The sequence below is a fragment of the Alosa sapidissima genome, chromosome 20 (genome assembly GCF_018492685.1).
Source record: "Alosa sapidissima isolate fAloSap1 chromosome 20, fAloSap1.pri, whole genome shotgun sequence".
NCBI lineage: Eukaryota > Metazoa > Chordata > Actinopteri > Clupeiformes > Clupeidae > Alosa > Alosa sapidissima.
The window spans coordinates 801,060-856,733 of NC_055976.1; the positions used below are offsets into that span (position 1 = coordinate 801,060).

At 39.7% G+C, this 55,674-nt stretch overlaps 2 protein-coding genes across 2 annotated transcripts; both read left to right on the plus strand.

Annotated features, from left to right (window-relative positions):
• The first annotated feature begins 1,750 nt into the window (after positions 1–1,750).
• psma5 (proteasome 20S subunit alpha 5) lies at positions 1,751–37,484 on the plus strand. Its single transcript, XM_042074574.1, has 10 exons — positions 1,751–1,851; positions 9,281–9,324; positions 9,633–9,699; positions 13,470–13,596; positions 14,996–15,063; positions 17,746–17,853; positions 20,681–20,739; positions 20,860–20,962; positions 24,551–24,637; positions 37,026–37,484. Exons 2-10 carry the CDS (start codon positions 9,296–9,298, stop codon positions 37,101–37,103), a joined length of 726 nt encoding a protein of 241 aa, XP_041930508.1. The 5' UTR covers positions 1,751–1,851; positions 9,281–9,295; the 3' UTR covers positions 37,104–37,484.
• Positions 37,485–47,867: 10,383 nt separating this feature from the next.
• On the plus strand, positions 47,868–48,833 carry LOC121694410 (olfactory receptor class A-like protein 1). Its single transcript, XM_042074572.1, has one exon. The coding sequence runs from the start codon at positions 47,868–47,870 to the stop codon at positions 48,831–48,833; it is 966 nt and encodes a 321-aa protein (XP_041930506.1).
• The last annotated feature ends 6,841 nt before the right edge of the window (positions 48,834–55,674 follow it).

Below are 55,674 nucleotides of genomic sequence, written 5' to 3' on the forward strand. Positions count from 1 at the left end.
GCAAATAATAGTGGAAGGCCAATTATGGAGGGGGTTGAGGGAGGTATTCAGTCGGATTCTGGTGCTGTGGAAATGTGTAGCCTTTATGTGCATGGTACAGTAATATGACATTCAATTTAACACGTGTCTTTGGCAGCAAGTGACTGCTACGCTAAACCCCCACTAGCTAGCGAGCTAGCCATCAAGAAACCAAGCTAAACACATACAGGGTTCACAATAAAACTGTCGAGCAAACACATTGTTCAAGAGACTCAAACCACATTACAAAAACGAAGTCACCCAAGGGTAGGCTACTTACAATTTCAACAGCAACAAAGCCAAGTCGGAGTCCGTTTTGCAGTCTTCTTAGAAACTACAATCTGACTACATTTTTGAGGCGCGATTGGATACTTCCGCTGAGTCACATCCGGATTTGTTCGGACCGCGACCAGAAAGTTGCATATTCAGTTTTTCCGCAGAGAAGCACTAGGGGGAGACGAAGCACCCACCAAACGACCCAAAAAGTGTTGTAGAACCATCAGAACGACTCTCAACCTGCATAATTAAGGACATTTCTGCTAAAATTGTTGCATAGGGCTACTTTAAGATATATTATATTATTCTCCAATCTTCTCGCCAGGAGTTGTGTCTGGGTAGCTAGATTGCTAAAGTTAAGCCTAGTGCCCAACGATCGTCCTGTTTTTCACCTGAGCCTGTGGGTAATCCAACGGCTTGTGTCTGCGGCTCGAGCGTCTATCTCTCAACCACCTGTACTGGAGGGCCAGATATCGCCAACGGCTTGTGTCTGCGGCTCGAGCTTCTACCTCTCAACCGCCTGTCCTGCATATCGCCAACGGCTTGTGTCTGCGGCTCGAGCATCTACCTCTCAACCACCTGTCCTAGAAGGCTCCAAAATCCAGGAGTAACCGAACTACACACAGGAACGCCCAGAACAGAACTTTAAAAGACAGATCTACTCAGTGGCAGATTAGCCTGGCTAGCGCCACCACTTCTCAATGAGACATGGTCTGGGAACCAAACGTTCATTTTCTCGTATTTGAAAAAAATGCCCAGATCCGTTTATTGGGTGCCACGGATGTCTATCAAATGCGTCTGTGCATAGCTCATCATCGTCTTGCTTTCCCCCCTGTTCTGTGATTGGTTCCCTATCTCAGGCGAAAATTTGCTCCATGGTCTCCAGGCTGCCTTAGCAGCGTGAATCAAATCGCGCGCAAGGCAGCATGGGAACACCCAGGCTAGTGGCAGATCGCTACTGTTGCAATTCCAGCTGGTCAGCTGGACGAATAATTCCATTTCACATACACTGATTTAATTTATTTATACTCACATGTTGTTTATATAAGCTGTATATATTTTGTTTTATATAATTTGTTTATTTATTTTAATGGCCATATTTATATGTTATTTTATTTATTCTTATGAATCTATTCATTATTTGTCTTATCTACCTGGATAAATTATATTTTAATATTACCCTATATACATCTCTCTCTCTATATATATATTACCCTATATACATCTCTCTCTCTCTCTCTCTTTTATTAATAAATTCTATATTTTATATATATTATGTATATATATTTATATTCTATAAAACCAGATATATTATCCAATTTATTTGTTTATTATTCAATTAAATTGAAAGACCCTGTAAATTCCTCCCTCTCTGTGAAATCTACACAGGAAGGGTTACAGTCAGTTACAGCAAAGAGTTTCTTCTATACTCTTTGGTTACAGTTACATGGCGGAACTAAATATGTAGGGGATTTCCTGTGTCGGACGCATAATTCAGTTGCGCATCCTCTTCAATCTATGGTCGAAACTAGCAAACTCATTGTTATACACGGAGAGGTAGGTGCTACGTTTGAAACCTATCTGATTACCTGCAAGACTTTTGTGGTATTTATATCCACCGTAGGCAGTATCTGCGTTCGCATAATTAACTAGTTGATTTTATGATATGCCAGCAGTTGACTAGTAACGTGAAGTTAGAGAATGTAACCAATTTTGAGACGGCTCTCTATGAGCCAAGGCAGCACGCTAACTTAACGTTAACCAACTAGCACTAGATTAGCACATTTAGAGAATATGGTATGTGGAGAATGATATGATGCGTTAAGCCAGCTTTATAATTTCAAACCGTCAGTTTGTTTTCGGTCATACGATGCCCATGGCAAGTAAGCGTAACATAACGTATTGGCCGGATGCATTATAAGTTAGGCTAACGTTGCGGCTAGCTCAATTGTTGAGTGAGTTGGGTTTGACAGATTGAATCGTGTTTTCGCACACTCCGGTTGTGCGAATCAGTATTCATAATTGGATGCAGTTAGGTAATTTCATGTTCAGGATACGTATTTTCTGTTAACCGTGTCAGGTCTATAATACTTAACACTATGCAACAATTATTTGCGTGTTAATATCGTTAAGTTAAAGTTTTTCTTTCATTTTTGCGGGGGGTGCAACCCCGGTGTCATACCGGCGTCAAGCAATAGGGTCACGCAAACATCCGGATATTTTCGGCCGGCGTGTGGTCCGCCATATAATTCCGGTGGTGCTACCGCGTTTCGCCATAAAGATTGTATAGAAGTGGACTGTTTTGAGAGGTTTAAAACACATTTGACAAGTTTTACTAATAAATGGAAAAATTATTTGAATATGTGTTCACGTCTGGCATACCAGAGTTCTCGCGAGAGCACAATGGAATTGTCTCTGCGAGACACTCTGGCAATGAGCAATGATGCACGTTACTTTTACCCCTTGCATCTCGGGGAACCAATCAAATCGGCGTATATGCGGGCTAGAGGCGAGCTAAACTGATGACGACAGCGCTGCAACGTTGGAGGTCAGTAAACATTGGTCGTAGTGTTATCCACTTGCGTCGAAGTCCAGAATCATTCAGAGTAAACATTGGTCTAGTGTTATCCAATTGCATGCAGTGAGATTTTCAAATGCATGCTTGGTGCCGCTCCTCGAGTCGGGCCATTACATTGTTCGTGGCCAGACACTTAAATCTTTCTAGTTACCAGGGTCTGGATTTTCCAGGCTACGTCTGGCACCTAGCGGTAGCATTCTAGGTAGCATTTCACATCATAGAACACCAAAAGAACACTCGGAGGTGCATGGCGTTGCTTCTAAAACTGATCGTTTCCGGTCCTTAATTGTGATTGGCTGAACCACGCTCGATGCAGTTGTATGCCATGCCCCTGCACTGTTTGCATATGACTGCCTACTAAGCACAAGCTCCCACCCCTTCCGGTAAAACCACATGCCTGAGACAATAATGTGAGTAAAAAACAACCTAAGTCTTTTTCACACAGTATTTTAATGGAAGTCTGCACCACCCTACGCACGCACGCCACATAAATCTATACCTTCTTCCTCCATCCCCTCATGGTCTTCAGCATTGTGAGCGCAAGCTCATCAGCAATCGGCTACCTCGTCCTTTTCAGGCTTGCAAGAAAGTCTGTGTAGGTCTAGTCATCCCCCATCTAAAACAACAGCAAAATCATACAAATGTAATACCTTTATTATTTACAAAAAAAATAAAATCACAAAATTACAGATGCGTGCGTGCACATGCACACACACAAGAAGAGGTAGCCTAAACTATTGAAGAATTCTGAGTAACTCAAATTATTTATAAGGGCATATTTACACATGGGTTTAGCTACCCTAAATCTGATTGCCTGGCTGGCATCAAAATAAAGACCGATTACACCTAGTAACTAACTTCACTGCTGAACTGCCATAATGACATTTCTGACAGAATATGTGGTTTCACATCATGTTTTCTATAACTACATAGGAGCAGAATAGCTATCCTCTATTTCAAGCCATGCCATCTTAGAAAATGTTGAGACAAGCACGTTTGATTTGTCATTTAAGCTTAGAAGTTAGCAATAGTTCACTACACAAGATTGCAATCGTTGCAAAGATTGCAATTATGCTAAATCCTTTTGCTGCATATGTATGATGATCATGTGTGTATGTACTTGATCAGTTTATTTTCTCTAAATAAGATTTATTTGTGTAGTATGTTGTTCATGTTGCAATAATTATTTGGAGCAATTCAACTATGAACCATAAACTGTGTGTTTAGATTGGATATGTGCAGCAAACTAGTGACTTTTACTCTTACATTGACTTCCATTATATTAAAAGAGCACCACATGTGGTTCAAAGTGGTACTGCAGATCCAGTACAAATTCAGTGGATTTATAGATAATAATATTCAAAACAAAATCTTATCTCAATAAAGAAACTCTGCAACAAGCCCAAATTTTGGACAGATGATCCTCACATACAGAATGATAAAATTTAAAAATCCTGTTAACTGTCCACGTGGTGAAATGACAAGATGAAAACAGGCTTTTTTAGCCTGGCGGGCCATCCTATATCATTGAAATGTATAGTCTGGCATCGGGCGGGCAGAGAATTGTCTTTCAAACTGCCTAGGCATGCAATAGGCCAGCGCTACGACCATATCCGTATCCGGTCGGCAAAACGGCAAATACATCCTTCTTCGAAAGGAATGACTTAAGTGCATTGTGTTGCTCAACATTCAAAGAAAAGCACAAGTCCAACTTCTCCAAAGTTGACGCCAACGCCGATTCAAACAACTGCTCTTCGTTCGCCATAGCCACCTTCCTTGTTGTTCACCATCGCAGGACTGTCGTTATCCTGTTAAGCCCGCCTTAAGACTCAAGCCCAATTTAAAAAAAAATGCTCTGACAATATGATAATGATAACAACCAAAGTTAATGCATGGACATGACCTTATAATCCATATAAGGGGGAAAAAATCTGATGAATTTGTGTCACATACTTTTTGAATGAGAAGCCCTCAAAGGTGATATCTTCACATAATGAATTTATAGCCATTTTCAGAGCTTTGCAGAGGGGAAACTACACAAGATACTTCTGATCCGATTGGATTTTTTTTCAATTCAACAGGAAAATGTACTTCTATTCACATAGTTTCACTAATGTGTGTGAAATACCAAAAAAGCCAATAATGTTGGAAGTTGAGAAAAAAAAGGATTGTTCACCATGATGCTTAAAATTTGAAGTTTCAAAGGGCTGTAGTTTTGCAACGATTTTTTGGAGAGGGTCAACTGTCAGCCACTGGGTGATTTGACACGGAACGACCCTTTAATATTTAGAGAACAATCATTATTCGTGGTGTCTATCTAAAGTATAAGTATATACTCTTGATCCCGTGAGGGGAAATTTGGTCTCTGCATTTATCCCAATCCGTGAATTAGTGAAACACACTCGGCACACAGTGAACACACAGTGAGGTGAAGCACACACTAATCCTGGCGCAGTGAGCTGCCTGCAACAACAGCGGCGCTCGGGGAGCAGTGAGGGGTTAGGTGCCTTGTTCAAGGGCACTTCAGCCGTGCCTACTAGTTGGGGTTCGAACTGGCAACCCTCCGGTTACAAGTCTGAAGCGCTAACCAGTATGCCACGGCTGTCCCTAAAGTAAATACATGTTTCAATTCAAAGCCAACTGATGGTCATTCAAATTAACCAAACCTTGCCAGGCTATCTGAAATATCTTATATTTCACGCCGGAAACGACCAATTGATGTCGGAACACTTGATTTGATGTGTGATTGTAATCGGATGACATTACGTCCTAAAATCCAGGGATAAAACGGTGTCTTACAACTTGTGTAACCATAGTTCTCAATGCACCTCCGACATTGTTTGTACCTCTAACAGCATAGCAGCGGGGTGTGTGACGTAAGCTTTTGTGTATTAATCCGGCAAAATATTCCTTGGTCACCGCTGGTCTGACATGTACGGCTCCCACTGACTCCCATTAATCCCAAAAAACAATAAAATGTGCTCATGTAACGGTAGCCAGCTGGTTCATAGCTGGTAAACCTCCCTCCTGACAACGCCTTAAAGGAACATGCCGACATTTTGGGAAATTAGGTTATTTACTGTCTCCGCCAGAGTTAGATAAGATGATACACTTCTAGTCTCTGTGGGTGCAGTAACTCCACCGTTAGCATAGCTTAGCATAGTTCATTGAGTTGGGAAGTTCCAACTAGCCTATAGCACCCAAAAGTCATTAAGAACTCCAGCATTTTTCCATTAACATGTGACTTATAGTTATAAAATGTAGGCTACAAATATACGATTTTCTAAGCATATGCAAACTTGAAGCTTTTCATGTTCTCATTCAGGAAAAGCACTGCTACTTTGGCAGAGTGATTTGCACGCAGCACCTGAAAAGCTGCAGTAGCAGTGCTTCGCCTGAATGAGAATGTAGTTCCAAGCTTGTATATGCTTAGAAAATCGCTGTGTTGCATTTTACATTAAAATGTAAAACTCAATTTGATGAGTTTCTCAATGAGTTTTTCTCATTTTCTACATATAAATTTGTACACATTGTAATTATATTAGTCACAACATGTAAATAGAACAATGTTTAAGTGCTTTTGTCCCTTTTGGGGGATAGGCTAGTTGGAAGTGCCTACCTCAATGAGCTATGCTAATTGTGGCCACACACACTAGGGGTGGGCGATATGGACAAAAAATATCATCTATTTTTTGTGATTTTGACGATAACGATAATTAGTCGATATCCTTTTAAAAAATTGTTTATCCAATAACCTAACCTGTGACTTTTTAACCAAATCAAACAATGCATTGTCACTCTGACACATTTCCAATTCTGCCCCCACTTGTGTGTGTGGCAATGACATGGTCTAGCCAGCTACATTAGAGAAGATGAATAGGCCTAACAGTTTCCCAAGAGAAAGTCTGAAGCTTAAGTTCCTTGCAAACCTTTACATAGGATTCACTGTAAAACTAAGAGCAGACCAACAGAGTACATCTCAGTTATTTCCTTCTATGTTTTGTTTAAGAGCAATCACGTAGGCTAGCATTCCAAGTTACAGAATAGAAACTAATGCGTTAGCTTATGGCTAATGTATATGATATCCATAAATGGCAAGATATCCATAAATGGCAGAAAATGTCTAAAGTTTTCAAGTAAAGTTTTGGGATCATTACATACTCAAAAAGGAAAAGAACAAACATCTGAACCTAAATATCCACTCCATGCTGTTTCACATGTATTCTTTCACACTACTACAACAACAAAGTCAGATTTACACATTTAGGTGTTTATTTCATTACATTTTGTCTACTCGTGCCTGTATATTTCTCCTAAATTTACCAAAAGTTAGCCTTCTAACGTTTCATGCTATACCGCGACCGTGATACGAGCATATCATGTGTAGTACTGTTGGAAAGCTGTTTTTCATGCATGATGTTCTGCAATCCAAATATGGACACACTATCCGCAACCAATCGCGAAAGTTCAAAGGCGAGTCTAGGCAGAGAACGGAATCTCATTGGCTGTGTTCCAAGGCTGTTTTCTCAAATTGAGTTTTTCTCATTTTCCAGTAGAAACATCTCAGCCTATGTAGCTATGTACACCAAACTTTCCAGTTATACACTTAGCAGTATTCTGAAGATATTTACAGAGGGATTTGTTAATACATTATTCCTGGCCTGATTTTATGTGACATTTTAATCAAAAAAATATGGCAAAAATCGATTTAAGGCTATGGACAGTATATTTTGATTTCCTAGGTAATCAAAGCAGATATCCTGAAATCCCTCTAATTTTATTTTCATCTTGTGTGTAAACAAAATGAAAAAAGAATTTTGTACCTGGCTTTATCATATGTTCAGATCTATCTACCGAAGATATATGCAAAATCGTGCATACTTAATGAGTGCCTAATTTGCATAATTAAACATTCGAATTTCAAAAACTTGTAATACATTTTTTGTTCATATTTGTGTAAGTAATCAACTGAGGATGTTTCATGGTGATGTCTATTATTTAAAAATAATAGCCTATTCACTAGAGATGCACCGATAGATCGGCTGGTGACCGGAATTGGCCGATTTTCACATGATCGGCCATGACCGGCGACCGGAAATTAGCATGATATCCAAACTTGATACAGGGAGCTGAATTGTGAGGACATGCAGGGAAAGTGGTCTCATTTGGCCTCTAGGGGTGCTGTAATAAAGAAAGTGAGCTCACATCTCATCAACTCTTTGGTGTATGAAGTCCAAACTTGGTAGAGGGACATAGTAGCTGATTGTGAGAACGTACAAGGACATTGTTACAGTGCCCCTAGAGGCCAAATTACATCAAAGTAAATTATCTTATTTATCAGCCATTCTTTATCCGATTGCCATCAAACTTGCTGTGACTGCTTGCTCATGCCATGGCAACGCCATTCCTTCTAGCGCTCTGCTAGGCCCCCACATTGCTGCTTGCAGCTATATTTATTATTGTTATTATCATTTATTATTATTATTATTATTTTATAATAATAATAATAATAATAATAAGCTTTATTTGTATAGCACCTTTCATACACAGAATGCAGCTCAAAGTGCTTTACATTTGAAGCATGTAACACAATAATAGTCAGTCAGTCATTATCAATCACTTTTCTTTGCTGTTTATGATCTACTCAGCAACATATCAAAAATATAGAAAATGACGTCATAAGACTGGCAGCCTTAACCCTCTTACCCCCCACAAGCACGCCATATGGCAACTGTGGCAAGGAAAAACTCCCATATTCCAGGAAGAAACCTTGAGCAGAACCTGACTTAATAGGGGGAGCCCAAACAAAACAATCCCTGTCAATCCCTTTAAAACAAAACAATCCCTGTCAGTTCCATGCAGTTTTCAACAGCTATCAGGAAGAGAGGTAATGCATCACTAGACTGTTCCATAAACATACAGTAGCTGAAGGTCTGTGGCTAAAGCAGTCCTAATGAAGTTTTTTTTTATTCTTCGGCACCTTTAGTATTCTTGTGATGCTAATTAAAGCTGCAGTTGGTAAGTCTGACAGATTGAGGGGACTTGGCCAAAATGTTGAATGTTTACAACTCTCATGCCCCTCCCACACTACCACCGAGCACCCTCTCGTCGAGTTTGGGCTCATCAGTGCGCACCAGACTGCACCAGACTGTGATTGACAGTGGAAGAATGATCATCTGAATAAATCATTACATTTCTTGTTGCTGTGCCTTTATTTATCTTGCCAGATGTAGTAACCGTTTTAGAAAAGTAATAAGCCCGAGTCTGTACGCTACACTGATTTTGGAACGGCTACAGCCCTTAGCTGTTCTAAAAAACGGCCTATCGGGGCTTACATTTCTCAAATGTATGCATGGATATTATGCTTGTTGGACATTTCACCACAATGTATATTTTTCTCTTTGCCAGTGAACAACCTTAAACATGTTTCTGACAAGGTCTGAGTATGATAGGTAAGTTATGGAATCTTAATTCCTTCATGAGTGACATCTTAAAGCAGCAGTAAGGCAGCATGCTTAAGGCTACTTTGGGTTACACATTTGGAATGTGTAATGAATCTAGAATATATGAAATTCACTTTTTGAAATAAATTCTGCAAATAATTTTGGTATGCACTTGTAGGCTAGCACATTTTAAACTATATCATTTTTTTTTTATAGGGAATATTCTAATTTCCAATGACTTCAAAATGAGGCTATACAAAGGTTTTTTCATATTTGGTATTTAGTTCACAAAATAATCAATTATTGTGTCTTTTCAGAGGAGTAAACACTTTCTCTCCAGAGGGACGGTTGTTTCAAGTGGAGTATGCCATTGAGGCCATTAAGGTAAGCATCTTATCTTTTCACATAGAACAGTCCTATTATGTAAAGTACATAGCCTGGAAACCAAACTCTCTGACTTCGCAGAGAGGCTGGCCTAGATCCATAGGCAAACGTTTATTTCCGGGTGGGAGGGCACAGTTTGAGGTTTAAAATCATTGGAGTTCCTTTGAACCGCTTTGAACCAATCACTTACAACCAGCGTTTCGTCATACAGAGAAGTTTCTCTGCATCACGCCCATAACAAGCAAGCGTGGATCTTATCAGCAAACAGTCACACGTTTCATCTCCGTAACTCTCGCCAAAATGCATCATATGGTGTTTTGTGAATGTACCCAAGTCAAACTTTCATATAAATGCATAAGTACGTCCAAAGCGCTACTTTTAAGCTTGTATGATCGTTTTCGGGTGAAATTACCTTTTGAATAGGAATCCTATAGGGCCACTACTTTTTTGATACAATCACGTCAAAATCGCTATTTTTCAAACACTAAGAAGGCTCGACACAACATGAAACTTTGATCATCAGTGTTTCTACACATGAACTCGAGCATTGAGAACATTGTTGGTGTACACAGAGTTTACTAAAAGAAAGGTTTTGAACAACTCACTTGTTTTTTCTGCTCGCTGCCATCTTGCAAGAAGTGAGTTGTCCAAAATCTTTTTTTTTAGTAAACTATGTGTACACGAACAATGTTCTCAATGCTCGAGTTCATGTGTTCAGACACTGATGATGCTTCGGTCAAAGTTTCATGTTATGTCGAGCCTCCTTAGTGTTTGAAAAATAGCGATTTTGATGCGACCATGTAGCCTACTAAACTAAAGTTTGACTTGGGTACGTTCGTATTTCAAGTGACAAAATTAAGGTATGACAAAGCTGACGATATAACATCCTACTCGACTGTGACCTTCGTTCGTGACGCTCCTGTTAATAGGCTAAACTAGAAAGAGCTAAAATAACTCACACCTACCTTATTAGCGCCTTTTATTCACATTTGCTCAAAGATTTCATAAGCCCTTTTCGCTCCCTACGTTGATGTATTCCTAGCGGTCTGCTTTGGGGGCGGGGACATAGTAATTGAAAGACCATGCCTGTGTAACGTAATCGCTCTCAGGGATGCCCTCTGTTCGCTGGTTGGGTCGGCTGCCCAACTACCGAAGTAAACAAGGGCGAATCAACCTATTCCAGACGGTTCCAGGCGATAGGAATCAACCTATTCCCAACGTATAGTAAAAAGAAAAGACAAATTTAAAACTAGAAACCTAACAAATATTCTTTCCATACCTCAGCATATTCCTCAAAAGCCAGAGGCATTTTCAGCTAACATGGGTTTACTAAATATAGGTGCACTTACTACCGAAACCTTTGCAATCAATGATTTTATTAGTGAAATCTTTTTTTCTGTTTCTTGTTGAAACCTGGCTGACTTCAGACAGCGAAGCTGTTCTTGTTGAAACTTGTCCCCCAAATTATAATTTCTTCCACTCAATTAGATAAGGCAAACGAGGTGGTGGAATTGCCTCCATTCTCTCAAACAAATATAGTTGCACTAGAGTCAACTTTGGCGAATTCGCTTCCTTTGAGTATATTGCCCTCACTCTGAAGGCTGACCCAGCTGTACTTCTATTAACCTTATACCGCCCTCCTAAACTATGGACTGGCTTTCTCGACCAGTTTTCTGAACTTATGTCGCTCATCATCACTAGCTATGATCGGATAATTGTAAATGGCGACTTTAATATTCATGTCAATAAGACAACTGATGCTAAAGCCAGTAAGTTCCTTAATGTGTTGGACAGTTTAGAGCTAAAGCAGCATGTTACAGGACCCACCCACAACCTTGGCAACACCCTCGATCTAGTCATTTCTAGAGGGATGGAAGTCACAGACTTATCAGTAAATGATATAAATATGTCTGATCATCATTGTGTATCTTTTAATATAGTACTACATACTCCAAAAATTCATCCCGAAATTGCAATCAAATCGCGACTCTTGGACATTAGAGCAGAACAGCAGTTCATAGCTCTTAGAGGCTCTCAATCATGAATTAGGCGCTCTGCTTGACAGAGTGGCACCCTTAAAGACTAAAAAAAGGCCCTGTAGCAAACTGACACCTTGGATAAACGAAAATATCCATGATCTAAAAAGATCATGTAGAAAAGCTGAGAGAACATGGAGAAAAACTAAGTTACAGGTTCACCGTGCCATTCTAAAAGAAAAAATGGCAAATTATAATAGAGCTATTCGGAATGAGAGGAGGAACCACTTCTCTAAGATAATTGCTGAAAACAGTGGAAACTCTAGGGTGTTGTTCTCTACCATTGATCGGCTATTGCATCAAACACCTTTTGATACACTCAGTCAGGCATCCTCTCTAAGATGCGAAGAATTTGCAGACTTCTTTAAAAACAGTCATTTCTATAAGGGAGGCTATTGGTAACACAAGTAATATGTTTGATAGTACACCTAAAAACAGCCCCCCAAAATTAAGGTCCTTTAGCACTATTACTCAATCTGAGCTTAGTAAAATTATAACTCAAACCGGCTCCTCAACATGTGTTTTAGATCCAATCCCTACTAGATTCCTCAAAAAAGTATATGATAGCTTAGCTCCCTTTAAGTCCCATAAGTCAGCATAATGTAAACTTCCACAGCTACGCAGATGATACCCAATTGTATATTTCTGTGGAGCCAACTAACCCAGATGGCCTTTGCTCCCTCACTGCATGCCTAACCTCCATTAATCAGTGGATGAGCAACAATTTTTTTAAACTAAATGATGACAAAACAGAGGTACTTTTGGTTGGACCAAAACTAAAGCGAGATATTATTCTTAGTAATCTGGGGAACTTGGCGCACCAGGTCAAACCAAAAGTAACAAGCCTCGGTGTCATCTTAGATGCAGAGTTAAGTTTTAAGCCCCATATCAGTAAAGTTACTCAGACAGCCTATTTCCACTTGAGAAACATTGCCAAAGTGCGGCCCTTTTTAACTCAACAAGATGCAGAAAAACTAATTCACGCCTTTATCACTAGCAGGTTAGACTACTGCAATGCACTTTTCACTGGTCTTCCTAAAAAACATCTAAAGAAATTGGCACTCATACAGAACTCTGCGGCTAGACTTTTAACTAAGACTAAGAAGAGAGTGAATCCTTTTGGAAGAAAACACAAACAATCCTACTTCTCCACAGAAGCCTGTTTTCTGGTCAATATCTTGTACAACAGACACAATAAAGAAATCTAAATATCTAGCTTCTAGCCACAGGCTTTTTGTTGCAAACAAAATCAACCAAAGCACGCTCAGGTGACATGACAGACGAGACACCGTTGCTCATCTGTTCATCATCGTGCAAAGCCAGCCCAAACAATTTGATTGGTGCAGTTGGTTCGAACCTCTCTGTTTCGAGCATAGTTGCTTCTCAGTTGAACAAGTCCAAACCAAATGTCCCGACCTCAAATTTTGTGGGTGGAGTTAAATTTGGGCTGCTTCCAGGTCCGTGTATCATTCGTTCATTTGATATTCAATTGAGAATCCAAAATAAAAAAAAATGAAAGAATGACTGATTATTTCATTATTTGTTTATGTAATGTGATGCAAACAAACAAATAACGCTTTGACCAGGCTTTGCCAGACTTTTGATATTATGGTCAGATCAAAAGTAGAACATTAAGGCTTTCAGGCTACACCATCCTATTATTTTTTTTTCAGTTTAGTATATAGAAAATATTGATGATGTATAAAATGTTAAGGTACTTTTGTTTTGTTTTAGTTGGGGTCCACTGCAATTGGCATTCAGACTTCAGAAGGAGTTTGTCTAGCTGTGGAGAAAAGGATAACCTCTCCTCTGATGGAGCCCAGCAGCATTGAGAAAATTGTTGAAATTGATACTCACATAGGTAAGTTATGATCAGTCATCTTAGGCAGTCATGAAAATTACATATTACTTTTATTTCCATGTAGCTTACATATGTAAGCTTGTATTGGGGCAGTCGTGACCTACTGGTTAGGGCTTTGGGCTTGTAACCGAAGGGTTGCCGGTTTGATCCCTGAACAGTAGGAATGGCTGAAGTGCCCTTGATAGAGATGCGCGGATGGGCTATTATTTCAACCGTAACCGCATAGCAAAACTTATCATCCATCCGCCATCCATCCACACCAACGTTTTTTGACCAATTTTCAAAACCGCACCCGCCCGCCATCCGCTGGTTGTTTTAATGTATATGGGTGATGCGTTTGATTGGTTCAACCGCCACCCGCCTGAATTTAATTAAAATATTATATTTCTTCACGTCATCCGCCCGATCCGCGGTTTAACCGTGGAGTCCGCGGCTATAACCGCGAACCGTGCATCTCTAGCCCTTGAGCAAGGCACCTAACCCCTCACTGCTCCCCGAGCGCCGCTGTAGCAAGGCAGCTCACTGCTCCGGATTAGTGTGTGCTTCACCTCACTTCACTAATTCACGGCTGGGATAAATGCAGAGACCAAATTCCTTGTATACGCAAGTATACTTGTCCTAGAAACCTGATTTATATTTACATAATTTTCAAACTGTCCACCACATATGTGGATTTTTGTTTGTTTGTTCGTTTGCTTGATTTAGAATACAGTTAGCTAGGGATAGTCTTCCTTACTTCCTAACCCCGTCTCATAACTGTTGCTACTTGCTAGGTTTGACTGTAGATGTAGTAAGCATTACAACTTGTAATTTGATTCTTGAAAAACACCCTAGTCAACAAGTTTAGGCACAGTAGAGGGGGTAACACTGGTCACTTTGCCAATCATATTAGCTAACTATGCTAGTTTCCGAAAGTTAGCTAATCGGTCCAGTCCAAGTGACATTATGGGAACAGCACTTAGCATTGTAAACCTATCCCCAGGCAGTATCAATAAGCATGTTAGCTAAGGTTGCATTCCGATCAGGGTCATTATGCTGTATGCCCCACTCCCTACCCACTGCACAGGGTGTAAAATTCACAGGGAACTCAATTGTTATAACAGTTTTATTTTGAATTCACTGCTAGTCTCAGGTTATCATAAAAATGTTTGGATTCAAAACAGTGAAGTGAAGCCCGACAGTGTGAAAGCGGCTATTGTTGATGACTACAATACTAGTGCAAGAGAGCTAGGTGTCATCTTTTAGGTCAGGTGTTTGTCACCTGGGCATGGTGGAGAACTCGTAACGTCACCTACTGACAGTCAAACTTTGAATCCCGAATCCACAGCTGCAAGTCTGACACTTTGGCAAAAGACAAAAATCTGCCATCTTTTTTTAAAAATATTTCCTTTCCTCTCAGGTTGTGCAATGAGTGGTCTGATTGCTGATGCCAAAACTCTAATAGACAAAGCAAGAGTGGAAACACAGGTAAGTGTAAAAAGATTGGCTTTATTTCAGATTGTCTTTATTTAAGATTATCATTTCAAATTTTGGTATGGATTTAGGTCTACAATAATCCACACAAGTGTTTTGGGAAATTACCTCTTAGTTATGCAGTGGGGTTGTTGGGGTTATCTCTTACTCTTTAATAACAACATTGGTGATGTATGTGTCCATGACTGGGTGACCATATGTCATGCTTTATCCTCTGAATTGTTATAAAATCGCAATCTCGATTCACCCCCTTGCACAATTTAATTTCATTTTTAAATGACTTTGATTCTCATTTAATTTCACACCCTCAGCCAATGACAAAGCACCTTTTATTCACATGTTTCACTGGTGGAGCGAGCGCAGTAGTTCGTAAAGCCTTCGATGCTGCAGCATCGTTTGGGCTAATGAGTTACAAAGTTACGCGCTACTGTAAATTAGTTACTTTATTGGGTAACAAAGTGAGGCATAACGCATTACAAATTTCAGTAATTAGTTAGTTGCTGAATAACTGTGAAGTCCATTCCTGTGTTACTCAAAATACGTGTAATATATTGACTTAATGTTTCCATAGCAGTACGCAGTGATTGCTTATTTAAAATATAGATTAGCCTAGATACATTATTTCATTGTAGAGATGTGTGCAGGGTAGAGCACACATTCTCTTCCTGCACTGCTCTCTCTCAATCAGGTTGGCTTCAGCCCGCACCGCTTGTGCAAGCAAGGACTGTTCGACTACAACTGGTGCGGTGTAGCCTACACAACTTTGCAAAGTTAACTTAAATGCATACATTTTGAACAAAGTTAGTATAACCTACTTATCACAACGTTGTCAATCGTGTTGTCAATCGCAAACGCTAAGTTATTCAAACGTCTCTCTACCGAACTATCTTAATTTGCAGAGGACATGGAGAAAGCACCCGTTTTATAAATGAGCCAGTAGTGGAGAAATAACCTAGGCTAGGCTACTGCAAAAAACATTGGATACTATTGATGAGAATCAGCCACTCAGTCTCAAACCGAACTGAATGGCCAGTTGAATGTTATTGCCAGTTGAATGAATTAATTCTCTGAAAGGCAAGCAGTTCAAGAGTGTGGTAAGAAATCATTCTGTTTTTGATACTGTATACTTAAATTGGCAATTGACAGTAGCCTGGTCCTACCAGAGACATCTTCATCCAAGCGTTAACTTACTTGAAGGTGAGTACTCTGTTTGTTTAAAACTATTGGATCTGCCAGGAGCCACTCTGGATCTGCCATAACCAATCGCTAACGTTTGGTCATGACGCATGTCATTCTCAAACTAGCACACGACCTCAAAGGCATCGTTCTCAGCCACCCCCTCTGTTCGCTGATTGGACAGGTAAAATTTGGCCTGAGAAAACCTGTGAATATACCGAAATCCCAGACGACGTACTGAAGGAAAATGAAAATTGAGCGGAAATACGTAGGAGGGCACAGCCAGGCTAAATTGACAGTCCATTTCTCTAGAGACTAAAGCTGTAGCTGCAGCATGTTGATTGTAGACTACAATTTGTTAAATAATTATTGCCCAGATGTAGGATAGGCTACCCGAAATGCACTAATTAAAGCCCACAGCATATAATACCACCGAAGCATGTTGAGTCATAATAATAGCGGCTTATTGTTACGTGGTAGCAGATGTTAACTATCAAATAGACATAATGTAGGAATGCACACAGATATATTTCAACAGGTAATGGACCATCTGACGAAGACCTGAGTGGTTGAAACGTACTTGAACACTAGGAGCAAAGAAGACTATCTTCACTTTTTTCCCCTTTGCAACTGTCCCAAGAAATCCCATAAACACAAGAATGCCTAGGGTAGCCTACATCAGATGGCCTAAAGATTAGGCCCTTCTGCATAGCATTCAGTTATTTGCATGCAGCAATTTGAACACTGACCTTGATCTAGCCTATTTTGGCTATTTAAAGGTACTTTATTGCCAAAAGACAACACAATGTAAATGAACTATAACAAGCAATAAAGGACTTAATCACACACACACTACTATTTTTCTGACTATAAAAATAATTATGTTGGAAGTTTAGAACCCAGAATAGACCTGCACACTACAAAAGTGCACCAAATTTAACACAAGTGACTCGATGCACTTGGAGGAGGTCTGCGTCCTTTCTTTTCCAGATATTTTAGGATTTTGCCATGGTATCGTTTCAGTATTGAGATATTTATGGCAGGTATTGCATCAAAGCCATAATTATGGTATCGTGACAACACTACTGTTATATGTAATATTTTTGGTAGCCTGCTGTACTTAAATGGCCAGTATTTTCTTTATTCATTGAAGCCTCCATGTACAGGCTTGTGGTGATGCACAATGTGCTATAGTTGTACAATGTGTTTGGTATTACCAATTTGTTTTGTTTTGGTTCATGTGTGCAATAAACATTACACTTTGTGAGAAAAAAAGATTCCGCCAGAGAATTGTGATATCAATTCTAAGCTAAAAAATCGTGATTCATATTTTTCCCCGAATCATGCAGGCCTAAGGAGCATCTCATTACACTTTTCAATTACTCTGTGACCAAACTAAATTGTGTATCAGTAGCTGGTAATTTATTTAATTGATTTCTGAATTTCATGAAGATAACTGGCCTGCTTTCACTTACCAAGCTATTTCATATTCTCATTTAGAACCACTGGTTCACATACAATGAAACCATGACTGTTGAGGCTGTGACACAGGCTGTGTCCAACTTGGCACTGCAGTTTGGGGAAGAAGATGCTGACCCAGGAGCAATGGTAAATTGAAGTGTTCTGTGTTTTTGTTTTATTTAAAAGAAAAGGCTGGTCTAAGAACAACCTAGGGTCTAACCGGCACCGACTTGGCAGGCAATATCAACTAATAATTTCCCCATCATCGATCCTTTCTAATTGGTCTTGCCACCATTCATTTAAGATAATATGCAACACTCCATTTGTTAAAGAAATACAATTACAATGAAACTGTTTTCTTTTTGATTGTTTTGTTAGTGAGAAGCCACTCAAATAAGTATTTGGGGCTAAGGCCAGTAGATGCTCCTGGTGCCTATGCCTGCCTCTTTCTTTTTCTATCAGTATCCTCATTTTATTAAAAAAACCTAAATAGTGAAAACCTTTAGCCTGGAAGCCAGCCTAAATTTACCCTACCCTAAATTGGAAAATTCAGTCTTGACTCCATCCATTGAGAAACCTGTATGCACACACCAGATCTGTTCTCACAATAACATTGTCTGGGCGGGCTTTACACAATGATTACATTTCGCCATCACGTCTCTTGCACAAGATATTGATAGTGCAATGGCCCATTTGTGAAAAGTAATAGCTGGCTGTGTTTTTTTAATAGCAGCATTTTACATGAGGTTGAACCAAAGTCCTCCACTCGGCAGCCATATTGCAACGCTTTTTGGGCACTAATCGGGCATCTATTTCGGCAGAAATGTGCGTGCGCAAGGCTTCACGACACCAATCTTGCTCCAGTGGCGATCACAACACATGATTGGCACAATGTCTTCACAACACACCACATTATTGGCTCAATGTATTCATATGTCGACGTTTTGCCGCAGAAGGGGTGTGATGTGTAGACGACAAAACTAACCCCATGCATTTCTATGGAGGATTTTTGGAGTGCTGTCTCCTCATTAGAAAGTCTCTGGTTGAACCAGCAGGATTGGCATAGTGGAATTTGACAAACACACTGGGTCTTTTCGAAACGGGAAAAACTGCTGCCTTTTAAGATATCTAAATGGGGAGCGAGGCAGCAAGTGCGGTTCGAAACCAAAAAAACAAATTTTGCTGCCTTCTAAGATATCTTAGATTTGGAAATGTGCCTGCCTCTCGTAGGCTACTCATTCATGACTACACAGCTATTGACAGTTGGCCTTTGCTAATCTGGTAACCCAAATAGGAGGACACGCCAGCCCATTATTAATACGCTTTTCTAGAATGAATCGTTCAAAACATAAAGGAAAATTCTAAGAGATCCCCGTAACTTTTTTTTTTACGGGTTATAGTATTGTTGTCAAATAAGCCATTACTTCATCATTCGTCTTCATTCTTAATTGATCATGTTTCCTTACTCTCTGATGACATATGGTAATACATTTTTGGAATGGTTACAATTTGTTTTCCATTATTTCCTACATACTGGTCCTTTAAAACCATGTGAAAGTGCAGTGAATATCTGTAGAACCAGGAACTGTTTCTGGCACGGAGCCTACATGGAGAGGCCATCAGAGGGAAATTTCTCCTCGAAAGGGAGCGGAGACTTGGCACACATCAAAGCACTAGCTACGATGTTAATGGACCATTGAATCACTCAGCACAGAGGCAGGCTAACGAAACGCTAGAGATTGTTGCAAACGTGTGTATAATGGCAGAGCCGGCGAAGAAGCAGCGAAAACCCTTGACTGAAGACGCAAAGAAAAGGAAAAGAGCTTCAGACCGAGCGAGGGGGAGTTTCGTAGAGAAAAAGCATCAGGCTTGCCTGGTGTCCCTTTTAAAAGCAAGTTTTGACCCAAATATCAGTGCAACCTGGCTCCAAAGGCGATTTCACATGTTGAAAACAAACCAACTGAGGTCTGTTACTGTTGCCGGTGCTGCACACACCACACCGATTACAGCTCCCACACACAGCTGCGTGCATCGCGTTGCTGGAGACGCATCCCATTCACTTTAAATGGGCTCATGTGATCCGTTGCCGAACTGAATTGTGGGGCCGTCGCGTCGCATTTCTCCCGCTGCTCGCGTTGAGGAGTTCAGCTGTTGCTGCACCGACAGACGCCACCGGCCAATCAAGCCAATCTACGGACGGCACCAACCAATCACATTACGGTTTTACTTCAAGTCATTTGCATAGCTACCGTCGGGAACACCCACTGGAATGCGTTGACGGATGCGGAGCCGTTACAGCCACAGTCAGTCATCAAATGGTCAGAAGTGGTCTACACTCTCCATTACCCTTTACCTAGCATATGCTTTTATACAAAGCAGTGTTTCCCACAGAATTTAATTCTATTTGTGGTGGTATGCAGAATTAACTTGAATGCAACAGTTTTTAACAAATTAGTGCAGCACGGTTATGATTCTAACCAGATTTAAGCACAATTTAGTACAACCAGGAAAATCATTGTGTGGTGGTCAATGTTGATATTGTGGTGGGCCGCCACAAATAAGTCAATGTATGGGAAACACTGCAAAGGGACTTACAACAATAGCAATCAATATTACATTAGCATTAGATTTAACAGTTTAACATACAATAATTCATAGTAGCAAGTGTTCAAAACGGCAATAACCATGACTTTGTAAAAATATGTAATTAGTTACACATAAGATAAAAACGATCAAAAAATGTTCCCAAATCACTCCCAGAATATCCCGAAACTATCTCTCGAATGGACAACACTCGATAATCATTCCACCAACGAGGAACAATGAATGAAATGTCTTTATTATGATCTCAAATTATGAGTTGCTGCAGTAGTAAAGAGCTCTACAAGCAAGATAGACCTGTTCCTGCTTTGTTTTGTTTTTTTATATTATTTTTATATGCTGCTTCCCACTTATTGCTATATTTTATATTCAGAGTCGACCATTTGGCGTGGCACTCCTTTTTGGAGGCATGGATGAGAAGGGACCCCAGTTGTAAGTGCATCGTTTTAACTCTTAATGCATCCAAAGGGACTGATAGTTATTTATATTTTAAGTACTTCATGTATGTTTGCCCTGAAGAGCATGTTATGCTAATAAAACCTTGTTCTGTAGATACCACATGGACCCATCAGGCACGTTCGTTCAATGTGATGCAAGAGCCATTGGCTCTGCATCTGAGGGGGCCCAGAGCTCGCTGCAGGAAGTCTACCATAAGGTACTCTTACAATGTCATAATTCACTCACTGAATAGAATTGTGTCTGGACTAGCATACTCCTGTGCAAAGTATACACAGATTTTAACATCTTATTTGCTATCTGATTTTAAACAACATATAAACAGTTGTTATACTGTTTTAGACAGTCCTACTCACACATTCTACACCCTCAGAAAAGCAGGCGCAAACTAGAAAATATTCTCCAAGTAAACTGTAGAATTGTGCTGCAGTAAAATCTTAATTGCAGTAAAGCTTTGTGCAAATAGACCCCAGAGTCTGTGGTGTCCTAAGCTGCGGGAACCGTTGTGATCTTCTTCTTCCTCTTCCTCTTCCTCCAGCCGTTCTGAGTCTGGCGATACCACTTTCAACTCCAGCCTAGCATAGATCATTGAATTGGATTAGCGTCTCGCTTCTCGTGCACTAACATTTCCGGTAATTTTCCCATTTAAAATTTGACTCTTCTGAAGTTAGAAAGTGTAATAAGAAAGTGTAAAAATTAAACGTGGCCATTTTCTAGGCTAATTTGACATGGAACTATACTCTCATTCCGTCGTAATTATCAAGGAACGTTGCAACGTACTATGGGCACAGCACCACAATGATATCACACGATTCAATGATCTATGCTAGGCTGGAGCTAAAAGTGGTATCGCCAGACTTTGAGAACGGCTGGATGAACTGGGGAAAGGTAAAAATCAATTGTTTAATTTGAGGGGAGGTGGAAAATTAGAGTGTAATTCCACAAATCGTGGAATATCCCTTTAAGTACGAAAAAATGTTTGACTTGTCGCAAGTTCACCAACCTCCCAAACACATTCCACAAGCCTAGAGCGCCCTACGGCAGTAGTTTCATGTAGGGTTGATGTCAATTCATACTGACTAACATTTAAAACATTTTTAAATTATATATATTTTGATATAAGTCCCACCTGACTATAAGACCAGACAAACTATGAAAAAAAGTGACTTCTACAAAAATGTTCCCTTTATTTGTGTTCATAACTAATAAAAAAAACATAACTAAACCTGGTTTCCACTGTTGAAACGACAATGGTCAACATAAGTCTACACAAAGAATTGGGGGCCTAGCAGCGAAGCTGCGAAGGCACCCATTGAGTTACTAGCTTTTCCTTTTATTATTATACATCCGCCATTGGAGTCTATGGCAGCCCATAGAACGCCTGGCTAAAAAGTGCAGATTTGTGGCAGAAAGTTTTGGGACACTCCACTGACCGCTCACACTCATTTACGGACCTCTAAACCCAGCCATCTAGCGCCACCAACAAGTCAAAATCTGGCCGAAAATTGAACCGCTGGGTCTAAAGTTATACAATTTGGCACACTGATTTAGCACTGTCCCATGATCACTCTCACTAATTTACAGAACTCTATGCCCAACACTCTAGCACCACCAATGGGTCGAACCTGGATTGCATTCACTCATGTGACCATTGAACGGTGCGTCCGATTTTCACATATCAGGCACCGTTGGAATCCCTGGACCGCACTAAGTTCAATGACCCCTATTACGTCACTTTTCGCCATATTGGACCTCCGGATTTAGTCCAAACTCTATGAAAAGTTTCAGCGGTCACAAATTTCATCCGATTTTCACGGAACTTGGCGGAGATGATCTTCTGCCCGAGCCGCACGAAAGATACTTGTCAGATTTTTCAATTTCATTTTTGTTTGCCCGTGACAGCCAATCAAATATGCCGATGAAGCCGCCAAACAGGAAGTGGACTAACATCTCCGTGGCACTTTGAGTTAACATAACAAAACTCGATACCATTAGTCAGGACACTGTCCCAATCACTCACAGCAATTTTTATGCATATACATTGAACACTCTAGCGCCACCACCAGTTCAATGCTGGACATGCGTTCATGCGCGTGATCTTTGACTCTTTTGTCTGATTTTCACAATTGAGGTAGCGTCTGAATCCTTGGACCATCCCGATTTCATCGACCCCTATCCCGTCACTTTCCGCCATATTGGACCTCCGGCATATTGGATTTGGTCCAAACTCTACGGAAAGTTTCAGCAGTCACAAATTTCATCTGATTTTCACGGAACTTGGCGAAGAAGATGATCTTCAGACCGAGCCGCACAAACGATACTCGTCAGATCTTTCAAATTCCACTTTATTGGCCCATGACAGCCAATCAACTATGGCGATGAAGCCGCAAAACAGGAAGTGGGCTAACATCTCGGAGACGCTTTAATGTATGAAGTCCAAACTAGGGACTTCGTATCTGATTGTGAGGACACAGTAGGAAATTGGCATCATTTGGCCTGTATAGGGAGCGCTGTAATACAGGAAGTGGGCTCGTATCTCAGCAACTCTTCGATGTATGAAGTCCAAACTTGGTAGAGGGACATGGTAGCTGATTGTGAGAACGCACAAGGACATTGGTGTAATTTGGCGTCTTGCTGTGAGTGCTTGCTCATGCCATGGCAATGCCATTCCTGCTATAGCGCACTGCTAGGCCCCCGCATTGCTGCTTGCAGCTATATTTACCCTTAAACCTACCTTGCAGGAACTGAACTCGCGCACTCATGGCACATACGATTGGAAGTCTGACGCGCTAACAAATACTACACCGTCAAACACGTATCTCCTTATGCACAATTTGGCATGGGACATTGTCCTGCTGGAAAAAAACAATCCTCAGAGTTGGGGTAACATTGTCAGAGCAGAATGCCTTGCAAATAGATGCAATAGATAGATCTCATTGATGAAGGGCTTTTGTCCAGCTTTACACGACTTGAGCCCTGCCCCTAGGTGCCTGTTTTGAACCGTTCTCGCCGTGCATTTCACCCCAGCTGCCATTTGCCACTCTCTTTGTCGGTCACTTGATGCCATCGTACGGTTGTTGAGTAACATTCGAATGAGTTGACGGTTAGTGGAGAGTCGTTTCACCCTCTGCCCTATTATGTATTGACATTATTATGTATTGACATACTAAGTATTTGTATTATTATTATGGTAACACTTTATTTTAAGGTTCACATGTTAGCCACCAATACATACCTAATTAATACCTGTATTAGTGACTTGTAAGGCATGTGTTAGGCAACATTAACCATTTGTTAGGTGTGTATTCACAAATTTCTTGTTCATGACGAATTAGGCCTTTATTATTGATATAATCTTAATAATGACCTTGTAAGCCTTGATCTCTACATATTAATTAGTAGTAAGTACCAAAATAGAATATGCATAACCTACTTGTATACTGTCTGAATAAATCCCAAATAGTAGGAGAACAGTTGTAGAATAAGCAAGTGTATGGCTCAACCTCATTGCTGCATTTCACTGCCCAGGTTGCTGTGTGAAATAGCACTTAACAACTGGGAGATTGGCTCCCATTCTAAAGTGGAAACTGGTTCCTTGGTAGCAAGCACATTATCATCAGTAATACCTCTGCAGAATGTACTTATTAGTCATGAATTGGTTCCATATTCTAAAGTCAGGCATTATTATTAAGAATTATATGGTATGTATTGGTGGCTAACATGTGAACCTTAAAATAAAGTGTTACCATTATTATTATAATAATATTATTATATATATTTGTTTCAGTCCATGACATTAAAAGATGCCATCAAGTCTTCTCTTACTATCCTGAAACAAGTTATGGAGGAGAAACTGAATGCTACAAACATTGAGGTAAAATAACTTTGTTCTGCTGCTGTCATTTAGAGATCTGTTTCATTTTCCAGTCAGTGCATACACAGGAATTAAAATTCTCTGTTGCTATGACGGATATCTGTCAATTTATTTCCAAAAAGACTGTGGTATCTTTGTGGATCCCCAATGGAAAAATGTCTTTTAGACACATGTTGTCAACTAGATACTATTGTCTTATTGACTTAACAGTATCTGGTTAGTAGTGCTATCTGGTAAGTGAGTACTATACCTACTACTAGTGGGGACTACTTTACACCTTTGTGTTCGGTAAGGTCTTCTGTTTATTCTGATATATGGTTTGTCATGTGTTGAACGAACGGTTCGTGAAGTATTCGACCGAGATGAATGGGTAGGGAGATGTGCGCAGAACTTTAAGTAGAATTTATGATCATATTGAATTATATAATTTACTTTTCTCGCGAACCGTTCACCACAGCAAATAGCGGCTAACATCATTTAAAAGCTGAGAAAACGCTCTTTCATGTGATGTGATACTTGTGATGTCTGTGTGATAGTGTAAATTTCGTCAGACGAGACGAGAGGAAATATGTTCGTCAACGACCTTTTTTTTCATGGCTAAGACGAGACGATGACGAGACGGCAGTAATGTCCTGAAACACTGACTAAGACTATCTTAAGATGCATTATTGTTGACGAAAAAAGACGAGACTAAAATGTTTTGCATGAAATAAAAACTAAGATAAAATCTCTTCATTTTCGTCTACAAAATGATGACAGAATATCTAGCTGTTATGTTTTCAAAATATTCCGAATGAGTTCATACGTTCAGCCTTCCTGTAGGCTAGTCTACGTGCTGTTGCTGCAACCCTGTGGCTGCAACACGAAACTACATGGAACAAGAACACTGCAATTTCTGCCAGAGTTATCAAGCTAACTACCTAAGCTTTATGCCACAATGCTACATACCCAGAAGTTGAAGCTTCTCTCATACAAATTAACATCCCCCAGAATGTCCATATGAAAATGTTCATCATGTAATGTCAACTATTTAACTAGTTAGACTGATGATGCAAAGTTTGCTAGCAAGTAAGCTAATATGGAAAGTTAGCTATGGCTAAAATGGAGAGTCTGTTTAGAGAATGTGTTGTGTTTGGGTGCATATCGCCATCTAGCGAGGCGGAGTAAAACATTAATACTTTGGCCTATGACAAACTTTTTCAGTTTCAGGACCACTTCTAACCCTAGCAAAAAAAAAACCTACTTCAACAATAGCCTATAATTAGTCTACACAATAGGCCTACTCACTGAACCACCTTGCTTACTGTCTTTGCACTTTGCTTATTGTGTGGATTCATACTGTATGATTTAAACTGGCATATCTTACATAGACAGTGTTGCAGAACTGTTTTTACATACAAGTTGGTTCAATATTGCAAACAACTCCTCTATATTATATTTTACCACATCTGCTCGCGGACTACTTGGGATAGCTTGCGGACCACCAGTGATCCCCGGACCACACTTTGAGAAACACTGGTCTACGAATATGACAGTGGTCCAGTCAAATATTTTACTGTCTATGGTCAAATCCCAGCCGAGATATAACTGTAGCTCAACTTACCTGTGCATGTAAACATACTGACTGACAAAAAATCTGAATGAGTAATTATAACAGACGAGTAGCCCTGTGGACACACAATATTGTTTGAAAATTGAGATGTGTGAAACACTATTTGACTCAAATGGTAATCAGAAATAATTTGTTATAAAAAAAAAGACTAAAAAGTGTTGACTAAAACTGACTAAGACTAAGATACCTTTAGTTTTCTTTTGACTAAAACTAGACTAAAATGACGAGACTTTTAGTCGACTAAAACTTGACTAACAAAAATGATATTTGAATGACTAAATATGACAAAGACTAAAAAGGACATTTCGTCACAAGACTAAGACTAAATTAAAAATAGGTGACAAAATAAACACTACTGTGTGATGAGTAGGCTACTTCGCGAGTAGTTCAACTGAGAAGAATGGGTGAATTTGGACGCACGCACTTTCTTGGCGCGCGCTGTCACTTTCTCCACTGCATAAAAGACTAAATCAATTTGCGCTGTGAATGCTAAGATTATTTTGACAGGGTAAATAAAAATCGCTATTATTCCGACGCAAAGCAGAATTGAAAGAAGGGGGCACCAAGGTCACCGTGGCCTGTAAACCTCTGAATTTCAAAGGGGCATCACAGCCAACGCAAGGCCGCCATGAAATTCCTACCCTGGATGTCACGATTAGAGATTTTGGTGATACGATAATTGTCTGAAGAATAATCACGATTTCACGGTTATTGCGATTATTTTGCATGAATATTTTTCATAACAGTGCTAATGTATAAAATCACACAAACACATTCCTTATAGTTTTTGATCTTTAAAGGTTACTTATTGCTGTTTTTGACACATTAAGACACTGCATAGTAATAATAAAATAATCACTCTGCTTTGTAAACCATATCCGCATTTCCCTTTTGGAAAAAAATGTCTTTCTCCTGATAATTTAACACACCAGTATACTCGTATTTCCAGTGTGTGCGTTCTTTTAACATTTGTTTTGGAGGTAGAAAATGGAAACATGGAATAGGCTAGATAGAAAATGAATTTGAAATTGAGAACATCCTAAATTCTGTTCCACCCTCCACACACACACACACACACGCACACACACACACACACACAAACAGAAGATTATGGCTAAATGTCATGTTTCTAATTCGTATATTTTTAGAATTCATATAAAGATTATATATTTTGTTAATGATTTACAGCGGGGAAAATCAGTATTGGATAAGTCAAAAAAAAAACTCTACTAAGTATACTTCCAATGAGGCTATTTGCATGAAATTTTCACCAGACATTAGTATTAATTTTTCCTGTGTCCTTCCACTTTATTACACAAGAAGTATACTTACTGAAAGAAATGTTGATGTGTTCAATACTTATTTTCTCTGCTGTGTAGTATTTAATGATGTGCGTAATTACTAGTAGGTAAAAATAGTTGTAATTTAAATAATTCATATTGATTTTAATCTATATCACTTAGGCATATCATTAATGTGGTGTGTAGGCCTAATTGAGTGAACATTTGTGGTGTCTAGGTCTAATTGAGTGCCTGTCACTTTAAGAAATACATGAAAGGAATTAGCATTCAGTCTCACATAGGGCTGGGCGATATGGCTGAGAACTGTATCACCATATAAGTATTTCATATCAGTCGATATTGATAATTATTGATCATTATTGATTTTTAAAAAAATCTATTTCAGATAAGGACCAGAAGAAAAAAAGTTCAATTTAAACACTTTTATTTTAAACTTAACCTTCCTCTGATTTTAATCACCTCGGTTATCAATTAAAGCAAACAGGGAAAAGAAATAGCAACACAATCATGAAAAACACTCAAATAAATAAATGTGCACATAAGTCTGAATGAAAAGCAGCACTGGTTGGATAGATAGATAGATAGATAGATAGATAGATAGATACTTTATTGATCCCCAGGGGAAATTCAAGGTCTCAGCAGCATACATACAAGACAAACACATTCTTTAACAGCAGAAGAGTAATTAAAGTATATAATATAAAAACACAACTAAGCAGTAAGGACAGTAGAAGATAGAGAATATGCTAAATATACTAAAATAAAAATTATACTAACACTTAATACAATATATAAAAATATACTAAAATACAAATAACAAAATTACAAATTATACTAACACTTAATCTAAATCAATTCTAAAAACAGTATCCACATAGTGGTGATTAATCAATCAGAGGCGCTTGCAATGACTGAGGCAGGGACTGAGCCTGTGATTCTCTGTGCATAGTAAGGTATGGTAAGGTGCTCTGTGTGAATGAGTGTCATGGTGGTAGTGCAATGGTGATAGTGGTCATGGTGATGGTGCAAATGACTAAGTCAACAGTGCAACAATGTAGAAATAAAGTAAAGGAAAGTCTATATATCTATATATTTAACTATTTAAGAAAATGTATAAGTGTGGCCACAGTTCGGCTGTGGCATGGAGTGGGGGGTTATGCATATGTGCTAATGTGCTAATATAGCACGCAAACAGTGAGGCATAAAGACAGTGGTACAAGTGGCTAGTGGACAGACAGTACCAAACATGGAGGGGATGAAGAGGCAGACAGACTATGCAGAGAAGTCTATCTCTCCTCTTCCCTTAAGTGAGGCATTGAACAGTTCAATGGCCCTGGGGACAAATGACTTTCTCAGTCTGTCAGTTGTGCAAGGCAGTGAGCGAAGTCTCCAGCTGATCAGGCTCTTCTGTTTAACAATAGTGCTGTGGAGTGGGTGACACTCATTGTCCAAGATGTTGATCAGTTTGTTCAGGGTCCTTTTGTCAGATAGTGAAGTGATGCACTCCAGTTCAGCTCCCACTACAGAGCCAGCTTTCCTTACCAGCCTGTCAATTCGCCCCACATCCTTCTTCCTTGTGCTTCCACCCCAGCATACTACTGCATAGAAGAGGACGCTGGCAACAACAGACTGGTAGAACATCCTGAGGAGCTTACTGCACATATTGAAGGACCGCAGCCTCCTCAGGAAGTACAGCCTGCTCTGCCCTTTCTTGTAGAGTGCATCAGTGTTGGCTGACCAGTCCAGTTTATTGTCCAGGTGGAGACCCAGATACTTGTAGGTGCTAACCACCTCCACATTGACCCCATCAATGTGAACTGGTAGCAGAGTGGGCTTAGACCTGCGGAAATCCACCACCATCTCCTTGGTCTTTGAAGTGTTAAGTTGAAGATGATTGAGTTTGCACCACTGCACAAAGTCCTCCACCAGGCTCCTGTACTCCTCCTCCTGCCCGTTCCTGATACACCCCACAATTGCAGTATCATCAGAAAACTGCATGTGGCATGACTCGGTGTTGTAGCAGAAGTCAGATGTGTACAGGGTGAACAGGACTGGAGAGGGCACAGTTCCCTGTGGCGCTCCGGTGCTGCAGATCACAGTGTCAGAGAGACAGTCTGACGAACTGTGGTCGCTCGGTCAGGTAATCTGTAATCCAGGTTACCAGGTGAGCGTCCACACCCATCTGCAAGAGCTTGTCTCCCAATCTGAGGGGCTGGATGGTGTTAAAAGCACTTGAGAAATCAAAGAACATGATTCTCACAGCACTTTCCCCCTTGTCCAGGTGGGAATGTGTCCTGTGTAGAGGATAAGTGATGGCATCGTCCACGCCCACTTTCTCCTGGTAAGCAAACTGTAACGGGTCTAGTGCATGGCGTACCTCTGGGGTCTGAGCATGCCTAAGACCAATCGCTCCATTGTCTTCATCACATGTGATGTAAGAGCGACAGGTCTGTAGTCATTAAGCTCACTAGGGTGTGGCTTCTTAGGGACAGGGGTGAGACATGATGTCTTTTACAGTGTTGGAACTTGTCCAAGGCGTAGGCTCAAATTGAAGATGTGCTTCAGTGGTTCCCCCAGTTCAGCAGCACAGGCCTTGAGTAGCCTTGGGCACAGTCGGTCAGGCCCAGCTGCTTTATTGCTGCGCAATTTCTTAAGTTGGACTGTCACTTGATCCTTTGTAATGGTGAGGGGAGGGGGAGGGGTGCATCTGGGATCTGTGTGTCTGATGGCTGTTGACTGAGGTCGTTGTCACCTTATTGTTCATGATCACCATGTGGGGGAGGGGTGCAAAATCCAGTGATGGTGGGGGTACGATAGCCTGTGATGATGGAGGTGAGTGTTGCGCTGGTATTGAGGGGGTGTGAGGGTGGGGGCTGGGGAATGGTGGACAGACCACCACCATTGGAGCTGGAGCAGGGGAGTCAAACCTGTTGTAGAAGTGGTTCAACTGGTTCGCCCTGTGCAGGTCCCCCTCCACAGAGCTGCTGTTCTTCTTCAGGCCAGTGATAACCGCAGTCCCATGTCTCCTTCACGTTGTTGGTTGAAGCCTGGAAATATTGTAATCAAAGTTTGCTAGTTTATCATAGTTCAGTTTCCCCACGTGTGTTTGAGTTTTAAATGAAGACTTTTTCTCCTTGGGACAGGCCCGTTTGAGTCTTGGAAAATACTTTTCCATTTGCATTGGGATTGAGATGATTAGAATTTAGCAGTCAATTTGAATGCAACAGTTTTTTCAACAAATTTGTGCAGCGTGCTAATGATGCTAACCGGATTTAATAGCAATTTAGTCAGTCCTCTTGCATGATTGTGAATGTTTGGATGTGCATGCTGGACGGATGCACCTGTTGAGAGGGAGAGAGAGAGTGAGTGCATGGGGCAAGGACTGGAGTCTGTTCTATCGCCTACTCTGAAAGAGTTGCACATACTAGCTACAATGCAAGATATATTTAGCCTATTTATTTATGGACAACGTAAGGCGGGAGGTGTGTGTTGCTTTTAATTATCAAATGTTCTATCGAACGTATTTTTCATTGATATCGATTACATGTCTATTGCGATACATATCGTTTTATCGCCCAGCCCTAGTCTCACAGTTTTAGGCTAGTGAAAAATAGTTGTGCATAGTATGTAAGGATATGTGGATGCAATTCATTGTGTTTTCTGTGTCATTATATAAAATAAATGTTCAAAAAATTAACAAGTCGAAGAAAATCTTTCTGGGAATATTAGTGTCTCGCAATGTTCCTTTATGATTTTGGTGAGCACTACTGAAATGACTGACATGACGTGAGCTAGCGAGACAGTTAGCAAGTACAGTGGGTCCCAGTTAAGTTTGGACGGGTTCCTTCAGGAATCACGCACCCCATTTTCTCAGCAGAATGCCACTACTATTTTTGATACGACTTGACTTACTGCTTCCATGATGCATTTTCCAAGTCAGTAGAACAATCAGAGAAAGCTGAGCCATTACCAAACATGTATGATAATACAATAGCGTGAGTTTATATATCTTATACTCTATTTGTCACGGTTACTTATAGATTTGATTGTGTAACGATAAGCGCATGAGACTTTCAGCGGGGGCACGGGAACTTAAATTGATCGCGGTAGTTTAAGCTTATACTTGACAACATTATAATATGACAATGTAGATGCAATTGTTGTAAGATGGTGCAGCTCCTTTAAGAAAGCACCGTGTGCAGGGATGGAGAGAGAGAAAGTGAGAGGGGATATGTGTTAGAACTTAGATGCATGTGGAAAGTGCTGTTGAGACTGCAGCGAGTCATATTCAAAATAATGCAAAAAATAAATCCGCAGATAAAACCAATTATCCTCATTCATTGCAACCGCAGTATGCCTGCTTGCCGACGTTCAAACGAAAAAGATATCAAAGCACCTTTTGCGTTTGAATGTAGCGCGAATTTAAACAGCTTGACAAATGATTTAGCTAATTGATTATAGCCTGTACAGCAATTGTTGAACATTTACCTGTACAAGTACATTGTTAGCCTACAGACCAATTTCCATAGTGCACATCTTATCAACAGTTTGAATGTTGTGTGTGTTTCTGCATTGACAAATACTGTTCAGCACAATGATTCATGCCCAATTAATTTCCCCTGTTAAAGTGTTCGCCTTTGTTACACTATTTGGTTTCATGATGTAGCCTATGATAAACACCATATGGCCAAATATGTGACTCGGCTAATGTTATAGGCTATACAATTTCCCCTCTTAAAGACAAGCTGGTGTAGCTTATTAGACTAGTATTACTAGCTACTATTAAAATGCACCGACGGTAGCCTTGGCTATGTGTAAAGTAAGCTATCACATGATTTCATGCACGTAAGTTCATGCATCTGTCAAGTTCGTAAAGGGCCTCGCACCCCATTGCGACGGCCCTGCAGCTCCTCCTAAGACAGCGAGGAAAAAGTTAAAATACGCGATAAACCCGGGAAAAGTTGACAGGTTTGTTTCGGTCCCAGTGATTTATTTGTGAAATTGTGCAAACGACAGCCTTTTCAAGGCATTTCAAGGAAGGAGTCGTAGCATGCAAGCTCCCAAATTGACGCAGTAGACAGAAGGCATCAATAGCCTAAATTGTTGGAACTGGGGAGGGTCATGCATTTTTTCTCAATCACTTTGGAGGGTCATAGAAAAATGTCTTGCTGGCGAGGGAGGGTCACGTCTTTTTTGTCTAACGCTCCCAAAACTCCTCCGGTAGCCCCTTAAATAAATAACGAACAGTCCCTAATTGATTATAGCCTGTAGGCCTACACCAGCAATTGTTGAACATATACCTGTACAGGACATTGACAGTAGCCCAGCCTAACAAGCAGATGTTGCAAAAAAGACGCAATTAATCAGAAATAAATAATGTAATCTGCATCGCTTTATTTAACAAACTGCAAGCAACAAGAGGGTTGAGTTCGCTGTGAGGCCGAACCCAAGAGCAGAGCCTATCTGCTAAGGCACTCAATAGGCTATAACGAGCTGTTTGCGCCTGGAAAGACAATAAGATGCTTTCTGAATAGCACAACGAAGACGGCTCTGGTCATCCCATACCCTCCCCCCACTTCCTGTAGCCTACCATTATGACTTTGCCGTTTTGTGACATTAAGCTTTTTCACGTTAAGCCCCCCTCCCCCACCCCCTTCTTTCACAAGCAGTGGGGGAGCGCGGGGCACAAAGTAACACTTTTTGGTAGACAAAGGAGGGTTCTCCGTGCTTCTGTCGTTTGGCCACAATCCGGTGCAACCAGGCCAGGACAGATATTTTAGAGCAGGGGTGTCAAACTCATTTTCATAGAGGGCCACATCATTGAATTTATAGGTTACTGAGGGCCACATAATCGGCGAACATGTGCATGGTGCAACCATGAAATCGGTATTGCAGTATGGCTTATTCAAAATTGGTGTGTAATGGTCCTAACCACTTTAAAACAGTGTGGCTGAAATAAAAAACAAACAGCCTACAACAGTAACATTTTCAAATGCAACTTCTAGGCCTACAGTATTAGTTAACAACTGATCAATATGCATTCATGGACTGACATTGATGAGAATAAACTGCAGTCAATAATGTGCATAACAATGTCCCGACGTTTCATACCATGGTTAATAGTAAAACCAGTTTTCCGCGACATCCCTACACTCATGTACTATTCAGGTGAAATATACTGCTCATGTTTTCTGTATGACAACATTTCTCTCTATGGTGTCTCTTCTATAGTTATGAAAACCTAGCTGAATGGATCTAATCTGAGTTTATTTTCCAATATCCGATCCAGTTATTTTGGTCAACATCTGTCCTATACCGATCCTGCCTATCGAATCGGCTCATCCTTAGTTCACACTATACAATTTTGAAATCAGTAACTTGCTTTTGTTGACAACTTCCTACTGCAATCAGTGATCATCCCTCTTAGGTAACTAGGCCAAGTAGCTTGCTCACTAACTGGTGTGATTTATAAACTCAGTCTCACTGAAAATGTATTGTGCCAGCAAGTGCAGCTTGATGGACAAAAATGAAGTCTGTCGATTACTGGCATCAGGTCTGATTTCTTATTGACTATTTATTGACAGCGAACAGAGAAGTACCTCTGGCAAAGCTTAATTTAAATCATTATTATTATTATTATTATTATTATTATGACCGCCGCACAGCGGTCATATAGGTTTAGTCAGATTTTTTTTTTTTTTTTCGCATGTCCAAATTTCCATCAAGGATTCCCGGGACACTGTAAGACCGGGGTACACGAAATTTGGTGGGCATGTAACCCCACATGGATAGCATGGAACCTCCTTTTTTCGTTTTGATCTGTAGCCCCCCCACTGGACTGTGAATATCTGTGTATCTGTGTATTTCTGTGTATCTGTGTATTTCTGTGAATATCTCGAGAACCGTAGGGCCCAGGAGGTCCACCTTTTTTTTGTATGTTGGTCTTAAGGGGGCATGTCAACCTATCCCATTACCACTTATTTCATGTATAGCGCCACCTAGTTAAAAATTAAAAAGCAAAACATTAGGTGTTTTCATCACAATATCTCTGGTCAAAACTGCACAAAATTGAAAGTGTAGGATCATTATGACGCCCTCCGAAGTTTCGTGGACTTTTGGTTATGGGGGGGGGCCTTAAAATAAAATAATTTATGTGTACATTTAGTGACCGTACACCAACAAGGACTCCCGGGACAATGAAAGACCGGGGTACATGAAACTTGGTGGGCATGTAACCCCACATGGATAGCAAATGGAGCCCCCCCCGCTGGACTGGACCCCCCGAAAGGAGGGTAGGGCAGACACAGTTTTCTGTGAATATCTTGAGAACCGTAGGGCCTAGGATGACCAATTTATTGCGTATGTTTGCCTCCAGGGGTCATGTAAACCCATTCCATATGCACACATGTGCATAAACAGATACACACGCACACACATACATTCACAGTAATCCTACGTATGACACATACTCACACAGTAGACATATATATGCATGCATGCACACGCACACACACAGGCACATAAACAGGCAAACACACAAGCACATGCATGCATGCATGCACATGCACATAAACAGGCAAACACACAAGCACATGCACATGCATGCACGCACACACACCCACACACACACATAAACATAAACATGTACACGCACACATGCACACAATTCAAGAATTTCTCAGAATTATGAACAGGCAAGATGAGGGTGGGGTTGCATAAAATGTATATTACATGTAGGGTTGGGCACCGAAACACGGTTTTAATATGGCACCGGTGCCGACACAAACGGTAGTAACTGCATCGAATAACAACGTGGATTTCGGTGCCTCATTTCGGTGCTTAAATGGCGTTTTATTTATTTATTTATTTATTTCGTTTATACAAGGCATCACTGCATGTCATGCACGTCTTGCTCTGATAGCAACACATCCAGATACAGTTAGCTAACATAAGTGGATGTATAAACCAGAGGGGTGCACCACATAGGCGAGTGGACAGTGTTTGCAAATATGACCGCCGCCCAGTCCAGCATGTTTTCCACAAAAACAAGTCACGCTGAAAGGCATATATGATTCTAACTGTCTCACTGAATTGCATTATGCACACTCAATTCTCACTGGTATCTGCTAGACAACAAGTACCAAAACATGATTAGTTCATAGATTTCACATGTAATTAGGGTTGGGTATCGTTTGGGTTTTATCCGATACCGGTGCTAAATCGATACTTTTAAAACGGTGCTGGTGCTGAAACGATGCCTGAACCGGTACTTTGTTTTTAAAATGTTTTAAATTAAAATGGTCTAAAGCATGAATGGCTTTTTTTCTAGCAAAACTGCTAAAAATTATTAGCTAGTTTAGCTAAGTCACATGGTTAGCATAGTTAACATGCTATCATGTTAGTTAGCATAGTTAGCATAACTACTAAAAATGATTAACTAAGTTAGCTAAGTAACATGGTTAACATAGTTAGCATGTTAGTTAGCATGAAGCATAACTATTAAAAATGATAAGCTTTGTTAACTAAGTCACATGGTTAACATAGTTAGCATGTTAGCATTGCTAGCATAGTTAGCATGTTTAGCAAAACTGCTAGAAAATGTTTAGCAAAACTGCTTGAAAATGTTAGTTAAGTTAGCTAAGTAACATGGTTAGCATGTTAGCATTGCTAGCACTACTATAAAACATTAGCTAAGTAGCATGGTTAGCATAATTACAAATCTTAGCATAACTGTTAGCAAACATTAGAGCCATTCCAACTTTCAGTTATCGTCAAATATCTACCTATACACAGCCATTAAACTATTTGAATATCAACATTCATTAAACTGCTAGAAAACATTAGCTAAGTAGCATGGTTAGCAGGTTAGCATTGCTAGCACTGCTATAAAACATTAGCTAAGTAGCATGGTTAGCATAGTTAAAAATCTTAGCATAACTGTTAGCAAACATTAGAGCCATTCCAACTTTCAGTTATCGTCAAATATCTACCTATACACAGCCATTAAACTATTTGAATATCAACATTCATTAAACTTCCAGTCTGTCAACAACTTTTAAACTATTTACCTTAAACTTTTAAACGGTCTACTTTTAAACTATCATTAAACTATATTAAACTAGCTGTCTATCAACAACTTTTAAACTATCAACTTTTATTAAGCTATGCAACCACCATGTCTATCCTAGCATCACCGTAGTAACCATCTCTGTATTATCTGTTTTAACTATACATGATATTTTACATCACAACTTTAGCATTTTCATGCACTGGTAATTCCTTGGAATTGCATTTCTAGTTATTATTATTATTATTATTATTATTATTATTATTATTATTAACATTATTAACTCTTGGCAACATGAATTTTAAGATAAAGTACCTTTTAATGTGCTATGGGGCTTGGCAAAGCTTTTGTTAATGGGCGCATAGTTTTAATACCTAAATTGTACTTTTTTCTTTTCCCACACCTTAGCTTGCTACAGTGGAGCCTGGAAAGACTTTTCACATGTACTCTAAAGAGGAGCTGGAAGATGTCATCAAGGACATTTGAGAGATTTAATTGATGCAACTGGATGATCACAAAGCACTCATATCTGGCTGTCCAACATCTCTAATAATCTCTTTTTTGTGGAAGTTCAGTAAAGCTTAAGAGGATATCTTGGTACAAATAAACTGAGTGATATTGACGTTAATCATATGCTTTTCTTAGATGTGTGTAGTTGCATCTCACCATATAGATAATTCTCTGACCATAAATCAATTGTATGAATTCTGTATAACACAAAAAATGGTATTTGTATTCCTAAGCAACATGGGTGGCCATGTTTTAGACCAAGTGCCAAGATGGTCTGTATTGTTTGGTCATCTAAGGGCTTTTCTGCATTTTGATATCCTGTCCTAATAAATGTATTTCAGACCAACCTTTCTTACATATTTTGTCACAAATGTTTTTATTTAGATCATAGACATGAAAACTGAATTATACACTTCTGGCCATAAGCCATGAATGTTTTTTCTTTCTGGGGAAAATAATACTTCACAATTTATAACACAGTTGGCTACAATAGCATGCTTTTTTAAAATCCACATGCATAATTTCTTTCTAAGCAAAGACAAACACAAAAAACAAAGCTTGTGTACGCACAAGTCATGGGTACGCTATCTTTGATTATGGTCGGATGTATCAAGAGTGAACTCAACGTGAGTGTGCACTCCCCCACAGCAATTTAATTTCTGGTGTACGTACATTTATAGGGAGCTTTGTCAGTTGGCGACACTTGGAGGCAATGCATTGAAATTGCATTAGGAATTGTTTTTACGATCCTTCGCACTACGTGCAAAAGCCATTACTATTTAAAATCAATCAATTTAAATTAATTTACATATTGACACTTTGAACTCATGGGAATAACCTATCATGCAGTTAGCTGAGTGCATAAAAGCGTGCACAAATTGGTACAATGATTAATAGGTTGACAATGGCAGTTCTGGCCTTATTAGAGGACCTAGCCAAAGGCCGAATTCGAAGGGAACAGGAGATCACTATGATTTTCTGGTCGATGATGACTGGCTTATCAGCTGTTTCAGATTTCCAAGAGCTATCCTCTTGGAACTCTGTTGAGTTGGGTCCGGTTTTGGAAAGAGACACGGCGAGGAGCCACGCATTGCCCTTACAAGTGCTGACAACACTTGGTTTTCTGGAAACAGGATCCTTTCAGAAGGAACTGGTGGACCGGTCAGGAATGTGCCTCAGTCTCAGGTGAAGGAAACGACAAAGAACATTTTGCAACATGTATTGATGTTACTTGTTAGACCAGCATGCTGATGCCAATGAATGAAAATGTGACCTAAAAGTAAATGACCCCTATCTTTGCCCTATATTTTGCTTTCCTTAGTTTTGGTCTACTTCACTTGTCATAAATGTTCCGGGCCCATGTGTTCGGTATCATACCATACTGAATAAATCCCATTATTTTTACAATTCAAATGTTATAGATGTACCAAACCCAAACTGTACAAAAAGTAGAATGGGCAATTGGGTAAAATTACTTGTACTTTAACAACATCTCTCAAATATAGTCGGGAACTTTTTCCAGATTATGTAGTCATTCTGTTATGCAAATTAATCATCGATGCCCTGGGGAGGGTGAGGGGCGGGGGTCAAATGTAGAGAATAGACCAAAAATGGCAAACCTAGGTGCTATTATGTGACTGCATGAAGATCATGACATAGGTTTGCTCTCATTTGTGCAGTTCATACTGAATTGGTCTACCAAGTCCAAAGCCAACATACAACATAATGTTAGAAAATGTAGTCAATATAATGTATGTATATTACATCTGATATTACAGCTCAGCTCAGTGTGTCAAAATGATGTCCCAGGTTCCTGAAAGCCCTCCTAATGTAACATGTGGGTTTTAAACATGTTTTTCATTTATGTTTGCCTCATTAGCAATTAATGAGTTCTAATGTCCTCTGTGGATTGATTTCACATCTCTGGAGGCAAGGAAAATAAATGACAAACATGTTTACAACGGACTCATGTCTTCAATGGAGACTGGAACAATATAAATATTGTGTACGATTAATCCTCAAGTGTCTCTCCATAGCAAGTGGAAATGGAAATTAATCCAAACTTGAATAAATGTGCTCTGCATTTAACAAGATTTTTTAAATGTTTTCTTTTTACCAGTAATAGACTGGGTTTATGGTATTAACTTTGTTAAAGAACAAAGAAATCCACAAGTGGTGATGATGAGCACTGTGCAACCACCTTTGGTTCTGTGACCCCATTACATTTTGTCATCTCAATAAATGCACTCTCATCTGGTGATGTGTGTCAAATGCACACATCTGATGTAAGTGCTAAATTTTACCAGTTGTATACATCGAAAGCACTTCTTTCTAAGTTCCTGGGACCTAATGTACAAAGCTTATGTACTGTATGCACAAAAGTCGTGGGTACACTATTTTTGATGTTCATGGTCGGATGTATCAAGAGTGAAATCAATGTGAGTGTGCACTCCCCCACAGCAATTTAATTTCTGGTGTATGTACATTTATAGGGAGTTCTGTCAGTTGGCGACACTTAAGAGGCAATGCATTGAAATTGCATTAGGAATTGTTTTTACGATCCTTCGCACTACATGCAAAATTCATTTACATATTATTGCCACTTTGAGCTTATGGGAATAACCCATCATCAAAGATCCTTGACTAGCTCCGCTTTAACCCACTCTGCTATCATCATGCAGTTAGCTGAGTGCATAAAAGTGTGCACAAAATGGTACAATGATTAACAATGTTGACAATGGCAGGTTTGGCCTTATTAGAGGATCTAGCCAAAGGCCGAATTCGAAGGGAACAGATCACTATGATTTTCTGGTCCATGATGATGACTGGCTTATCAGCTGTTCCAGATTTCCAAGAGCTTGGAACTCTGCTGAGTTGGGTCCGGTTTTGGAGAGAGACACGGCGAGGAGCCACGCATTGCCCTTACAAGTGCTGACAACACTTGGTTTTCTGGAAACGGGATCCTTTCAGAGGGACACACCATTGGCAGGGCTCTATCCAAGGGGCGGTATAAGTGGTTGTCTTTCAAATTCCCTTTGCACGCAATAGGATAGCGCTACAGTCAGTGGCGGTCCTACCTTTGCCCAGGTTGTAGTTCGTCAACCCCCCCCCCCCCAATATTTAATATTCATATATAGATAGTGTGAACGATTGTCTCACAATTGCATTTCAATCCCTAATTGACCATGTCGGTTTTTGCCAAAATGTTAATTCACCCACATACCGAGATAACCATCTAGTCTTGTCATACGGCATAAGCATAGAGCAGTTAACAATCTTACCACAACACCCCACCTTAACTGACCATCATCTAATTACTTTTAAGATGACACTACACTATGCAGTACCTAATTCAGCTGAATACTACAGCCGCGGCCTATCTGAAAAAACGAATGCCGACTTTTTAGAAAAATTCCTTGCCACATTCCTGACTCGGGAGGTATCAGAAGGCCCTTTCCTTAACCCAGCCGAGGTCGATCTGTTAACTGATAATGCATTACACTCAACCCTAGACTCTGTAGCACCGCTCAAAAAAGAAAACAAGTAAGACGTGCTCCATGGTATACCACACAGACTAAAACCCCTAAACAAAAAGCATGTAAACTAGAACAAAAATGGCGCACCACTAAAATGGAAGTCTTTTGCCAAGCATGGAGAGATAGCCTTATCACTTACAAAAAAGCACTCAACAAGGCTAAGTCAGCCTACTATTCCTCGCTAGTTGAAGAAAATAAAAATAATACAACATTTCTCTTTAAAGAAGCCCTATGCAGGTCTGGTTATTCCTTTGCTGTTTCTGGGTTTTCGCCTGAATTGGGCTCGCATTTTTCACGACATAGCTCCCCCTGCAGCTTCGGTAGCAAGTGACTGCTACGCTAAACCCCCACTAGCTAGCAAGCTAGTCATCAAGAAACCAAGCTAAACACATACAGGGCTCACAATAAAACGGTCGAGCAAACACATTGTTCAAGAGACTATCAAAACCACATTACAAAAACGAAGGTCACCCAAGGGTAGGCTACTTACAATTTCAACAGCAACAAAGCCAAGTCGGAGTCCGTTTTGCAGTCTTCTTAGAAACTACAATCTGACTACATTTTTGAGACGCGATTGGATACTTCCGCTGAGTCATATCCGGATTTGTTCGGGGCGAAACCAGAAAGTTGCATACTCGTTTTTTCTGCGGAGAAGCACTAGGGGAAGACGAGGCACCCACCAAACGACCCAAAAAGTGTTGTAGAACCATCAGATGGACTCTCAACCTGCATAATTAAGGTCATTTTTGCTAAAATTGTTGCATAGGGCTTCTTTAACACGATCTACCGCCTGACAAAGAGCCATAACGAAGTAACCCAATCTATCCCTATAAGCCTAAACAGTAATGATTTCATGAACTTTTTCAATGACAAAATTTAAACAATTAGAGATAAGATCAATAACCAATCAGTTAAACCAAATACACATACTCCATTGCTGAACGATAGCGAAAACATAATAGAATCACAGATCAGACCTCGAACAACATTTAATTAATTTACACCTATCGACATATTAGACCTCACCTCCACAATTTCACACAATCACAATAAAAATCTACAACTAGTTTACTAGTCTACTAGTACTGAGGGCAGCCGTGGCCCACTGGTTAGCACTCTGGACTTGTAACCGGAGGGTTGCCGGTTCGAGCCCCGACCAGTGGGCCGCGGCTGAAGTGCCCTTGAGCAAGGCACCTAACCCCTCACTGCTCCCCGAGCGCCGCCATTGTAGCAGGCAGCTCACTGCGCCGGGATTAGTGTGTGCTTCACCTCACTGTGTGTTCACTGTGTGCTGTTTGTGTTTCACTAATTCACCGATTGGGTTAAATGCAGAGACCAAATTTCCCTTACGGGATCAAAAAAGTATATATACTATACTACTATATACTACTAGACCCTATTCCTACTCATCTTCTTAAGACCGTTCTCCCCTTCCTGGATAATACTTTGCTCTATTGATTATAAATAATTCAATGCTATCAGGGCATGTACCACAGTCGTTTAAGACAAAAAAACTACGAAAACGTGCCATTTTGCTTTTAAAATATCTCATTTTCAAAGTACTGTTGGATGAAGTAGATTCTTACCTCTCAAAAAAAACATGCGGTGCCATCTCAGGCTATCTTATTTATATATATATATATATTTATGTATTTATTTATTTATTTACTTACTTAACAAATAGTCAATGGAGGTATGTGTGCTATTTCAACCCTATTACCAAGAAAAACATATATTATTATAAAATAATATGAGTGCTCTTGTAACTATTCATGAATATTATATAAATAATTATGTGTTACATAAATAATTCTGGTGTTGAACACATGAATTATTCATTTTTAGGATTGACAGTAACAGGGTTGACAGTAACAGGGTTGATGAAATATTGTTATTGGCAGCCATTACTAGCCATGTGGTGGACACCATGACACCACATGGTGTGCATTCAAGAGAGGTTAAAATGCTGTTAAATATTTACATTTAAATTTTCAATCAAATTACTTTTTAATGCATGATTTTGTGGTAACAGGGTTGACGAAACTAGCTTGTCCCCTTCTGTCAGACACTTTTCTGGTCTTTTCACTATCAACTTCCTGGAATGCAGGTGATATCACTTCCTGAAAATGATGTAACTTTTGGCACAGTTAATTTTCTCCAAAGGGGATTTATCCAAAAGTAACAGGGTTGACGACAACATGGGGACACATGTAAAATGTTGATTTGAGGCTTTCTGCACTTGAGGCTTTTTATACGTATATTTATTTTTATGATAATTTGACTTTTTTTATCCTAAATAGCCAGTGATACTAGACAAGTCATACTGAGGGACAAGCCATTTTTACAGCTTTTGCAATATACCTAATATGAAAAGTGCTTAAAATCCTTTAAAAAAAGGATGAATTCTTAAAAAGTAAATAATTTATTTTTACCATTATTGTATTTCCTAAAATATAAAATAATTATGTATAAAATATTGTTAATTCAGCTTTGCAAGACACTTTTGTTTGAGGGACATAAAATGGCACGTTTTCGTAGAATGACCCTGTTATTAAGCCATCCCTCAAAAAACCTAGCCTTGACCCTAACAACCTGGCCAACTACAGGCCTATATCTAATCTCCCTTTCATGTCAAAAATACTAGAAAAAATAGTGTCCAAACAAATTGGTGCCTTACATATGAACAAAATCCAGGAATTATGTCAGTCTGGCTTCAGAGCTCACCACAGTACTGAATCAGCCTTAGTTAAAGTTTTTTTTATGACCTCCTCATTGCTGCTGATAATAATCAATACTGGTCCTTCTGGACCTCAACGCTGTCTTTGACACCATAGACCATGACATACTACTTCATAGGTTTGAAAATTTGATAGGCATCAAAGACTCAGCACTCGCTTGGTTTAGATCATACCTTTCTAACCGTTGACAATTTGTACAGGTCCATAATAAACCATCTACCCAGACTGTGGTAAAATATGGAGTGCCTCAAGGCTCAGTACTGGGGCCCCTGTTATTTTCTCTATATATGCTTCCCCTAGGCTCTGAAATTAGGAACCATGGCATTAATTTCCATTCTTATGCAGATGATACACAACTATACCTGTAAGATGGGTGTCACTTGTGCTCAGGCCTTTTCGGTGCTCACAGTCCAACAATGTCATCTTTTATTTTGATTTATTTCGACTCTTTTGTATTTCTAATTCACACTGACCAAAGATGTACTTGATGCTTACTTTTCTTTCTACGAATGCTTGTACTGGTTAAATGCTGTTAATACCCACCCCTTACTATTAACCAATGTCTTGGGAGAAGGAGAGGAGAATGGTCTTTATTATCTATGCAATGTTACCAGTATGGTTTGACTCTGAGGAAGACGCAGTGCGTCAAAACGTCAGTCGTTTGTTTCCACCACAATAAAAAAGTTTAAAAGTATTCAGTGTGCCCTGTAATCCCTGGGTTTAGTCTCCAGGAAGTAGCCCAGCCTGTCTCTCTGATCCTATGGTCCTGGACTGTGAGCACCAAAGAGCGCAAGTGACACCATTCTTACAAGTTGAATCAAGCTGATCAACCGCCTGCTTTCACTTTTGAATGAAGTTATGGTTATGGTTATGGGATTTTGCAGACGCCTTCGTCCAAAGCGACACACAAATACAAAAACAACATAATATTTCAAATTTAACAGGGGACAGATTAGAATGTTGGTCAAACTATAATAAGGAGAATAGCAATAATAAACAACAATATCAATTCAATCAATAGCCTAATGAAATAAGCAATGAATGAGGGAAAAACCAATAAATGAATGAGGGAAAAACCAATAATAAACAATAATGTCCATTCAATCAATAATAAAAAAAAACAAATGACATGGTAAGACTATATTAAGGAGAATATCAATAATAAACAATAATGCCAAATTAATCAACAGCCTAATGGAAATAAAAAAACATATTACACAAACCATAACGCATAAGAAGCGCTTAAGTGCATGCTGAACAGGAATGTCTTTAGACCCCTCTTAAATGACCCAAAACTACCACAGGAACGGAAAGCACTGGGCAACTCATTCCACCAACATGGAACTACTGAGGAAAAGAGTCTTGAATTAGACCTAGTGTTTATGACTGGTCGACATAACAGACGCTCATCAGAAGACCGCAGTTGGCGGTTGGGGATGTACGCCTTGATTATTGAATTAAAGTAACTAGGAGCAGATCCAGTCAGTGTCCTATAGGCCAAAGTGAGAGATTTGAATTCAATTCTGCCTATTATAGGGAGCCAATGGAGAGTAACTAGAAGAGGGGGTACATGTGTCCTCTTTGGCTGATTGAAGACCAGACGTGCTCCACCATTCTGAAACAGCTGTAATGATCTTATTACACAAGCGGGTAAGCCAGCTAATAGTGAATTACAATAGTCCAGCTTGGAGATGACCATGGTTTGAACAAGAAGTTGTGTGGAATCTTGTGTCAGATAAGGTCTGATCTTCCTAATGTTGTAAAGCATAAACCGACATGATTTTGGAATAGAAGCTACACGCTCAGAGAAGTTAAGTCAGTCATCAATTACAACGCCAATTACATGCCAATCTAGTTGGGGTCAGTGAAGTTGAGTCAAGCTGGATGTTAATCTGTCGGGGAATAGCTGTTTTAGCTGGAAACACCAAAAACTCAGTTTTTGAGAGATTAAGCTCAAGTTCCATTGCAAGAAGTGACCGGACTACTTGCAGAGTGATATGAAAGACAGGAATAAGAATCACAAAACCCAGCAGTCTGTTATACATAGCAACGGTCTGTTATACAAAATTATCAGACCTCTGAACTTCGGGAAGGCCCATTCAAGTGAATGGAGCATTCTACAGCATTTTGAAGAGCCATGTAATAATGCAAACATCTCCTCACAATCTGCTAGCTATCCATCCAGTGAGTACACTAAAAATGGTCTCTGTAGACAGCCCAGGCTCTGAAAACTGGAAAACAAACAAATTGGGGGCAGCCTGTCCCCCAAACAATGGCACAAAACACGGTGTGGAGTTTCTCTGGGAATACTGAAGGGAGGGGTGAGCTACCTCTCTGCATCCAGTTGCACCAGCACAACATTAGGTCGGTCGTAAGTTTAGGTGTAAAGTATGTCTTAAACCTTACATTGAAACAGACTATTTTTAAACTAACACTGCATTCTTTTTCTGTAGCACCATTGCTACTTAAGGTACACCATAGTTAGTAGCTACTAAATCAAAATATTGTCGAAAAGAATGACGTTTTTACCGTTGACAACCAATCAATATCACTGTTTAATGATATCGGAAGCGTCACAGATTCACAGCACTTGGCACGTTGGTAACATTCACTGTAACGTTCTATGCTAAAGCCGCATTTAGGTTTGACTTTCTCTGCAATTACTTTGTTGTATGGAATAAAATAACACTGTATTTTTAATAACATACCTTATTTTATTGTATATTTGCTTTGGGAATATGTCAGCCACCACTGATGACCTAACGTAGGCTACCGCAGTGGATAGCTAGTGAAGGTAAAGGTAACACTCTCTATATAATATGGCCTATGATTGCTTATCTAAAACAAAAACATTAAAAGAAGACCTATAAATTGTAGAAGATGAAAATACCATAGCTGAAATGTCATTTTTAAAGACCTATGCGCCATATTCATCTTGTTTGACCTGAAGACAAGCCTGTTTTGCTTGGTTAAATCTGACCTGAGTTGGTTATATAGTATATATACTCTTTTGAGTATATGATGGTTATATAAGTATATATACTCTTTTGATCCTGTGAGGGAAATTTGGTCTCTACATTTATCCCAATCCGTGTGGTCCTGTGAGGGAAATTTGGTCTCTGATTTATCCCAATCCGTGAATTAGTGAAACACACTCAGCACACAGTGAACACACAGTGAGGTGAAGCACACACTTATCCCGGCGCAGTGAGCTGCCTGATACAACAGCGGTGCTCGAGGAGCAGTGAGGGGTTAGTTGCCTTGCTCAAGGGCACTTCAGCCATTCCTGGATTCCTGGTCGTAGTTCGAACCAGCAACCCTCCGGTTACATGTCCGAAGCGCTAACCAGTAGGCCACGGCTGGTTAGATGTGGTAACTCAGGTCATGTTTTTTAATTTTGAAAAGTGTCTTACTTTACCCAGAATTCATTGCACCATAGTCCTACTTAAGATAGTCAAGAACTAAACTGCTTTGTGCAATGGTTTAGTTTAAATGTATATTATGAAGTCAGACTATCTACTAACCTTAAACCATAGTCAAAGTCTATTTTTGTGAAACTGGCTCCAGAGCTGTGAACATTTTAGTCATTGTTTCATGTTTTAGTGTTCCATGATTATTCATTTTTAATTAATTTAATAATTCAATCTTCCCATTTGTCTGTCGCAGTTTCACAGTGTCTTTTTTACCTACTGTTTCCTTATATATCTACTCCAGCTGTATATATATATATATATATATATATATAAAAAAACATGCATACTAAACATGTTTAGCTCATGCAGTCATCATGTCTATTTATGAATAGTTAGAAAAGACTATAATGCATTATGTTGTAATTATGTTATAATGCATAATGTTTATGTTTACATTAAGGTGTTTACAATGGTTAATTAGTATACTAATTTTAACTAAAGTGTTATCATAGAGAGTTTTTATTAACACTACGTCTAAGTTATGAGCCATCTTAGAACACTAAGAGACACTGAAACACACCCCAGATTATTTACCATCTCTCATGTCTTGTTATTGATACTAATGAGACTATTTGGTCGTGTGTGAATTAATGAAGCATTCAGTCAGATAGTTTACAGCTATCACTGGCAAATGTAAACAAGAAATTAATGCCACTTCATTACACTGTACCTCTCTGTAAGGGTATAAAAGGAGAGATAGGAGATACAAAGGAGATACAAAGTGATTTTAATGCTGTGCCTTCATTTAGTTCAAGAAATTGCCATAAGGAATTCATAGATGTCTCTGATATGCTACATAATTTGCAATACATTTAGATATAGTGCAATGCTATATGTTAAGAAAAGTTAGATTTTCTGCATTTTAGTAATCTATTATGAAAAAAGACCTCTGCTCTTAGTCATACTAACATTGCTTTATGGAACCTGAATAGCTATCTACTGTGTATGGAACCTGGCTTTGCATAAAAAAAGTAATGATCTGGATGACCAGAAATGGAGTCTGAGATACTCACCCGTGGGTTGCTCTACCTATCTCTAACACTGTTGGGTGTCCCTGGTAACAGCATAGTTATCTGGGCATTTGTACGACTGGCTTACCAGGAGCGCCATCTCTTGCCAGCTGATGCCATCGTGTTGCACCTAGCTTCTGCCAACCTGATAGTGGTGGGGGTGCGTTGCCTTCTGGAAAGCCTTGCCACCTTCCAGCTATCTGACGTCTTTAGCGACACTGGGTGTAAGGCGGTAATATTTCTCTATCGTACATCTCGGTCACTCTCCATTTGGCTGACGTTTGTGCTCAGTGCTTATCAGTGCCTGAGCACTGCTGCTCCAGGGTCACGCTGGGCTGCTGTCCGTGCCCTCGCTGCCAGGAACCTGGGTTGCATCTTTCTAGTGCTGTGGCTCATCAACACATCCATGAGCTCAGCAGCTGTCCTTTTTTCTTTAAGTTCAAGAAACAACTCAAGCCTTATGCAGCATGGCATTAATGTGGAGTTCTGCTTTGTGCGCTTTCCTTCAAAGCTCTCACGTGATGCCAACGGAGCAGCCCAGGTGAGCAGAGATGTGTTGCCCATGGCACTCATGACCACAGCCAGTTTAATTATTTTGTTTTTCCTCTACCATCATACACATCAAGTCAAAAGTGTCCATAAGAGCACATGCAACAGGGGAGGAAGCCTTTCCTCAGAGCGAAGGGCAGCTATTACAGTGGTAACTTTGGTGACATTGTATGTGATATTCTATGGTGTGGACAATGGTTTGTGGGTGTACACACTCACAGTAAAGGAAACTATGAGTTCATCAGTGGTGTCAGACTTGCGTGTTTTTTTCTCATCACTGTATGCTGCCGTTAGCCCCTTTGTCATCATTGTCTCTAACAAGAAAGTCAAGAAACTTCTGAAATGTGAGCTTGAAGAGAAGCTTCTGCTAAACACAGAGACGGCTCTTTCCTCTGTATAAAATCATCCATCATACTTCAGTATCAGTGGAGGATTCAATAAGAAAATTGATCATGTAATTTTTTTGTACTGACATTTATATATATATATGATAGACACAGATCATTTTAAGACATTAAAATGCTTGTACTTATTAAGCTCAGGTTTATGTGACTAGTCATTTTTATTTAATGTAAACAAAAAAAAACGGTGAAAATGTGAAAAGCAGTCTTGTTTTGATGTGAAAAAATAGATTGTTTATTAGTCACACGAACAAGGCTGGTGGAATTTGATTTTGTTACAGTAACCTATGTTGAACTGTGAGGCACAATATACACAATAGTGCTGTACTGGGATGTAAGCTGGACCCAATATAGATAATGGGAGAGAGCAGGATGGTAGCTAAACTGACATCTATGCTCAAGAGTGTCACCCAATGCATGTCACTCTGACAACACTGAAAAGCTGTTTCAGTGACAGGCTGCTACACCCTATGTGTATAAAGGAGAGACAACACCGGTCCTTCCTACCTGCTGCAGTTAGATTGTATGATAAGCACCACCCCAATAGAGCACAAGGCACTTTTGAACTACTAGAAATGTTTTACTGACTACTTTTTTATACATTACACAAGGACAATGTAAGTAGGCTAGGGGATAATGGACTGTGGTGGTGCTAATGGTGGTCTGTTCACAGAAGTTAATGCACGGTCGAGGTTGTAAAACGGCCCCGACGCGAAGCGGAGGGCCGTTTAAAGGGACACCAGGCAACGTTTTCGTGTTAATTAATCATCTTCGTAAGTCGGTATATGGTTAAATGACTCATTACGGGGCTAATGAAGGCTCTCTCGCCCGCCCCTACTGCCTGTAGGAAGAATATCCCACTTGCAAGTTCGTGTATCCTACCCGCCGACCGAAGCAGGATCAGTTTACAGCACAGAGGCAGGCTAACAAGACACTAGAGATTGTTGCAAACGTGTGTATAATGGCAGAGCCGGCGAAGAAGCAGCGAAAACCCTTGACGGAAGACGCAAAGAAAAAGAAAAGAGCTTCAGACCGAGCGAGGGGGAGTTTCGTAGAGAAAAAGCATCAGGCTTGCCTGGTGTCCCTTTAAACCTCGTAGTGCATTCATTTATGTGAACTGACCACCGTGGAGTCCATTATCCCGCTTATTCCAATGTTGCCACTTGCGTTGTGTTCATTTCCTGTTACAATTTTAACGTTTTAATCGCTAAAACTGTCTTGTTTGTAGAACTAATTTCTTCCGACACATATCAACTAATTTCTCAACTTGCAGGACAAACTGCCGTTACTAGTTCTAAATGGATGATTGCTACGGCCAAAGGCCAGTCGTTAGTTCTATCTCTCCAAGCGGGCGTATCCCAAGATTCTGATGAACTTTAGTTTTGAAACATCGCTATTTTACTTAGCCTGCTGTCATCCACCTCCGTCATATGCTACAATGTTGCAATGTTCTGAACGTCTGCATTTTACAGCTCGGATGCAACGTGACAGTTCATTTAAACTTCACAACGAGTTCGGCGAATTAATATACAAGTGTGATACGGCCAACAAAATGGATCTACTTCATAGGTGTGCAAATAACATACGGTTAATGGTCGAACAGGTATGGTGCAGGGAAGCATGCCCAAGGAATGTGTATTTCTTGTATGTCTTACTGAAGATGTATGGGCGGGGACGGGGGACGGGTGTCTGTAAGTCTTGTTTCCTTCACTGTCTTGGACGCTAACAATGCAAATAAAGGATTATCTTATCTTATCTTAAACATGAACAGAATATGTTACATATATCATCACTAGACAATAGAAACAGAGTGTCCTGTACATTTATTGGCACCCCAGCTGCTAAAGGGAGTCGTTTGCCATTCGTTTGGATGCCTTGTTGACAGTCCATTGTGCTAAAATAAATATTGCCTAAATATTATGTACAGGTGCATCTCAAAAAAAAAAAAAATTCCCATACTGTAAGTTATTTCAAAGTGAATCTTTCATATATTCTAAATTCTTTACACATAAAGTGAAATATGTCAAGCCATTTTTTGTTTTAATCTTGATGATTACGACAGCTCATGAAATCAGTACCTGAAAAAAAAAGTTTTGTGTAATAAATTAGCCTGACGTAGTCATACTCAATTCAAGTCAGAATATGAGTCTGATAGGCCTACTGCTCCATTGGGACGTAATTATGGGGCGTGTTTCAACCGATACGTGTTTCAACCGATACAGTGCCTATGCACTCAATTGGATAGACCTAACCAACCAGAGCAACGAAATAGCTTACCGTGAGGTGTAGGAAGAAAACACACGAACCATTCTTCTTCTCCACAAATGCCTTAACATTGTTTTCTGGTCTTTTGTAAAAGTTAGTGCCGTCAATAACTCCTAGCCTACAACACTCATTAGCGAAATCTAAGAGATACGTAGTAGAGTAGGCTATTAGGAAAAAACTGATAGCCTATATCCCCTCCGTTTTAAAAAATAATTCTGTTGCACTGATATGCTACAAACATGTTAAACAGCTGGATAAGGCTGTCGCAAATCCCTCGAACAGGTGGTCAATCAGAGATTTCAAACGAACGAGGCAACCTGTCGCAATGCAACAGTGCTGATTTCCCTTGATGAAAGTGAACCCACGTTTTCCAACATCTCAACTTTGGCCAAAGTTTTCAGAAATAATCGTTTTCAGTGATAAAACCTCATTAAATAATATGCATTTTCCATATGGGGTCTTAAAAGCCATGTATCCTTCTAGACACAGCGTTTTTGTTTCAAACATCTAAGCGTGCTCAGATGACGTGATAGACCAGGCGCTGTTGCTCACCTGTCCATCATCGTAAAGCCTGATTTGATTGGTCCGCCCGATCAATGGAGCAATGCCAGACCAAACTTCCCGACCTCAAATGTTGTGAGCGGGACTAAGTTCAGAATGGCACCCAGGCTAGTAATAAATTGGAATAACAAGAAAAAAAGATTGAACGTGCCTACTGAAATTCCCTAAATACTTTGTGGAAAAGCCTTTATACGTTAATATATTTCCTGTATGACTAAACTTATCAGTCACAGTATTCAGGTGTGATTTTGGCCAATTCATCTAAACAGGTGGTCTTTAAATCTTGAAGATTCCAAGGGTCCCTCTTGTGAGTTTTCTTTGCTGCATGCTTTGGATTGTTGACCTGCTAGAAGGTCTACCCAAATCTCACCTGGTGGACGCCAAGATTCTCCCGGAAAAAAAAAACTCCATTTATCATTTTATCATTCCTTTAAACCATGACGCCTCCACCTCCAAACCTCACTGTATGATATTTTTAGGGTGATGTACATTGCCATTGGTCCTTCAAACATGGTGTGTAGTATGACATCCAAAATGTTGCTCTTGTCTGACCATACTACTACAAGTTAACTCAGAGTAAGTTAACCTTCTAATATGGCTTCATTCACCTAACAAAACAATGGCATAGGGCTCTTGTTGTAGGAGGTTTACCACGTACTCTGAGTTAACTTACTCGGATTTATCACTAAACCACATACTTGGAATACTCTTCAGAACATTAAGTACACGTATGTGGCGTCCTTTGAGATGTTTGATAACTAACCATACTGCTAATTCTTGTCATGATAGCAATAGAGATTAGCTCCCGTTAAGCAAACACAGGTTTGTATGAAAGTTACCACACATCATAAATATATTGCATTAAGACTTTATGTAAGTCGTGTTTGTTACATACAACTACATTTTGGTTCATTATCTGCCAAGTTACATGCGGGCTACATGTGATTCCCTCATGGCCATGATCATTAACAAGACACTAGCCTTTATAAACCATATGATTGCCACCTAGTGGGAATATTTTATAACTGTAAGAAGTTGTGTATTTAATTGATTGTTAACTGATTTAAACTACAATACAGGAAACACAATACAGAATGTATTACTGAAATACTAAACAAGCATCTTATCATAACACTTTTTGAGCAGTCATGTACATCATTCACAGCATACAGCATTACCTAAACATAAAGTTTACTTTCAAACAATGGTTTGTTGGGCATTCAGAAAAAGTAGAGCAATAAAGAGAACCCAATGCAGGTGACGAGTATGCTTTATTTGCTTTAATGAATAAAGATCTGCTACAGTTGCAAAGTAACTCATTAAAAAGGCATGTCGTGCCAAGGCACAGACAGAGGGTGTAAAGATTACACAGGGCAGGACGTCAGAAGAAGTACACAAAGTATGTGGAAGCTGAAGAAGAGACAGAGTTGGAGGTGTTCACCATTTCAACTGTGAAGTGAGGACTCTGACCTGTATAAAGCAACATTTTGTGTAGCTGATATTGATTTAGAAATGAAAATAGATACGGGGGCAGTCATCATTCCACAGGGAAGGGTCATCATCACTTGTGTAAAAAGAAATTGCCAAACTTTCTCGCCAAGCCCAATATTTTGCAGCTACAGTGCCGGCCCGAGCCTTTTGGGGGCCCTAAGCAGAATTTGATTTGGGGGCCCCCTCCCACAACGCGGAGTCACCTGTGCTTGGCGATAATTGACAACTTCACACTATAATGTCATATTATAAATTAATACAGTGAGGTTATGTATTAATACAGTGACTGATTATGAACTACTGTCCCCCTGGACACAGATGCATAAGGACTCGGTAGGCTCATTCAGTAATCCATCCTTGCTCACATACCAAAAATGTTTTGGGGCTCCGCTCTAGACTTCTGGCCTCATGTGCTTGGTAAACCAATGTATTAGTTGTTATTTACACCAACCCTGTCACCTTTTAATCTTAGAGGGTACTAAAATCACAGATTTATTTGAAACATTCATATTCAAAGTGAAGCACTAAGGGTGGTTTACTGAAGTTGAATTGACAAATAACAAAATACAACAGCATTTGTATTTGTTGTAAACAAGTACATCCGTTTAATGACCTGTTTTTTCAACAGATTTGCAGAATAAATCCGCAAATGTGCATTAAATGAGCAATCTTCAACTACAAAATAAAACCAAAATAGACAAACATTAATAATCAAAAATAAAATGTCCCAAAAAAATAGATACTTATTCCTTCTTCGTTCCTGACTTTCAGGTATCTGCAACTCTGCAGTGGATGAACCTGCAATGTTTAAATAAATACATAAATAAATAAAACAAAAACTATGTTAAATGTGTCATGTCATATTAACAGGCTATGTAACCATTTGCCATCAAGAAAACCTCACCTTCTGTGTCATATCAGCCATGGAGGCAGACACTGGATGAGGTAGAGTTAGGTAGTTGTAGAGATGTGCTCCAAAGTACTTCAACAGTGTCTCTGAAAAAAAAAATATATTGCATAAGTGCATAGTTGATCGAGCAGAATGAGTTTATTTTGCTATCATTACTTACACTCATCAACAAGCAATTCCACATGTAACAATTCATATTCTGTTGGCAAATGAGGCAAAATCAAAAGTATACTTAATTGCAGTGGTGAACGTTTAACATGGTGATCTACTGCAGCCTAAATATTAGGGTAGCACCGCTACATCACTTGCCACTATCTTAATCAAATGTAAGTTTATTTCCATCACAGAAGTCTCCCCACCCAACATGGTATATTTTCTCAAACACTACCATCTCTCTCCAAAGATCTTAGAGCAGAGCGCAGGTACTGTTCCATCTTTGCCTATGAACATGGAAAGTTACCGATGCCCAGAGTCGCGCTAGTCAGTGGGTTGGGACTGGGAGCCTGGGCTTAGCTTGCTGTTGCTATCAGACTTACCACTATGTCACATATTATAGAACAGTAATAAACTATCAACACTTTCAGGTGCAAAATCAGAAACAATCCCTCTGTGGTAAATTTGCCTTCAGCTACGTTTTCATGTAGGTACTGTAGTGCTAATGTCCACTTTAGTCAGCTAGCTAACTTTAATTTACAACATAAGCCCACCTATGGCTAGGGTACATGCTTGATTGAACATCCAAAACAATCCCAATATCCTTGACATCTGAAATACACCTAGATAAATATATATTAATGGGAGACATTTCTCTGTTGATGGCGAGGATTTAGCTCTGGTGATGGCTTATATTAGATCATGACAGCTAGCTAGCTACCTCAAGCACAAAACATACTGTAAATAATCATGCAAACATACCTTTATCTTGCTCGTTTTTCTCCTCCTCTGTCATTTTCTTCTTTCTGTTTTCGGCACCAGAGGGATACGTCCTTTTTTGTGACTTTTCTTAACATTACCGTCTCTTACGATTTTTTAACTTGATGCAGTGTCTGCACGAATTGTCTATGAACCCGAGGTGTCTAGTTTATGCGCGTGACTCAAAGGCTGGCAGACACAGTAGAGGTAGGCAGGCATATTGATCATGAAATCAGAATTTTCTTGTTTTGAATTATTAATTGTTTCATTTATTCATTCATTGATGTCACAATTGTTTACGTTATTTATTATGTAAAAAAAGGAAAGAAACTCGATTGGGGGCCCCCTGGTGGTCAGGGGGCCCCAAGCAGCCGCTTAGTTCGCTTATGCCTCGGGCCGGCCCTGTGCAGCTAGCTAGTCTACTTGATAGCCAGCACACCAACTATGACACCAGAACCAAAACATAGTCAACAGATACCTAGACAGCATGACAGCTATTCATACTTAAATAAATAAAAATCACTCAGCAATTCATTCTGTGCCGAAAATCCAGAGAAGTGGGGCTGTTAAGCTCAACGATCTTGCTTTTTATGAAAGAAGCATGAAACTTTCAGGGTTTGTTCTTGATAATAATAATAATAATAATAATAAGCTTTATTTGTATAGCACCTTTCATACACAGAATGCAGCTCAAAGTGCTT

Bases quoted from the DNA above. Each gene is read 5' to 3' on its own strand.
- psma5 (XM_042074574.1), top strand. From the start codon at position 9,296: ATGTTTCTGACAAGGTCTGAGTATGATAG. The intron at 9,325-9,632 runs GTAAGTTATGGA...GTGTCTTTTCAG, and splicing joins ACAAGGTCTGAGTATGATAG to AGGAGTAAACACTTTCTCTC. The intron at 17,854-20,680 runs GTAAATTGAAGT...TTTTATATTCAG, and splicing joins ATGCTGACCCAGGAGCAATG to AGTCGACCATTTGGCGTGGC.
- LOC121694410 (XM_042074572.1), top strand. From the start codon at position 47,868: ATGGAGTCTGAGATACTCACCCGTGGGTTGCTCTACCTATCTCTAACA.